The sequence below is a fragment of the Cricetulus griseus genome, chromosome 3, assembly GCF_003668045.3.
Source record: "Cricetulus griseus strain 17A/GY chromosome 3, alternate assembly CriGri-PICRH-1.0, whole genome shotgun sequence".
In the NCBI taxonomy this organism is placed as follows: domain Eukaryota; kingdom Metazoa; phylum Chordata; class Mammalia; order Rodentia; family Cricetidae; genus Cricetulus; species Cricetulus griseus.
Genome location: NC_048596.1, coordinates 205,813,582 through 205,885,670, shown reverse-complemented (window position 1 = coordinate 205,885,670; position 72,089 = coordinate 205,813,582). Strand labels below are relative to the sequence as shown.

The 72,089-nt window shown below is 40.5% G+C and overlaps 2 protein-coding genes across 2 annotated transcripts; both read left to right on the top strand.

The window, feature by feature from the left end:
- The first annotated feature begins 21,850 nt into the window (after positions 1-21,850).
- On the top strand, positions 21,851-22,984 carry LOC113834584 (actin, cytoplasmic 2-like). The gene has a single exon (XM_027404760.2). It carries the CDS (start codon positions 21,851-21,853, stop codon positions 22,982-22,984), a length of 1,134 nt encoding a protein of 377 aa, XP_027260561.1.
- Positions 22,985-32,911: 9,927 nt separating this feature from the next.
- LOC118238505 (zinc finger protein 431-like) lies at positions 32,912-58,904 on the top strand (the record flags this gene model as incomplete). Its single annotated transcript, XM_035441704.1, has 2 exons — positions 32,912-33,061; positions 58,593-58,904. Coding segments are annotated over exons 1-2 (462 nt in total), but the record flags the coding sequence as incomplete, so codon positions are not given.
- Between the last annotated feature and the right edge of the window lie 13,185 nt (positions 58,905-72,089).

Sequence of the window (72,089 nt, the reverse complement as noted above, 5' to 3'; positions counted from 1 at the left end):
TTGTCTTTGCCAAATATAGAGTATATAAGGGATAAAGTCAAATTTCACGATCCTGGTGCGTCCTGTGTCCTTGGGAATCTAACACTTATATGCTAGAGACTCAGCCCTATGTCAAATATTTCTGTTGGCCAATGTGTTGTTTATCTTATATCTTGTCTCTTAATTGAGTGGTGGTATCCTTATCTCCTTGGAAGTTGTCTACTGTCCTGTTACCCCCTGTGTTACATGGGTTTTATGCATCAATTAATTTGGCTCTCAATGCATGTACTACCAAAGTCCTTTGCCACGACTCCTTTCCTGGGCCAATGAGTTAGTTTGGATACAGGCACACACTTTGGATGGGTTGAGTTTGACTTCATCCCTGCAGAGCACAGATGCATTTTGGGTTGAGATTCATAAGGGGGAGAAAGAAGGAACTTGTTGTATTCTTCTCAATGGGGCAGTCCATTTGGACAATCACCCTTAGGTGAGGATGCTGTACTTTTTCCAGTGAAATTGTTGCATCCCTTTTCATAAATGTTTCTGGATGACTTGTGAATACCAAGGACTCTGTTGGTCAATGTTTCTGTGATTCACACCAGAGCACTGGTTATTAATTGCTTTGCAAATGCCATTGGAGTTCTGCTATGGTGAAAGGTACATTGGGGATTGCTCTTGTTTGCTGTATTGCTTACTTTTGGCCATTCTAGTTGGCTTTGACTAATCATTTTTTGGATTTGCACACAGAACACTGAGGGTATCATGTTTAATTTCTGAAAAATTGCGTGTTTGAGCTATAGAGTAAGGCTATGTATCTTTTCTTTCCTTTTGGAAGTATCAGTAGTTTAAGTAGTATTTCTTCCCATGTTTCCATGCAATGATCATGTCTCCAAGTGTGCATTCTTATGGAAGAGAATCTACTGGCCTCTTTGCTAGCTTTTGTTTAATGGATTTCAAAGTCATTATTATCACGAGAAGCCATTTGAATGAAAAGTGCTTCAGCGGTGTAGAGATGTCCCTTGTATAGAGACTGACTACTTTTATCTGTGCACATGTTTGTATCCTGTGGCTTTGCTAAACCTGTTAATCGACATTTGGTGTTTACACCTGGAGGCCTCTGTTTCCTTCTTGTTAAAACTGATTACTTTGGTAAGAAGACTTGCATTTTTTAGAATGGTGATTCTTCACATGAAAACTATCACATTGGCATAATTACTATCATTCATGCCAAGGGGAATGGCTAATATATTGTATCATTGATAGGGTGCAATACTATGTTTTCATAAAAGAAGAGAATGTGGTCTTATATTCACCAGAACTGTCTAGGAGATAAGGCTTGCTCCTAGACTAGTAGCTTTGTTCGGAAGGACCAAAGCCAAATCCTCCAATGTTGGCTCAGGTGGGTGATGACCATGGAAGTTGAAACTTCTGATCCACTGTCATTCATGGATGTTTGCTCTAAGATCTTCCACACAGATACAAGATACAAGATACTGTCAGTTGCAAAACTGTGTCAGTTACCCAGACACACACAATAGAGGAAGCAATGCTCTCTACTCTGAGGGATGGAATATTGGGTATGTGAAGTAATAAGCTGACATGACTCACTTAGTGGTTTTGGCTTTGACAATATTAACATTTTTAAAAACAATGCAGTTTTTCAACTACCTAATACAACTAATGAAACAATTATTTGATATTGTAAAGAAAACATTTCATCCCATAACATTATTGTATCCTTTGTTGTTTCCTAACCAATTTTCCTAAATATAAATTGCTTCAGTGTATGTCATTGCCAAATAGAGCATAAAAGGGATAAAGTCAAATTTCACAGTGTGGACACATACCCTGTCCTAATGCAAATGTTTTCCTTCTATGCTAGAGACTTAGCCCTCTGTTACACAATCCTCTTGACTGATGGGTTGTTGATCTAATAGCTTGTCTCTCTATGGAGCAGTCCTATCCTTATCTCCTCAGAAGCTGTCTAGTGTCCTGTGGCCCCATGTGTCAACTGGGTTTCTTGCATCTACTCATTTGATTCTCACTGTGTGTGCTACCAGAGTCCTGTGCTGCAAATCCTTTCCACTGTCAAATTAATTTGAGAGCAGGCACTCGCCTGAGATGGGTTGAGGTTCGTTTCTTCTCTTGAGAGCCCAGATGCAACTGGAGTCGAGATTCTTAAGGAAGAAGAAAGGATCTCTTTTCATTCTTGTAAAAGGGTCTGTCCTGGCCAGTAAGAGCATCACCCCTGGGTGAGGGTGCTGTCCTTTCTCCACTGGGAATTGTTGGAAGCTTTTTCAAAAAGTCAAGTGGCTGTAGGATTCTGGATGGCCCGTGAGATCCAAGTTCCCCTCGGCCTGCGGGTCCATGTTTCTAGAACTGGCACCAGAAGCTGTGGTTAATGATTGCTTTGTAAAGGCCACTAGAGTTCTGCCATGGAAAAAGATACAGCCCAGTTTGTTTTTCTTTGCTTCCTTGCTTGATTTCTTTCCTTTCCCCTTTGGTTTGACTAATCTTGTCACCGGACGAGCCCACAAAGATCTCCAGATGAGGGATGGAATTTCTGTGAAAATTGCATGGGAGACCAGAGGAGCAAGGCAGTGAATCCTTTCTTTGCTTTTGGGAGGGTGGGCCACTTAAAGCTCTGGACCTTGCCAAGTTTCCATCCCAGGATAATGTCTCCAAGTCTGCTTTCAGATTGAAAGGAATCAGCTTTCCATTTGCTGGCTCTTGTTTCATGGATTTCAAAGTTTTCTTATCACTTGAAGCCATTTGAATGAAATGGCTTCCACCATGTATATGTGTCTTCTATGTTTGTATGTTTGCCCCTTGTCTAGAGACAAGGGGCAAACAAATGCGTGCACACATTTGTTTAAATCCCGTGGCTTTGCTAAGTGTGTTTACCTCCCAGTGCTGTCTACATCTGCATGCCTCGGGTTCTTTCTTGTATGGAATTGTTTCCTTTGGTAATAAAACTGGTCTCATCTGTAATTTCCGGGTTTGATGTCCCTTTCCTTGCCGCATTTTCCTGAAGAAGAGGAGTGACGTTGGTTCTGGTTTCTTGTTCCTGCTTTTTTTTTTTTTCTAGAGACAGTGTTTCTCTGTGGCTTTGGAGGCTGTCCTGGAACTAGCTCTTGTAGAATGGGCTGGCCTCAAACTAACAGAGATCCACCTTCCTCTGCCTCCAGTGTGCTGGGATTAAAGGAGTGTGCCACCAACCCCTGACTCTCGTTCCTGCTTTATTCCAAGTAACTTTATGGGTTTTTTGTGTGGGAACCTTTTGCCTCTGACCTGGGATCGGGCCTCATTGCTTTGATTATAGTAAAGGAATCTTTGCCTGTGGCTGGATCCCTGGGGCCTCCTATCATGAAGGGTTGTTGGATCTTGGCAAGGGTCTACTCCACATCTACTGGCATGATATAAGCTGCCTGTGTTTGACTCTGCCTATAGAAGGGAGGGCATGAAAGTAGGTGAGCCTGCATTGGATTTTGTAGACAGGTGACTCATGACATGAAAACAATAGCATTGTCATAATTATGGACATCCAGGCCAGGCCAAGGTGAACGGCTCCTGTATTTTGTCATCACCAGTGTCAGATTTCTAGGTTTTCATGCAACAAGAGGTTCTGGTCATGTCTTCAGAAGAAGTGCCTAGGAGATAAGACTGGTAGCTTTGTTTGGAAGGACCAAACCCAAATCTTCCAATGTTGGCTCCGGTGGGTGATGAGCATGGAAGTTGAAACTTCGGACACCCCCAAACTCCCTCCCTGTCCCTGAGTCATATTTTTCTAACAGCTGACATTCCACACAGATACAAGATACTGTAAGTTCCAAAACTGTGTCATTTACCTAGACACACACAATAACGGAATCATTGCTCTCTACTCTGAGGGATGGAACGTGTATGCTTTTGGATGCTCAAAAGCCTCCCGTGTGGTAAGAAGCTGCACAGGGAGTGCTATTCCAGGGGATGGTCTAAAGATCAGTGATAGGTCAGACAGCAGTACAAAACACCAGATCTGAGAGAGAAACACAGCACATCCACTGTGGAAATGGAAGGAAAACTGCCCTTGAATCAGAGTGGGATTGAGCATGAAAATGACTGGTAGAGTTCTGTCTGAGATTGGGGACTGTGACCTGAGCCAGTAATGACTGGAGTGTGTGAGCCCTCCCCGAGTGTCAACCAGAGAAACACGATTGGACAAAGGGGCAGCCTTGTCTGGTTTTCCTGTCTTTCTTTTCAAATGCAGAAACTTCAGAAAGCCAGTTTGGGATGTACATCACCTCTGTCCCTCTGTTATTCTTGTCAAAACTCAAGGCCAAAACAAACGTTAGTTGGTTCCTTGGTTTGTGCATCTCTTTCTTTTCTTTCCACTGGTTTTGTTTGTACATATTTCCCATACAAATATTACAGTCACTTACCTTAGATGTAGTTCTTGGGTTCTTTTTTCATTGCATTATAGACTATTTTTTTCTGTCTGTAAGAAATTAATCAAAGTTGTGTAGGTTATATCAGTTTTTCTTCACTGTCAACAATTAATTTTTGACCCATTCCCTGAACACCCTGCCTGACATTCTGTGAGGCATGCTAAGGTGGTAGCCACCTCTGTTACCAATGGCAGCAAACAATGCCAGTATCAGATATCCTCCTTTTCTAGTCTATTTTCGGTCATCCTTTCCAGGAAGTCTTTGAGCAGGAATGTATTTGATAAATGTGCTCAAATCCTAGTAGGAAAAAATGAAAATCATAATCGGGTATGATAACAGACAAGAGTATGTTGGTGTTTCAGGTGGAAGTGTGTTTCTGAATGTGTTTCGTCCAGTGTGTTTTTCCCCATAATGAGTAGCTAGAACAATGAGTGACATATTGAGTTTTGTCCCCCCAAAACCAAAGCTTCCTGACTGAAATGTTTTTCGAATGGCACTTTGTCCACAGAATAACCCTGTGTTTCATCCTGAGCCAGCTTGGGATACTGAGCCTCCTGGGCCACTAGCCAAGATCGAAAATCAAGTGGAGGCACTCTACAGATACGACCTGGTGGAACGTACGTCCAACCTATTGAAAAATCTATCATTCATACAAGATGTTAACAGATGCTAAAAATGTGGGCATGTTGCAGCACCAAAACATATTGCAGAGGTGCATATGGGTGGGGCTAGAGGTGCATAAATGTGGGAATAACAACAATAGGATAAAACTACATGTGTTCATGGGATACTCTATTTTCCATGATCTCCAAGTAAGCCCACAGGGAAACAATATCGTTCCTCTGCAGTGGGGTTGTAGAGGGCCTATACTTCAAATGCTTTGTATTCTACAATGTGACTTAAGGGGAGAAATTACCAGGAGATGTATAAGTAGAGTTCAAGTCTGAAAAACAATTTCTGACCAATTGTTCTGGAAAATATATGCTATTCATAGAAAAGTTTTCATGAAGTTATTAGTGAAGTTTTAAATCTTGTTGTTTGTAGACAGAGTATCTGCCAGACACTTGAACGTGTTCCTTAGCAGTTTATCCTCAATGTAGAATGGGAATATTCACAGACTCAAGAATTTCTAGGGAAATCGGTCACTCTTGAATGTCTTCATACTGACAGCACATCCTGTCTGTGTGAGAATGTGGTTGTGTTTCTATGTTTGCCAAGTTTCTGAATATTCAATGGACAGCTACATCATATGTTCAATGAAACTATTAATTGAAAGTTGACCTCCAGGGTCATCTTACATTAAATTATTCTTTTGTCCAGCTGGATATTATGTTTTCTAATTGTGTTTTGGTTATTTTGACATTAGCTAATAAGGGATTCACCCATAGTCCACATGATTCTATTAGACAAATGGAAGAAGAAGATGACGAAGTGTACTACGACGCAAAATCAAATACTGAATATGGGGTACGTAAAGTAATAAGCTGACATTACTCACTTATTGCTTTGACTTTTACATTATTACCACTTTTAAAATAATGTGCATTTTATTATGAAAACATTTCATCACATAATTTTATTGTGTCCTTTGGTGTTAGTAACCAATTTTCCTTTGAAAAACATCACTTCAGTGTTTGTCTTTGCCAAATATAGAGTATATAAGGGATAAAGTCAAATTTCACGATCCTGGTGCGTCCTGTGTCCTTGGGAATCTAACACTTATATGCTAGAGACTCAGCCCTATGTCAAATATTTCTGTTGGCCAATGTGTTGTTTATCTTATATCTTGTCTCTTAATTGAGTGGTGGTATCCTTATCTCCTTGGAAGTTGTCTACTGTCCTGTTACCCCCTGTGTTACATGGGTTTTATGCATCAATTAATTTGGCTCTCAATGCATGTACTACCAAAGTCCTTTGCCACGACTCCTTTCCTGGGCCAATGAGTTAGTTTGGATACAGGCACACACTTTGGATGGGTTGAGTTTGACTTCATCCCTGCAGAGCACAGATGCATTTTGGGTTGAGATTCATAAGGGGGAGAAAGAAGGAACTTGTTGTATTCTTCTCAATGGGGCAGTCCATTTGGACAATCACCCTTAGGTGAGGATGCTGTACTTTTTCCAGTGAAATTGTTGCATCCCTTTTCATAAATGTTTCTGGATGACTTGTGAATACCAAGGACTCTGTTGGTCAATGTTTCTGTGATTCACACCAGAGCACTGGTTATTAATTGCTTTGCAAATGCCATTGGAGTTCTGCTATGGTGAAAGGTACATTGGGGATTGCTCTTGTTTGCTGTATTGCTTACTTTTGGCCATTCTAGTTGGCTTTGACTAATCATTTTTTGGATGTGCACACAGAACACTGAGGGTATCATGTTTAATTTCTGAAAAATTGCGTGTTTGAGCTATAGAGTAAGGCTATGTATCTTTTCTTTCCTTTTGGAAGTATCAGTAGTTTAAGTAGTATTTCTTCCCATGTTTCCATGCAATGATCATGTCTCCAAGTGTGCATTCTTATGGAAGAGAATCTACTGGCCTCTTTGCTAGCTTTTGTTTAATGGATTTCAAAGTCTTTATTATCACGAGAAGCCATTTGAATGAAAAGTGCTTCAGCGGTGTAGAGATGTCCCTTGTATAGAGACTGACTACTTTTATCTGTGCACATGTTTGTATCCTGTGGCTTTGCTAAACCTGTTAATCGACATTTGGTGTTTACACCTGGAGGCCTCTGTTTCCTTCTTGTTAAAACTGATTACTTTGGTAAGAAGACTTGCATTTTTTAGAATGGTGATTCTTCACATGAAAACTATCACATTGGCATAATTACTATCATTCATGCCAAGGGGAATGGCTAATATATTGTATCATTGATAGGGTGCAATACTATGTTTTCATAAAAGAAGAGAATGTGGTCTTATATTCACCAGAACTGTCTAGGAGATAAGGCTTGCTCCTAGACTAGTAGCTTTGTTTGGAAGGACCAAAGCCAAATCCTCCAATGTTGGCTCAGGTGGGTGATGACCATGGAAATTGAAACTTCTGATCCACTGTCATTCATGGATGTTTGCTCTAAGATCTTCCACACAGATACAAGATACAAGATACTGTCAGTTGCAAAACTGTGTCAGTTACCCAGACACACACAATAGAGGAAGCAATGCTCTCTACTCTGAGGGATGGAATATTGGGTATGTGAAGTAATAAGCTGACATGACTCACTTAATGGTTTTGGCTTTGACAATATTAACATTTTTAAAAACAATGCAGTTTTTCAACTACCTAATACAACTAATGAAACAATTATTTGATATTGTAAAGAAAACATTTCATCCCATAACTTTATAGTATCCTTTGTTGTTTCCTAACCAATTTTCCTAAATATAAATTGCTTCAGTGTATGTCATTGCCAAATAGAGCATAAAAGGGATAAAGTCAAATTTCACAGTGTGGACACATACCCTGTCCTAATGCAAATGTTTTCCTTCTATGCTAGAGACTTAGCCCTCTGTTACACAATCCTCTTGGCTGATGGGTTGTTGATCTCATAGCTTGTCTCTCTATGGAGCAGTCCTATCCTTATCTCCTCAGAAGCTGTCTAGTGTCCTGTGGCCACATGTGTCAACTGGGTTTCTTGCATCTACTCATTTGATTCTCACTGTGTGTGCTACCAGAGTCCTGTGCTGCAAATCCTTTCCACTGTCAAATTAATTTGAGAGCAGGCACTCGCCTGAGATGGGTTGAGGTTCGTTTCTTCTCTTGAGAGCCCAGTTGCAACTGGAGTCGAGATTCTTAAAGAAGAAGAAAGGATCTCTTTTCATTCTTGTAAAAGGGTCTGTCCTGGCCAGTTAGAGCATCACCCCTGGGTGAGGGTGCTGTCCTTTCTCCACTGGGAATTGTTGGAAGCTTTTTCAAAAAGTCAAGTGGCTGTAGGATTCTGGATGGCCCGTGAGATCCAAGTTCTCCTTGGCCTGCAGGTCCATGTTTCTAGAACTGGCACCAGAAGCTGTGGTTATTGCTTGCTTTGTAAAGGCCACTGGAGTTCTCTTATGGAAAAGCTACAGCCAATTTGTTGTTCTTTGCTTTGTGGTTTGTTTTCATACCTTTCTACTCTGAATGACAACTCTCATTACCGGATGTGCCCACAGAGTACTCCAGACAAGGTATGGGATTACTTTTTTAAAAAAATTCTTTAATTACTACTCATATTTACATATCTGTCCCCCATTCCCTTTCCCTCCCATCCTCCCATGTTCCCCACCAACCCTCCACCAACCAATGCCCCAAATCCTCCCCAAGGATAGTGAAGGTCCCCCAAGGGGACCTTCAGAGTCCTTAATTGTGGGAGGGCCTAAGCCCTAAAGGTATATCTGGGCTGCAATTGTATACTTCCCTAGGGAATGGGCTCACAAAGTCCATTTGTTCTCTAGGGATAAAGACTGGCTCCACTGTTAGATATCCCATAGACTGTCTTGGCTTCCTAGCTGGGCCCACATTCAGAGGGCTTCCTTTGGTCCAATGCTTTTACCCCGCTTTATGACTAGGATCTCCATGCTATCAGTAGGTCAGGTCCACTGTTTCTGCAGATTCCCCATCCATGTTTTGGCTAATTCGCTCATTCCTCCTTCCTCTCCACAACTGGTAAAAATTTCAGCGCTTAGCTGTGTGTCCCTGTTTCTGCTTAGAGCAGCTACTGGATGAAAGCTATAGAAATGGTAACCAAGGTAGGCGTCAATGTCATTATAGGGGAAGGGCATCAATGGCATTTTCCCCACCACTGCCTGACCTCTTAGTTGGGGTCATCCCTGTGAATCCCCTAATATTTCCCCTATGCCAGACCTCTCTCCAAACCTGTACTGTCTCCCTCTATCAAGCTATCTCCTTTCTTGCCCTCCTCTATTCCTCCCCTGTCTCAGTCCTCCTGTTATCCTCCCCCTCCTCTTCTTCCCTTCTTACCTCTTTCCTCCCCCCCCAGCTCCCACTTTGGTCAGGGGTTTTTGTCACCATCCCCTTCTTTGAGGGACTATGCAAACTTCTCTTGGGGTACTCCTTGTGTCCTAGCTCCTCTGACAGTGTGGTTTGTAGACAGTTAGTCATTTGCTCTATGTCTAAAAATCAAAAATGATTCATGCTTATCTTTTTGTAATTGGGTTACCTCACTCAGGATGGTTTCTTCTAGTTCCATCAATTTGCCTGTGAATTTCAAGATTCCATTGCTTTTTTCTGCTGAGTAGTACTCCATTGTGTAAATGTACCACATTTTCTCTATCCATTCTTCAGCTGAGGGGCATCTAGTTGGTTTCCAGATTCTGGCTATTACAAATAATGCTGCTCTGAACATAGTTGATCGTATGTCCTCATTATATGAGTGTGCATTCTGTGGGTATGTGCCTAAGACTGGAATTGCTGGATCTTGAGGTAGACTGAATCCCATTTTCCTGAGAAACTGCCACACTGATTTCCAAAGTGGTTGTACAAGTTTGTGCTCCCACCAGCAATGGAGGAGAGTTCCTCTGTCGCCACATCCTCTCCAGCATAGATTGTCATTGGTGTTTTTGATTTTAGCCATTCTGGCTGGTGTAAGATATCTCAGAGTCGTTTTGAGTTGCATTTCTCTGATGGCTAGCTTCTTGAGTTCATTGTATATTTTGGAAATCAGCCCTCTGTCAGATGCGGGGTTGGTGAAGATCTTTTCCCATTCTGTGGGCCATCGTTTTGTCTTGTTGACTGTGACCTTTGCCTTACAGAAGTTTCTCAGTTTCACGAGGTCCCTTTATTAATTGTAGATCTCAATGTCTGTGCTACTGATGTAATGTTCAGGAAGCTGTCTCCTGTACCAATACTTTCAATGGTATCTCCCACTTTCTCTTCTAGAAGATTCAGTGTGGCTGGATTTATGTTGAGATCTTTGATCCATTTTGACTTAAGCTTTGTGCATCGTGACAGATATGAATCTATCTGCAATCTTCTACATGTCTGAATCCAGTTGTGCCAGCACCATTTGTTGAAGATGGTATCTGTTTTCCATTGTATAGATTTAGCATCTTTGTTGAAAATCAGGTATTTATAGGTATGTGGGTTAATATCAGGATTTTCAATTCGATTCCATTGGTCTATCTGTCTATTTTTGTGCCAATACCGAGCTGTTTTCAGGACTATGGCTCTATAATAGAGCTTAAAGTCAGGGATGGTGATGCCTCCAGAGCTTCCTTTGTTGTACCAGGGTTGTTTTGGCTATCCTGGGTTTTTTGTTTTTCCATATGAATTTGAATATTGTTCTTTCAAGTTTGTGAAGAACTGTGTTGGGATTTTGATGGGGATTGAGTTGAATCTATAGATTGCTTTTTGGCAAGATTGCCATTTTTACTATGTTGATTTCACCTACCCAAGAGCATGGGAGATCTTTCCATTTTCTGGTATCTTCTTTAATTTCTTTCTTTAAAAACTCAACGTTCTTGCTATACAGGTCTTTCACTTTTTTTGGTTAGTGTTATCTCAAGATATTTTATGTTGTTTGTGGATATTGTGAAGGGTGATGTTTCTCTGATTTCTTTCTCATTGGATTTATCATCTGTATATAGTAGGGCTACTGATTTTTTTGAGTTAATTTTGTATCCTGCTACTTTGCTGAAGGTGTATACCAGCTGTAGGAGTTCCCTATTAGAGTTTTTCAGGTCATTTGTGTAGACTATCATATCATCTGCAGATAGTGAAAGTTTGACTTCATCCTTTCCTATTTGTATCCGCTTGATCTCCTTTTGTTGTCTTATTGATCTAGCGAGGACTTCAAGTACAATATTGAAGAGATATAGAGAGAGTGAACAGCCTTGTCTTGTTCCTGATTTTAAAGGAATCGCTTTGAGTTTCTCTCATTTAGTTTGATGTTGGCAGTTGGTTTTGTCTATATTGCTTTGATAAAAGCAATATTTAGATATGTTTAGATATGTTCCTGTTATTCCTGTTCTCTCCAAGATCTTTATCATGAAGGGATGCTGGATTTTGTCAAAGGCCTTTTCAGCATCTAGTGAGATTATCATGTGTTTTTTCTTTTTCAGTTTGTTTATATGGTGGATTACATTGATGGATTTTCATATGTTGAACCATCCTTGCATCCCTGGGATGAAGCTTACTTGGATGATTTTTCTGATGTGTTCGTGGATTGAAGTCGCCAATATTTTGTTGAGTATTTTTGCATCCATGTTCAAGAAGGATATTGGTCACTAGTTCTCTTTTTTAGTTTTATCTTTGTGTGGCTTGGGTATCAATGTAATTGTAGTCTCCTAAAAGGAGTTTTGCAATGTCCCCCCTGCTTCTATTGTGTGGAACAATTTTAGAGGTACTGGTATTAGTGCTTCTTTGAATTTCTGGTAGAATTCTGCAGTGAAGCCATCTGGCCTTGGGCCTTTTTTGATTGGAAGGCATTTGGTGACTGCTTCTATTTAATTAGCGATTATAGGCCGATTTAAACTGCTTATCTGTTCTTGGTTAAATTTTGGTAAGTGATATCAACTCAGAAAATTGTCCATTTCCTTTAGATTTTCTAATTTTGTGGAGTACAGCTTTTCAAAGTATGACCTGATGATTCTCTGGATTTCCTCAGTGTCTGTTTTTATATCCCCCCTTTCATTTCTGATTTTGTTAATTAGCGTGCTCTCTCTCTCTCTCTCTCTCTCTCTCTCTCTCTCTCTTTCTCTCTCTCTCAGCCTTTTGGTTAGTTTGGATAGAGGTTTGTCTATCTCATTGATCTTCTCAAAGAACCAACTCTTTGTTTCATTGATGTAACTCTTTGTTACAACTCTTTGTAATGTTTTCTTAGTTTCTACTTTATTAATTTCAACCCTCAGTTTGATTATTTCCTGGCATGTTTTCCTCTGTGGTGAGTTTGCTTCTTTTTGTTCTAAAGCTTTCGGTTGTTCTGTCAATTCTCTAGTGTATTTATTCTCCAGTTTCTTCATGTGGACACTAGTGCTATGAACTTTCCTCTTAGCACTGCTTCTGAGTGTCACATAAGTTTGGGTATGTTGCGTCTACATTCTCATTAAAATCTAGGAAGTCTTTAATTTCTTTTTTTATTTATTCCTTGACCCAGAAATGGTGCAATTTGGTGTTATTCAATTTCCATGATCTTGTAGGGTTTCTGCAATTTTTATTGCTGTTGAAATCTAACTTTAAAGCATGGTGGTCTGATAAGATACAGGCGGTATTTCAATTTTTTTGTATCTGTGGAAGTCTGCTATGTTGCCAAGTATGTGGTCAATTTTAGAGAAGGTTTCATGTGGTGCTGAAAGGTATATTCTTTGTGTTTGGATGAAATGTTCTATAGATGTCTGTAAATCCCAATTGGTTCATAACTTCTGTTAGATCCTTTGTTTCTTTGTTAAGTTTCTGTCTGCTGGTCCTGTCTAGTGGTGAAATGGGGGGGTGGATTGTTGAAGTCTCCACTATATATGTGTGTGGTTTTATGTGTGATTTGAACTTTAGTAAGTTTCTTTTACAAATGTGAGTGCCTTCGTTTTTTGGGGCATAGATGTTTAGGATTGAGACTTCATCTTGATGGACATTTCCTGTTATGAGTATGAAATGCCCTTCTTCATCTCTTTTGATTGATTTTAAAGTCTAATTTGTTAGATATTAGGATTGCTACACCAGCTTGTTACTTGGGTCCATTTGATTGGAAAATGTTTTCCCAACCCTTTACTCTCAGATAACACCTGTCTCTGAAGTTGATGTGTGTTTCTTGTATACAGCAGAAGGATGGATTCTATCTTCGTATCCATTCGTTAACCTATATCGTTTTATAGGCAGGTTAAGACCATTCACACTGAGGGATATTAATGTCCATTTATTGTTGGTTCTTGTTTGTTTTGGATTTATTGCTGATGGTGTCATCGTGTGTGGATTTTGCCCTCCTGTTTCTTTTCCTGTTTTGTAAAGTTGGGTTATCTATTACCTATGTTTTTGCATGTGTATTTTTCTTCATTGGGTTGGAGTTTTCCCTCTAGGACTTTCTGTAGTGCTGGATTTGTGGATATGTATTGTTTAAATCTGGTTTTGTTATGGAATATCTTGTTTTCTCCATCTACAGTGATTGAAAGCTTTGCTGGGTACAGTAGTCTGGGTTGGCATCCATGTTCCCTTAGTGTTTGTAGGACATCTATTCGGGACCTTCTGGCTTTCAAAGTTTCCATTGAGAAGTCAGGTGTGATTCTGCTAGGTCTGCCTTTATATGTTACTTGACCTTTTTCCTTTGCTGCTCTTAATATTTTCTCTTTATTCTATAAGTTTGGTGTTTTGATTATTATGTGGTGAGGGGACTTCTTTTTGTGGTCCAGTCTATTTGGTGTTCTGTAAGCTTCTTGCACTTTTCATAGGCATATCTTTCTGTAAGTTGGGGAAGTTTTCTTCTATGATTCTATTGAATATGTTTTCTGTACCTTTGAGCTGTATTTCTTCACCTTCTTCTATATCTATTATTCTTAGATTTGCCCTTTTCAAGGTGTCCCATATTTCCTGGATATTTTATTTGTTGGATTTGAGATTTTCTTTGGTTGATGACTATATATCCTCTAGCGAGTCTTCAACAACTGAGATTCTCTCTTCCATCTCTTGTATTCTATTGTTTATACTCACATCCTTAGATCCTTATCATTTATCCAGCTTTTGTATTTCCAGCATCCCCTCATTCAGTGTTCTCTTTATTGTGTCTATTTCAGCTTTCATGCCTTGAACTGTTTCCAGTGCTTCCTTAACTTGTTTGGTTGTTTTTTCTTTAGATTCTTTAAGAGAGTTACTTATTTCTTGAATTTTTTTCTTCTATTTCTTTAAGAGATTTTCTTGTTTCCTCTATAAGAATCTCAAACATCTTCATAAAGTAGATTTTTATGTCTGTCTCTTTTTCTTCCACTGTGTTGTGCTTTTCAGATCTTGCTGGTGTGGAGTCCCTAGATTCTGGTAGTGTCATATTGGTCTTTCTGTTGAGTGTGTTCTTATTCTGCCTTCTTCCCATGTCTTCTTCCAGTGGGTGCAGGTGGGGTCTCTCTATCTCCTCTTGTCGCCCGATGGTGTGTGTGGGCCAAGACTTCAATGTCTGCAGCTATGGATTGTCTTGCCTCTCGGGGTAGTCTCCTCACTCAACAGAGGTCTGGGCGGCAGGGGGGGAAGGAAGAATGCAGTATTTCCAGACTCAGGGAGGTCTTCCTGTCTGGGTGGGTCCACTCAATAAAGCCCCAGACACAGAGAGATCCTGGGATGATGAGGGCCTTGGGCAGAACTAGGACTCAGGAGAGATCAGGGCAGTGGAGGGGGAAGGAAGAGTGAGGTATTTTCAGAATGAGGGAGGTCCTTCCTGTCTGGGCAGGTCCACTCTACAGTCACAGGCCCAGAGAGATTCTGGTCATCCCATAACTTTATAGTATCTTTTGTTGTTTTCTAACCAATATTCCTATATAAATTGCTTCAGTGTATGTCATTGCCAAATAGAGCATAAAAGGGATAAAGTCAAATTTCACAGTGTGGACACATCCCCTGTCCTAATGGGAATGCATTCCTTGTATGCTAGAGACGTAGCCTTCTGTCACACAGTCCTGTTGGTGGATGGGTTGTTGATCTCATAGCTTGTCTATCTATTGAATGGTGGTATCCTTATCTCCTCGGAAGCTGTCTAGTGTCCTGTGGCCCCATGTGCCAACTGGGTTTCATGCAACTATTCATCTGGCTCTCAGTGTGTGTCGCGCCAGTGACTCTCTGTGCAAAGACTCCTTTCCTCTGCCAATGAGTTAAGTTGAGAGAGGGCACTTGCCTGGGATGGGTTGAGGTTCAATTCTTGTCTTCAAACCCCAGATGTATTTGGAGTCCAGATTCTTACTGGGGAGACAAAAGGATCTCTTTTCATTCTTGTAAAAGGGTCTGTCCTGGCCAGTTTGACCATCACCCCTCAGTGAGCGTGCTGTCCTTTCTCCACTGAGAATTGTTGGAAGCCTTTTCAAAAAGTTAAGTGGCTGTAGGATTCTGGATGGCCCATGAGATGCAAGTTTTCCTCTGCCTGCTGGTCAATGTTCCTTCGACTCTAACCAGAGCCTTGGTTATTGATTGCTTTGTAAAGGTCACTGGAGTTCTGCTATGGGAAGGCTACAGCCCGTTTTGTTGTTCTTTGCTTTGTTGCTTGCTTTCATGCCTTTCTACTTTGGTTTGACCAATCTCATTGCCAGATGTGCCCACAGATATCTCCAGATAAGGTATGGGATTTGTGTTTTATTAAATTATTTAATTACTACTTGTATTTACATATCCATTCACTAGCCCATGCATCCTCCCATGTTCCCCACCAACCCTCCACCAACCCACACACCTACTCCTCCACAGGGATAGTGAGGCCCTCCACAGGGGACCTTCAAAGTCTGTCATATCATTTGTGGGAGGACCTAGGCCCTTAAGCTGTATCTGAGCTGCAACAGTATCCCTCCATAGCAAATGGACTCCCAAATCCATTTGTGCACTAGGGATAAAGACTGGCTTCCGTAGATTTTCTTGGCTTCCTACCTAGCACCCACATTCAGAGGGCTTCTTTTGGTCCAATGCTGTTACCCCAGCTTTATGACTAGGATCTCCATGCTATCAGTAGGTCAGGTCCACTGTTTCTGCGAGTTTCTCCACCCCATTTTGGCTCCGTTGCTCATCCCTCCATCCTCTCCACAAGTGGATTCCAATAGTATAGTTCAGTGCTTAGATGTGGGTGCCTGTTTCTGCTTTGAGCAGCTACTGGATGAAGACTCTAGGAGTGGTAACCAAGGTAGGCATAATCTCATTATGGGGGAAGGGCATCAATGGCATCCTCTCCACCACTGTCTGATTTCTTAGTTGGGTTCATCCCTATGATCCCCCTAATATTTCCCCTGTGCCAGACCTCTCTCCAAATCTGTACTGTCTCCCTCTATCAAGGTATTGCCTTTCTTGCCCTCCTCTATTCCTCCCCTGTCTCAGTCCTCTTGTTATCCTCCCCCTACTCCTCTTCCCTTCTCACCTACTTCCTCTCCTCCCCCAGCTCCCACTTTGGTCAGGGGATTTTGTCCCCATCCCCTTCTTTGAGGAACTATACAATCTTCTCTTGGGGTAGTCCTTGTTTCCTAGCTCCTCTGACAGTATGGGTTGTAGACAGTTAATCCTTTGCTCTATGTAATTGGGTTACCTCACTCAGGATGGTTTCTTCTAGTTCCATCAATTTGCCTGTGAATTTCAAGATGGGTTTGTAGCCCAGATTCTTAATGGGGAAGAACTGATCTCCTTGCATTCTTTAAAACCTTCTGTCCTGGCTGGTTTGAACATCACCCCTGGGTGAGGGTGCTGTCCTTTCTCCACTGGGAATTGTTGGAAACCTTTCCAAAAAGTCAAGTGGCTGTGGCATTCTGAATGGCCTGTGAGATTCAAGTTTTCCTCGGTCTGGGGGTTCATGTTTCTAGGACTGGCACCAGAAGCCGACGTTATTGATTGCTATGTGAAGGCCACTCAAATTCTGCCATGGAGAAAGCTACCTTCCGTTTTGTTGTTCTTTGCTTCATGGATTGCTTTCTTGCCTATCCCCTTTGGTTTGACTAATCTTGTCACGGGACAAGCCCACACAGTTCTCCCCGTGACGGATGGAGTTTCTGTGAAAATTGCATTGGAGACCTGAGGACCAAAGCAGTGAATCCTTTCTTTGCTTTTGGGAGGGCAGGCCTTTAAAGCCCTGGGCCTTGGCAAGTTTCCAGCCCAGGATAATGTCTCCAAGTCTTCTTTCATATCAAAGCAATCAGCTTTCCTATATGCCGGCTCTTGTTTCATGGATTTCAAAGTCTTCTTATCACTTGAAGCCATTTGAATGAAATGGCTTCCACCATGTGTATGTGTCTTCTATGTTTGTATGATTGCCCATTGTCTAGAGACAGACTACTTGTATGCCTGCACACGTTTGTTTGCATCCCGTGGCTTTGCTAAGCGTGTTTACTTCACTGTGGTGTCTACATCTGCAGGCCTCGTGGCCTTTCCTGGATGGAATGTTTTCCTTTGGTAATAAAACTTGTTTAACCCCTAACTCCTGGGTTTGGTGTCCCTTTCCTTGCCTTGACTGGATCCATTGCACTGTGTGACCACAAGCATTTTCCTGAAGAGGAGGGCTGACAATGGTTGTGGTTTCTTGTTCCTGCTTTATTCCAAGTAACTTTATGGGTTTGCTGTGCAGGAATCTTTTGCCTCTGACCCCGGGTTCAGGGCTCATTGCCTAGATATGGAAAAGGAATGCTCTGCCTGTGGTTGAACCCTGTGGACGCCTATCAGGAAGGGATGTTGGATCTTGGCAAGGGTCTACTCAACATCTACAGGCATGATATAAGCGTGCCTGTGTTTGACTCTGCCTAGAGAAGGGAGGGCATGAAAATAGGTGAGCCTGCATTGGATTTTGTAGACAGGTGACTCATGACATGAAAACAATTGCATTGTCATAATTACAGACATCCAAGCCAGGCTAAGGTGAAAGCTCCTGTATGTTTTCATTACCATTGTGACATTTTTAGGTTTTCATGCTAGAAGTTTTCTGGTCATGTCTTCACATGAACTGCCCTGGAGATAATGCTTGCCCCCAGACTGATAGCTTTGTTTTAAAGGAGGAAACCCCAATTCTCCTTTTGTGAATTTTGATGCACAAATGCCTCCAGAGTGGTGAGACGCTGGACAGGGAGTTTTATTCCTTGTTAAGGACTAATGATCTGTGAAAGTCTGACAGCAGGGCCATATGTGAGTTCTGATAGAGGAACACAGCATGTCTATTGGAGAAATTGAAGGCCACCCGCCCTTGAGTCAGAGTGTTTGATCATGGAAATGGCAGGTCAGAGTTCTCTCCCTATTTGGAGCTTTGAACTGAGTTAGTAATGTCTGGAGTGTATGTGCCTTCTCTGAGTATCTAATAGGTGAGTATGATTGGACCAAGTTACATGTATGTCTGCTTTCGTGTCCATGTTTCCAATTGTAGTTCATTCATAATGTATTTTTTGGCATTCCTCTTCTCCATTTCTCCCGTATTACTGTCAAAATTGAAACAAAATATGAAAAATTATTTTTGTACATTGTTCAAATATTTCTCTCATGTAGGTTGATTAAATGTCTTCCCTCTTCTAGATTTTCATAGTAACATCTTGTGTTTTCCACATATGAAGAATATTGTTTGTTTGTTTGTTTAATTTTATGTGTTATTTTCTATATTTCATATTGTAATATTTTTAAAACAAGAATATAACTGTGGTTTGAAATTTCAGTAAAATTTTTCTACAACATGTTTCCAATTCTAATTTTATAGAATGTGAATGACCCCTTTGTCTTCCAAGAGACTGTTACGGATAGTTTTCCTTCATTGAACATGGACCAAGCTGCAGAAATAAATTTATTAATGCATGTAGAAAACAGTAAGTTATACATTTTGAAACTTAATCATTACACAGAGTTTGTAAATTAGAATACTGTTTTAATCAGGTAAAGATTTTACTCTCTAAACAGAGAACTAGAAGACTCATGAAATGGTAAGTCCCAAGTTACAAGATTTCAGTATTAGGTGAAGTTGATCTACTCATTGATGAAGCTGTATCAGTTCAGAGTTGTGTTTCCAAACTCTTGAGAAATATTTGTTTGCAAAGAGGAAAAGGAGAGTGAGAATAAATATAGGCAAATGAGACATTTGTCCCTATTAGCCAATGGGAAAATAATTCTTAGTAATGGAATGGCTGGAGTGGTTAATGTGGAAAAGTTATAAAAAAAATTACCTCACTGTTTAAATTGAAGTAAGATTGAAGTGTCTGATCAAGAACTAGAATTTTTTCACCACAAATATAAACATTGTATTCCTTATCCATGTTTGTATAGTAACTAATGTGACATTGTGCTGTCACCTCATAGACTGGTGGTTTATGTTGCTAAATCTTAGAATTGAAATGAAAAAAAAGAAATGGTTTACATATGGAAGGATTAGCAATGTTATTCAAAACAGTTCCATCAAAAATTAATGACTTGTATTATACTTTCAAATCAGAAGATGAGCTAGAAAGACCTACAGGACACTTTGAAAAGGGTGATTGAAAGCAAAGAAAGGTACTTGTAAATGGCATATTAACCAGAGTGTTTCAAAATTTCATGCATCTGCTATCACAGAGCATGTTAAAATGATATTTCCCTTTTAAAGATGTGGTATACACTCTTTTGAATAAGGTCTTGCAGATGCTAATGCTTCTTCTACCAGTCTGCTATATGCAAAGAATAAAAACTTATCTTCAAAGAACTCTATGGCATGTTCAAAGCACAGTAGTTTAAGATTATTAGGACCTATGGAAAGCACATTTTTCAGCCTGTGGAAATTAATCATATCTGAAGAAAAATAAAGTATAAAACTATGCATCACCATAGTACATGTTCAATAGGATACTATGTGATTCTTAAATTATTTCTGATTATTTCATGTAAAAGCTGATATTAGAATAAGGCTTAACTGGAATGGATGAAATAGATGAAGTCGTTACAAGTGCAAAGGAGTTTTTGAAAAAGATGGATAGTCTACTTTATAGGCAAATGGGAAGAAAAGAATTTGGTAAATTATGAGTTTATCTTTCAGAATCTTGAGAGAAGTCTAACTGCATTTGTATTCAAATCAAGTAATAGATTTTTGCTGGAGTACTGTGCTTTGGAAACAGAAGGAAGGACTGACATTAGGATAAACTCTTCCCTCTCACAACTCTCAGGTGTCCAAATATAATCTACATTAAGTTTAGGTAGTATTTGAGATCAATATAAATACACAGGGGAAAATCTCTTTTGAAATTAGCCTTATTGTATGTTAACTGATTCAGATATATTAAGGTGCCATTTGTATAAATGAGGCTATTCACCTTATTTGTTTGCATCTGTGTTTGTTCTACTGTATGTATCAGGTATTTCAGTGCCCTTGATCAACCATGGATTCAGATCTGTAGCTGCAAGTGCTACAGTACAGCAATAACACATGTTTTATTTTGTCCTTATCTTGCACAGTTAACATATTAGAGGCCCTTTACTATCCTTGAGAGCAGTTCTTGTGAGCTCTTCAAGCAAAGTCACAGACCCATACAACTTATAAGCTCTCATTTCTTTGTAATGCTTACCCTTTTGTTTTGTTTTATGAAATTTTATTATTGTCGGTGGTATTTTGTTTAGGGATTTTTTTCCCAGGATCTCAACATAGTAGGCACATATTGCACCAGTGAGCTACACATCCTAGTTAATGGTATTGTGCTGTCCTATGCTTTGGAGTTCCACAAAGCATCACAAGGCACCCAGATGAGTTCTTCAACATAGTAAAATGTGGAATAGAAAAACAACAAAGTGACACAAACAACATAAAAATGTTCACATGGGTCATTCTCATCTCACCTGTTTCAAGGGATAAGGGAGCGCAGTTGTGCACAGCTTCAGATAGTACATCTACTAATTCCTTTATTCACATTCTGCATTGGATACTGGACTGGGGCCAATTACATATTCAGCATTTCAGAAAAGTCCCTTAATTCAGACCAGAAACACCTTCACATTCTATCCTTCCCTTCCCTTAATCCATTCCCTAACTTACTCATTGTGTCACATTCAGGCTCCAACCCCTCGGAGAAAGATCCCCTTGCACTGCAATTGTAAACACAGAGGTCCAAGCATAGAGAAATTACACATTAGACTTACATAACCTGAGTCCTTTCCAAAACTGCATGCTGAGCCCTTTCTCTTCCTCTGTTATCCTCTGCTGTAACTAAGTAACTAGTGAAATCCTAACAGTCCTAGAATCAATTTAGTAATAGCTACTCCTTTTGGTATTTCTTTTCATCCCTTCCTACACTACCTTTCATGCTCCTCCCACTTTATGCTCCAGAGTAATCTTAACTTATGACTTTCAGTTTTGGACATAGTGTTTCCTATAGAAAGCCCCTAGCTGACACTGCTATTTACTACTTGAAAAGTCGTACCAAAACCTTATAGGAACACCATAAATACTGAGTAAAATTAAGTATGCTCCAATCAGAATGATTTAAATGATGGTCCACAAGCACAGGAGAAAATTTTATGATCAAAGTCTGAAGAAAATTTCTGTCCAATGGATAAAAGTAGTTAGGAATCATTAAACACGACACCAACCACAGGGAAAACAATACCTGTTCCCCTTTCATATGTTGTTATGTATGGGGTATATAATTTTGGGCCAAATGACACATTGAAATACCATATATATATATATATTCTATATATACTATACTATAAATATATATACTATAAATAAAAATATAGTATTTTATAAGAAGTAAATATTTTGGCAGTAGATTACACTTCATTGTATTTTTTTTTTATTCCTGCCCACTCTTTTTCTCTGCTCTGCGCTGAACATCTATAGGACACTCTACCTTTTTTAATGAAATGACAATGGAAGATGAAGTTACCAAAGCACTTGTTATGGACAACGGATCTGGCACATGCAAAGCTGGCTTTGCTGGTGAAAGGGCCCCCAGGGTCGTATTCCCCTCCATCATAGGGCGGCCCTGTTACCAAAGAATCATGTTGGGAGTGGATCAGAAAGATTGCTACATAGGCAATGAGGCCCAACGTAAGAGGGGTATCCTGACCCTGACGTACCCTATTGAGCAAGGCGTTGTCACCAACTGGGACGACATGGAGAAAATATGGCATCATGCTTTCTACAACGAACTACGTGTGGCTCCCGAGGATCACCCACTGCTCCTAACGGAGCCCCCACTTAACCCAATCATTAACAGAAAGAATATGATGCAGATAATGTTTGAAACCTTCAACACGCCAGCAATGTTTGTGGCCATTCAAGAGACTCTGTCTCTCTATGCATCTGGGAGAACAACTGGCCTTGTCCTTGAGTCTGGCGACGGTCTCACACATACTGTGCCCATCTACGAAGGCCAAGCCCTTCCCCATGCCATCTTGCGTATGGAGCTAGCTGGCAGGGACCTGACAAAGTACCTTACAAAAATTTTGTTCGACTGTGGCTACAACTTCACTACAACAGCTGAAAAGGAGATTGTTCGTGACATCAAGGAGAAGCTATGCTATGTTGCCTATGATTTTGAAAAAGAAATGGCCTCGACTGCATACTCCCGCTTGGAGAAGAGTTACAAGCTTCCTGATGGCCACATGCTAACTATAAGCAAGGAGCGATTCCAGTGCCCAGAGGCACTTTTCCAGCCTGATTTCCTGGGCATCAAGTCTTGTGGAATCCACAAAACTATCTTTAGCTCTATCAATAAATGTGATGTGGATATCCACAAAAGCCTGTATGGCAACATTGTGTTGTCTGGTGGCACCACCTTGTACCCAGGCATAAAGGATAGGATCCAAAAGGAACTCAAGAGCCTAGCACCCAGCACGATAAAAGTGAAGAGCATTTCTCACAAGAATGCCAAAATTTTAGTTTGGATTGGCGGTTCCATCTTGGCCTCACTGCCCACTTTCAGGCAGATCTGGATTACGAAAAGAGAATATGAAGAATCAGGCCCTTCGATAGTCTACTGCAAATGCACCTAGATGGGCTCAAAATCATCATGAATTATCAATCTTTTTCTGGAAGAGGTACACACCTCTTATTACCTTACACAATTGTAACTGTTCTTTGAAAATAAATGTTTAAAGTTTGTATCTGAGTATCAGCATTTGATTCAAGAATTTGCTGCTCATTTTAGATTTTGTATTCGAGTTGTATGCTTAATATCTCTTGTACATGTTTAATACCCTATGGATATGTTGATGTAGTACTTAGTATATGTGGTTCAGTCACTTGGACATTGAGAACAGGCTACTGAAAAAGAAATCCCCAGCCTGGTGGGTTTGTGAGAGCACAATGCAGTGACCTCTGCAGGCACTAACTGGCTGTTGACCGTTCCAGGATTTCTCAAGTCTGACAAGGGTACCTGAAACAATTACCACTTTTGTCATACCCGTCTAACCCAGTGTGGAAGTCTGAGCATTAGGACCCAGTTTTGGTTCTAGTGTTTTCCATCTGAACCCCATGGGTTGTTAATGCCTTAAGTTGGGAATGTTAGCCTTGACACCTATTAATTTATTCCTCCTTGTTATTTCAGTAAGATTTTGTGTACTCAAGTCTTTAAGAAATGACAAATTTTGGATTTCTACTGCTCAGTGAGAAATTGAGGCCCCACAAACATGTCTGAAAGTGCTCAGAATTTTTTTTTTTTACTTTGGAACACCAACATATTTTCTCAAACTACTTTAAAACATTCTTCATCATAACAACCAATGACTTTTTTCCTTTTTTTAGCCTTAGAAACACTTATTTTACATGTTAATCCCCCTATTCCCTTGCCCTCCCAACCTCCCATGCCCCTGACCAACCCCCTCAATCCACTGCCACCCATTCCCCAAGGATAGTGAGGCCCTCCATGGAGGACCATCAAAGTCCCTCACATCATTTAGAGGAGGGCTTAGGCCCTCTTTCGTGTATCTGGGCTGCAACAGTATCACTCCATTGGGAATGGGTTCCCAAGTTCCATTTGTGCACTAGGAATAAACACTGGCTCCACTGTTAGAGGTCCCATAGACTGCCCAGGTTTCCTTGCTGGCACCCACATTCAGAGGGCTTGGTTCAGTCCAAAGCTGGTTCCCCAGCTTTACAACTAGGATCTCCATGCTTTCGCTGAGTCACGTCAACTGTTTCGGTGGGTTTCTCCAGCACAACTGTGGCTCCTTTGCTCATCCCTCCTTCCTCTACACAACTGGATTCCAGGAGTATGGCTCAATGTTTAGCTGTGGGTACCTGCTTCTGCTTTGATCACCTACTGGATGAAGGCCCTAGGAATGGCAACCAAGGTAGTCATCAATCTCATTATAGGGGAAGAGCATTAAAGGCAGTCTCTCCACTATTACCTAGATTCTTAGCTGTAGTCAACCCTGTGGATCCCCGGACATTTCCTCAGTGCCAGACCTCTCTCCAAACCTATACTGGCCCCCTCTATCGAGGCATATCCTTTCTTGCCCTCCTCTATTCATCCCCTGTCTCAGTCCTCCTGATCCCTCCTGTTCTCCTCCCCCTCTCCCTTTCCCACCTCCATCTTCTCCTTCCCCATTCTCCCAATATGCTTAGGAATTCTTGTCCCCCTTCCCTTCCCTTCTTTGGGGGAGCATGCATTTTTCTCTTAGAGTTCTCCTTGTTTCCTAGTTTCTCTGGTCAAACAATGGCTTTTTATCTAAATATTCATTATAGTTAGCTCAGTGGGCTTCTCAGCAGAATCTGTTTAAAGAGAACAAAATAAGAACTCAGAAAGAAAAGCAAAATGGAACAATGGTAGAAAATATGTGGCCATTAGTAGGTAAATATTTAAATTTCAATTATACACTCTGTGCTGTTTTCTAAATAACATTGGGTGGGATCTATTTTCGCAGTAATGTCCCCTAAGCCAGGAGGATACATTTAATATTTCCTTTATCATTAATACACCAAAATTAAATACTTCATTGCTTAAAAGCTTTTCATTCTTTCTTAGAAGTTTCGTTAATATATACAACTATAAATAAATCTTATGTACATACCACTAGCACTCACCAACGTCCCCTGGTACCTATCAGCTGGCCTCCTTCTAGACTTCATGACCTTAAAAAAAACTGTTAGCCCTTTGAGTTTATTAGTGCCAGTCATATGTTCATGGCTGTGGAGCCACCAACTGGAACATGACCAGGACCCCAATCAAAAGTGATTCTCCTTCTTTGGCAGCCATGAGTTGCCAATAGCTCCTCAACTAGTGGAGAGGCATTGGGAGCCCTTCCCTCACAAGTGTTGAAATTGAGACTGGCTTGATCTTGTGCCAGTCTTATGGAGACTACACAGCTGACAGGAGTTGATATGTTCACCTGTCATGTCATGTTCAGAAAAGAGTATTTCCATGAATTTTCCCATAGGTGGATTTTGAAGGTTTTGTTTGCTGTTTTTCTCTTTTTCAGATTTTTTTATTTGAATTAGAAACAAGATTGTTTTACATGACAATCCCAGTTCCCTTCTCCCTCCAGTCCTCCCCTACCACCCCAGCAACTAAAACCCTACCTATCACATATCCTTTCTTCTACTGTTCCTCTGACTCAACCTTTCTGCTCCCTCATGACCGCTGCATCCTTCCTCTTCTTCCCTTCTCATTCTCATAACTTCCTCCCCTCTCTTCCTGTGCTCTCAATTTGCTCAGGGAATCTTGACCCTTTCCCCTTCTCCAGGGGACCATGTATGTCTCTCTTAGGGTCCTCCTTGTTTACTAACTTCTCTGGCAGTGTGGATTATAGGTTGGTAATCCTTTACTCTATGTCTAAAATCCACATATGAGTAAGTACTTATCATGTGTGTCTTTTTGTGATTGGGTTACCTCGTTCAGAATGGTTTCTTCTACTTCCATCCATTTTCTGGCAATTGTCAAGATTCCATTGTTTTTTCTGCTGAATAGTACTCCATTGTGTAAATGTACCACATTTTCTCTTCCCACATTCTTCGGTTGAGGGGCATCTAGGCTGCTTCCAGTTTCTGGCTATAACAAATAGTGCTGCTCTGAACATCGTTGAACAGATTTCCTTGTTGTATGAATGTGCTTCTTTTGGGTATATGCCTAAGAGTAGAGTTGCTGGATCTTGTGGTAGACTCATTCCCATTTTCATGAGGAGTCGCCATACTGATTTCCAAAGTAGATGTACAAGTTGGCACTCCCACCAGCAGTGGAGAAGTGTTTTCGAGAATAGCTTCTTGAGTTCTTTGTATATTTTGGAGATCAGCCCTCTGTCAGATGTGGGGTTGGTGAATATCTTTTCCCAGTGTGTGGGCTGCCATTTTGTCTTGCTGACTGTGTCCTTTGCCTTACAGAAGCTTCTCAATTTAAAGAGGTCCCCTTTACCAATTGTTGTTCTCAGTGTCTGTGCTACTGGTGTAACATACAGGAAGCAGTCTCCTGTACCAATTAATTCAAGTGTATTTCCCACTTTGTCTTCTAATAGGGTTAGTGTGGCTGGGATTATGTTGAGGTCTTTGATCCATTTTGATTTAAATTTTGTGCAAGGCAATAGGCTTGGGTCTATCTGTAGCCTTCTACATGTCCACATCCAGTTATTCCAGCAATATTTGTTGAAGATGTTCTCTTTGTTCCCACGTATAAATTTGGATTGTTTGTCAAACATCAGGTGTTCATAGGTGTGTGGGTTAATATCAGGGTTTTCAATCTGATTCCATTGGTCTACCTGTCTATTTTTGTGCCAATACCAAGCTCTTTTCAGGACTGTAGCTCTGTAATAGAGCTTGAAGTCAGGGATGGTGATGCCTCCAGAAGTTCTTTTATTGTAGAGGGATGTTTTGGCTATCCTGGGTCTTTTGTTTCTCCATATAAAGTTGAGAATTGTTCTTTCAAGGTCTGGGAAGAAATGTGTTGGGATTTTGATGGGGATTGCTTTGAAGCTGTAGATTGCTTTTGGCAAGACTGCCATTTTTATCATGTTGATCTTACTTATCTAAGAGCATGGGAGATTTTCCATTTTTTGTTATCTTCTTTAATTTCTTTCTTTAGATTCTAAATTCTTATAGTACAGGTCTTTCACTTTTTTAGTTAGTGTTACCCCAAGGTATTTTATCTTGTCTGTAGCAATTGCAAAGGATGATGTTTCTCTGATTTCTTTCTCCACCAATGTGTCATCCGTATATAGTAGGGCTACAGATTTTTTTGAGTTAATCTTGTATCCTGCCACTTTGCTGAAGGTGTTTATCAGCTGTAGGCGGTCCCTGGTAGAGTTTTTCGGTTCACTTATGTAGACTATCATATCATCTGCAAATAGTGAGAATTTGACTTCTTCGTTTCCGATTTGTATTCCCTTGATGTCCTTTTGTGGTCTTATTGCTCTAGCTAGAACTACAAGGACAGTATTGAAGAGGTATGGGGAGACTGGACAGCCTTGTTTCATCCCCGATTTTAGAGGAATTGCATTGAGTTTCTCTCCATTTAATTTGAAGTTGGCTGTCGGCTTGCTGTATATTGCTTTTATTATGGTCAGGTACATTCCTGTTATTTCTGATCTCTCCAAGACCTTTATCATGAAGGGGTGTTGGATTTTGTCAACAGCTTTTTCAGCATCTAGTGAGGAGATCATGTGTTTTTTTTTTTCCATCAGTCTGTTTAAATGGTCGATTGCATTGATGGATTTTCGTATGTTGAACCATCCTTGCATCCCTGGGATGAAGCCTACTTGATCATCATGAATGATTTCTCTAATGTGTTCTTGGATTTAATTTGCCAGTATTTTATTGAGTATTTTTGCATCAATGTTCATGAGTGATATTGGTCTGTAGTTCTCTTTCTTAATTGTGTCTTTGTGTGACTTGGGTATCAAGGTTATTGAAGCCTCATAAAAAGAGTTTGGCAATGACCCTTCTGCTTCTATTGTGTGGAATACTTTGAGGAGAATTGGTATTAGCTCTTCCTAGAATTTCTGGTAGAATTCTGCACTAAAGCCATCTGGTCCTGGGCTTTTTTTTGTTTTGGGTTGGGAGACTTCTGATGACTACTTCTATTTCATTAGGGATTATATGTCTATCTAAGTTCCTTATCTGTTTTTTATTTAATTTTGGAAAGTGAAATCTGTCCAGAAAATTGTCCATTTCCTTTAGATTTTCAAATTTTGAGGAATATAGGTTTTCCAAGTATGACCTGATGATTCTCTGGATTTCCTCTGTGTCTGTTGTTATGTCCCCCTTTTCATTTCTGATTTTATTTGAATGTTCACTCTCTGCTGTTTGGTAAGTTTGAATATAGGTTTGTCTATATTGTTGATTTTCCAACTCTTCGTTATATTGATTCTTTGTATTGTTCTCCTAGTTTCCATTTTATTGATTTCAGCCCTCAATTTGATTATTTCCTGGCATCTGCTCCTCCAGGGTGTATTGGCTTCTTTGTGTTCTAAAGCTTTCAGTTGTGCTGTTAATTCTTTAGTGTGATTATTCTCCTGTTTCTTCATGAGGGCACTTAAGGCTATGAACTTTTCTTAGCACTGCTTTCAAAGTGTCCCATAAGTTTGGGTATGTTGTGTCCACATTCTCATTGAATTCTCGGAAATCTTTAATTTATTTTTTTATTTCTTCCTCAACCCAGGAAGTTTGCAGTTGGGAGTTACTTAATTTCCACGAGTTTGTAGGTTTTCTGCAATTTTTGTTGTTTAATTCTAACTTTAAAGCATGGTGGTCTGATAAGATACAGGGAATTATTTGTATTTATAAATTTTTAATTATAAGTATGCATTTTTCTTAGTCATTGTTCTATCTGTGAAGCTATGCCATTACCCAGGCACCTCTTAGAAGTTAAATCTTTAATTGGTGTTCAGTTATGTTTTCAGAATTTAGTCCATTAATGGTTTCAGAGATTTAATCTGTTATCATCATGGTGGGGAGCATGGCAGAATGCAGGCAGGCTTGGTGCTACAAGAAGGTGCTGATAACTACATCCTGATCTATGGACAGAGATAGAGTGAGACACTGGACCTGGCTTGGGATTACACAACATCAAAGCCCATCCCCATTGACACACTTCCCCCAAATGGTTCTACTCATGATGAATAAGCATTTAAATATATGAGCCTATGGGAGCCATTCTCATCAAACTACCATAATATTTGAGTGTGGATTTGTGCATATGAGCATGGGTGACTGTGCCGGCCTGAAAGGGGTTGCTAATCCCCCAGAGCTGGAAATACACATATCAATGACCTGTCTAGCCTGAATTCTTGGACCCAAACTTGTGTACTCAACAAAAGTAGTATATGCTCCTAATGGCTGCATCACTTCTTCAGCCCTTTAGCTGCTGTTTTAATAACCCATTCTTTCTTTGCAATAACCCTGTCCCAGTAGGTTTGTAGAGTATGTGGAAATATCTTGATATTGCTTGTCTTCAGTCCAGCTATGCACATTTGTGGTTGTGTAAATTACAACACTGTCACTGGCAATTCTCCATGGATACCAATATTTAACATTTAAGAGGGTAAGACCCTGAATTGTGACTTCTCCTCTTGCAATGCATTCTATACAGCAAGCTATTCTAGCATTGCATATGAAACATATGGCCCTTTGCATCTCAGAGTAGGAAACCTTACTGGAACTATTTCCTCCTGTGTTTCTACTATATGCACTTCTGAGCTTCTGTAATTTCTTTATTTTTTTAATCTTTAGATTTTAACTTAACTACAGTATTTCTCCCTTGCCTTTCTCCTTCCAGACCCACCTGAATACCTCTCCCATTTCTTCAAATTCACTGTGTCGTTTTTATTAGTTATCATTGTGTGCATATTTGTGAAAAAATATGTATGTATGTATGTATGTATGTATGTATGTATGTATGTATGTATGCATATTCCTAATATAACCAGCATGGTTCATATAATGTTACTTTTATGTATGTTTTCAGGCATGACCTCTTAGCACTACACAAACAGTTGGTACACTCTCTCCTGGAGTAGGCCACTTTTTCTGCTCCCAGCTTTTCTCATTTGCTAACTATTCTTTGTATCGGGTTGAGGATCATGGGCTTGTCTCCATCCAGTTTGGTCTGATCACTGATGTTGGCCTTGTTCACCTAACATTTAGGCAGTCATGTTGGTGAGAGACTATGGTTATTCTTTCTGATGGCATTAGGAGAAACAATGCCTGATGGCATTAGGAGTAAACTCACCAATCCTTTCTCTGCTTCTTCCCTAGAATGACCTGTGGTCTTTTTACAAGGTTAATTTTTCACTGGGGGAAAGGAAACAATCAGACTGTCCAGGGTCTATAGGATACTGGTTCTGGGTTGATGCTGATTCCAGGTCCCAAGAATCATTGTGTTCTTCCAGTTATAGTAACAGTTTATGGCAGGCCAGGTGATTAATGGAGTTTTGGCTGAAATCTGACTCACATTAGGCCCCTTATTCCTTGAATTCATCCCGTGGTTATTTCCCCATTTCCAGAATCCATAATATGACGAATATATTCAGAAGTTGGCAGAAGTCTCACATTGATTCCCTGTCCTGTGGGATGAGAGCTATTATGGCTGGAAGGCTAAATGGAAGGCTTTAGAATTGCCTCTGTCAAAGAAAATAGTGAACCAAAAATAGTATAGCATCCTTGAAGGAATTGCAGAAACCAGTGCCACCATAATGGACTGGAAAGGTGCAGAGCTGGTGGTTCCCACCACATCTTTCTTTAATTCTCCTATCTGGCCCTTGAAGAAGACAGACAGATCATGGAGAATGACAGTTGACTATGAAAAACTTAATCAGATAGTATTGAAAGTACACTGGATCGGGATGTTCTATCATATAGGCTCCACAGTCCATTTGGATCCATCAGTGAAAATATTTGTGGCTCCAGCAATAGGAGCTGCTGCAGTCATTTTAGGAAAAATAACCGGATTTTCTTTAAAAAATGACATTAGAGGGTGTTTTGGATAATGATTATCTATTTCTCCTGAAAATCCACATCGAAGAATTGCCCAATCATGCACAGTTCCGCAAAGTATCTTAACTTGTTGAGCAGTATAAGGGATTATGATCTTATTTGGTAGTCTCCCAAAATATTGAATGCATTGCTGTATCCCATTTTGAGCCAAGTCAGCAACCGCTGAAGGATAGTATTCAATAGTTTTTCCTGGGGGGATTTAGAATAAATCCATAGTAACGGATAATCTTGCCACAGCAAAGCTGTAGGCTGGAAGAATGTTGGAAGCACACACAAAAGAATATCCACATTTTCTATTAGGCATCTAAGGCTGGCATTTTGTAATTCTGTCTCCACTTTCTTTAAAGCTTCTCTGGCTTCAGCGGTTAACTGCTTAGGTGAATCTAATGCTGAATCACCATTGAGAATATTATACAATGGTTTCAACTCATAATTAGATAATTTTAAATAAAACCTTATCCAATTTATATCTCCCAACAACTTCTGAAAATCATTAAGAGTTTTTAAATTATCTTTTCTAATCTCTATCTTTTGTGGAATAATTGTATGAGGGAGAATCTTGAACCCTAGACAGTTAATAACAGTGTCCTTTTGTACCTTTTCTGAGGCTATGACTAAATTATGCATCTCAAGCAATTTTACCAATTTTGTATATGCCTTATTGAACGTTTTATCATCTTTGGCAGCCAATAAAATATCATCCATATAATGAACACATCTAATCTTTGGAAAGTCCACTCTCAAAGGAACAATGGTTTCTGCTACAAACAACTGACACATAGTAGGACTATTGGCCATCCCCTGTGGCAACACTATCCATTCATATCTTAGATCAGGTTGTTCATGATTACAAGAGGGCAGCGCAAATGCAAAATGCCCTGAATCCTTGGCACACAAAGGTATGGAAAAGAAACAATCTTTAATGTCTATAGAGATGATAGGCCATGATGCAGGTAAAGAAGTTAAAAATGGAAGATCACATTGCACAGGGCCCATAATTTGCATCTGCTGATTAATAGATCTAAGATCATGAAGCAGTCTCCATTTACCAGATTTTTTCTTAATGACAAAAATAGGAGTATTCCATGGAGATAGAGGCTTTTATATGCCCCAGATCCAGCTGCTCTTGCACCAGTTTTTCAGAGGAAAGTGGCCACTGAGGAACCCATACCGGCTCCTCTGTTTTCCAGGTAATAGGAATACCTCCCTCAGTGGCCCCTAGGAAAAACCCAGACCTAGATTCTTAGGTCTCGGTTGTGGAATAATAGGACTGGCACGACCCCGCGGATGTTTACCGAGGCCTCGACCTGGTACGTATCCCATTCGTTTCATGATATCTTGAGATGTTTCTGAGTATTCATTTGTGAGTTTAAAACCCATATCCTTTAACAAATCTATTCCCCATAGTGAAATTGGTAAGCCTAACACAAAAGGTTGCATGGTCCCTGAATGCCCTTCCTGATCTTTCCAAGGCAATTGTCTAGCACTCATATCAGGAGCCTTAGCATAACCCAAACCTTGTAAAGTCTGAGAAGAGACCTGTATAGGCCAGCCAGAGGGCCAATCTTTAGTGGCTATGATGCTCTAATCAGCTCCAGAATCTAGTAAGCCTAAAATTTTCTAACCATTCACAATTAACTCAAGGGTCGGACGTTGATCAAGATCTAAAGCTAGGAAAGTTAAGTTTGATCCAGTGGAACCAAAGCTTCCCTCTCCTCTCTCTCTGGCTTGTGCTGGAAACTTGTCATGCAAACTTGGCAAAAGCAGTAGCTGTGCTATCCTGTCTCCAGGAGAAATGGCTGTAATCCCTCTAGGAGATTCTACCATGATCTTTACTACACCCATGTAATCAGGATCTATAACTCCAGGATGTACTCGTAAACCTTTCAATGCTGCAGATGATCTTCCTATACAAGCCTACTGTGCCAGGCTCAAGGGGTCCCTTAAAATCAGTGTCAACGAGCTGGACCCCCATTCTGGGAGTTAATACGAGTCTGGTGATGGAGCATAAGTCCAGCCCTGCGGAGCCTGTAGTGGCTCTCCTCAGTCCCTCAGATGACGAAGAGAGGGCCAGGTTTCGGGACTTGGCTCCTGGTTCTGATCCTCCATGGCCCCATATATTTGTGGGTCCTGGGGTCGTGGGCCCCATCGTCAGTTTTTTTGGATGGGCTCCTCCATACCCCTGAACAAGAGGCTGTCCACTGATGTCTTTTACTGATCTATAATCCTTAGCCCAATGATTTCCTTTTCTATATCTAGGACATAAGCCAGGTTGCTTAGGGCACGGGGCGGAGTTATTGACTTTAGTGTTTCCTCCCTCGGGGCATTGCTTTCTCAAATGCCCTTGCTGGCCCCATTTAAAGCAAGCTCCTGAACTTCCACCTTTCTTTGTTAATTGCATCACAGCAGTTGCTAGGCCAGCATTAGTCAGCGGACCCCCTAACTCCCTACAGACTTTCATCCAGACTTCAAGGCCTTTACCCTTATATGGAGTTATTGCAGCCCTACACTCCTTTGTACATTGTTCATAAATCAGCTGTTTGATCAAAGGCATAGCAGCATCTGGATCCCCAAACACTCGTCCTGCAGATTCTACCATTCTTGCCACAAAGTCTGAAAAGGGTTCCATAGGACATTGTAATATCTTTGTAAGATTTCTACCGATCTCACTTTTGTTAGTCAGAGACCTCCAAGCCCTAATGGCTATTTGATTAATCTGATCATACAATTGAGGAGGATATCCTGTCTGTTGCTGTGCAAAACGTCCTTGACCAAGAAGCATATCCACATCCCAGTATTGATTACCAGCCGCGTGATTAATCGCACTTTGATCATTGGCAAACTCAATTTGGAAAGCTCTCCAATCCAAATATTGTTCTGGTGATAAACAAGCTCTTACCAAATTTATCCAATCACTAGGTGTCATACAGAATCGAGTGAGTGCTTCTACCTGAGCAATTGTAAAAGCTGCCGTCAACCCCATAGGTGCGTACTGACTCTGACAGAGCTTTGACTATTTTAAAGTCAATTGATTCACGATATCTCTGTTGGTTACCATCTGTAAAAACTGGATAAGCCAGTGGTCGAGTAATCCAGAACTAAGTGCGAACCGTACGTCACACTTCCGGACAGAAGGTGGAGCAACCAGGACCTCCTACTTCCTCTTTCGAGCAGTAGGGGGGAGGAGCGATAGGGCAGTGCCCTTGCTTTACAGTCGCCATTTTAGGGCACTGTTTTTCTGATACTTTTAAGGAATGTTTTTCCATGAGCTCAATAATCTCTCCCTCCTCTTCCTCCGTGAGGTCCTCATCCTCACATATATCCTGCTCTGATTCTGAATCCTCTCCTGGTTCTTTTAACTCCTTCCTCAACTTTCCTAGAGAAGGATAGACTTGCTTCTTATCCTCTTTCCGTTTTTCCTTTTCTCTCTCACTTTCTGACTGTTCTGATCATTCTTCTTGGAGCATTTCAAGGGCAGCCTGTCCATTCACTATAGCTTTCTTATTTCCCTCTTTGTCTTCTAGACAGCTGCGCACCAGATGCCAAACCGGGCGAACACTCGGCTTCAACGTTCCTTCTTCCCAGGCAAAATCCAGGTCTTTCCCTAACTTATCCCAACTAGCCACCGTGAGATTATCCGAGGCAGCGAAACAGGGTGCTATGGTGTCGTATTCATTCGGGAACCTCTGCAACGTGGCTTTAGTTAACCTTAAATTTTTAGAATGAAGCAGCTCTTGAAGAGCCAGAATAATTGGATGTGATTGTGATGATCCCATTGTGCTTTTGTCTTAGTTTGTATGCTCCGAAGGTGTGCAAGTCGGATAACACCACCAGAAAACAAAAGCCCACACTGCAATGTTAAAAAGCAGCCAAATCACCACTATAATAGCGGGGTCCATTCACTTACTCTCACTCTGCAAGTTAAAGCAGAAGCGAGGTTTTTTACTTTCGGTTCCCTTTTGTTGAGAACAGTCTTGCTCCTCTCCGGAGGCTTATTCCTCTTTCCCGAGTGCTTTGGTACTCCTTTACCGGAGACCTATCTCTGCATTCACCGCGGATTTTATGGTTCCACTTACCTTGGGAACTTACCGGCACCACCCTGACTGTGAGAAGTTCTGATTCCCCATACGGGTCACCACTTGTCGTGTCCACCCTTGACCAGCAAGAATGACACAACACCGAGGTATCTTCTTCACCACAGTTTAATCGGGAACTTCTTGATTTACAGTGAAATGGTGGCCCCGGGTAGAGGAAGACGGGGCCTGATATAGTCTACATCTACCAATCACCTAACCCTATGTGGTGCACCAGGATTGGTTGTCTCCAAGCAGAATTAAGAGGATACATGGCCTTTACCAAATTAGGAGTTGTTTACCACAGATTGTACTCGCTGTCGGGCTGGAGAAAGGCAGGAACCGGCGCAATCTTTTGGGTGTGGTACTTTGCAGCTTGCAACATCCAGATACCACATGAATTGGAAAGCTGCTAGCTTTGTGTGGGGCCTGGAACAGGAGAAGGCTCTTCAACAGGTCCAGGCCTCTGTGCAGGCTGCTTTACCTCTTAGACCATGTGATGCAGCAGACCCAATGGTATTTGAGGTGTCAATGGCAGATAGGGATGCTGTTTTGAGCCTTTAGCAAGACCCTATATGTGAATCACAGAAGAGACCTTTGAGATTTTGGAGGAAGTCTCTACCATCATCTGTAACAATTCCTTCTGCCACAGCCACCCATGCCCTGCCCCGCCATATGGGCACTTTCCACCAGGCCCCCCAAATTCTACTGGCTGCATTAAGGTCCCAAGAAACACACAGAGACTTATATTAGGTACAAATGCTGCTTGGCCAACTGACTAGGATTTCTTACTTGCTACTCAGTCTAAGTATCAACCATAAAGACTTTGTTGGACACCAGATGCTGGCATCTTCTCTTGCCAGGATCACATGGCAGCTCAGAGCAGAGAGTAGGAGGAAGATCCAAAAGGGATGACTTCCTTCTTGCCCTTGCTTATATATGAGTCTCCTTGCAATGTTACTTCCTGCCTGGATCACCACTTCTTTACTACATTTCCCAGAATCCTCCTTGACTCCTAGTTCTGCCTAACTTGCTGCCTCATTGGCCTAACAGTACTTTATTTATCGTCCAGTAAGACAAACACATACACAGAAGCACTTCCCCCATCATCCATATGCAGACAACTGTTTTTCCTTTGAAAGATAGGTCTCGGGCTGCTATTGGGCCATTGTGAAAACGAATATTTGACAGTAGGCCACCAAATTACCATATGACCTGTACTCTCCATCATGAGCTGGGTGTCATTGGTCCCACCAAGTCATGAAGTGGGACTTGAACAGCAGTAGTCTATTATCAAATGGAAGTGGTATATAAACGTTTGGGGCCAAACTGATCCTGAAGGCACAATCAAGTTACATGAAGAAGTTGCCTGAATGCCTATGTCCTCTACTCCTGTTACAATGCCATCTGCTTCCAAGTATGCACCTATAGCCTCATGGGGTGTTCTCTAAGATTGGTCGACTGAGGGCACAGTTTACTGATGGTTCTGCATGTTATGCAAGAACCACCCAGAAGTGCAGCATTACAGCTGCAGCATGACAACCTTTTCAGGGGGCAACTCTGAAAGACACTGGCAAAGGGAAATCTTCACAGTGTGAAAAACATGGCAGCATACATTGTATTATAATTATTTCATTCACTGACTGTGGACTGCAGCCAATGGATTAACTAGATGATCAGGGACTTGGAAAGGGCATGATTGGAAAATTGGTGAGTAAGATATCTGGAGAGGATGTGTGTGGATAGATCACTTCAAATGGGCAAAACGTGTGAAGATTCTTGTGTCCCATGTAAATGCTTATCCAAAGGTGACTACAGAGAGGAGTAATGAAGTAGATAGAATGACTTGCTCTGTGGACAGTCAGCCCCTCTCCCAAGCCATTCCTGCCATTACTCAATGGGCCCATGAACAAAGTAGCCATGGCAGCAGAGATGGAGTTCTACATGGGCTCAGCAACATCGACTTCCCCTCACCAAGGTTGGTTGAGCAACAGCTGTGGCTGAGTGTCAGATCTTCCATCAGCAGAGACCAACCCTAGGCCCCAGATATGGCATCTTTCCCTGGTGCCTGCAACCTGGTGGCAGGTTGACTATATAGGACCACCTCCTCTGTGGAACGGACAAGTTTTGTCCTTAATGGAGGAGATAATTATCTGGTTATGGATTTCCCTCTCCTGCACATAATTCTTTTGACCAAACCACCATCAATGGACTTATAGAATGCCTCATCCACCATCATGGTATTCCACACAGAATGATTCCAACAAAGGAACTCACTTCACAGACAGAGAAGTGGGAAAGTTGACCCATAATCATGGAATCCACAGGTCTTACCAGGTTCCCCATCATCTTGGGGCAGCTGGCCTGATAGAAAGATGGAATGGCCTTTGAGGCCACACCCTGGAGGACTGGGGCAGGTTTCTTCAGAAAGCAGTATATGATGATTTGAATCAGTGACCAATATACGTATGGTTTATCCCATAGCCAGGATCCACAGGTCCAGGAGTCAAGGGGTGGAAAAGGGAATAGTTTTACTCACTGGTACCTCTAGTAACCCACTAGGGAAATTTTTTTCTTCCTGATCCCTCAACCATAAGTTTTTCTGGCCTAGAAGTTTTGGTTCAAGAAGGGTCAGTGCTCCTGCCAGGAGCCACAACAAACATTCCATTGAATTGGAAGCTCAGACTTCCCTCTGGTCATTTTGGGCTTCTGATGCTCTTAAACCAACAGGCTAAGAAAGGAATAACAGTGTTGGGAGCAGCAATTGCTCCAGATTACCATGCAGAAATTGGATTGCTTCTCCACAATGGAGATAAGAAATATTATGTCTGAAGGGCAGGAGGGATCCTTTAGGGCATCTCTTGGTGCTACCGTGTCCTGTGATTAAAGTCAATGGGAAATTCCAACATCCTAATCCAGGCAGGATGACAAAGGGCACAGACTCTTCAAGAATGGAAATATGCATCACTCCTCCAGGAAAAGAGTCAAGACCTGCTGAAGTGCTTGCAGAGGTTGGAGAAAATACAGATGGGTAGTAGAGGAAGGTACTTATAAGTACCATCTAGGATCATGTGACCAGTTGCAGAAATGAGGATTATAATCAACATGAGTGATTCTATTGTATTAAGAATGCATCAGTACAGGTATTTGTGTTATCTTCCAATTTGTAAATCATATGTTATAGCATCAATAAGACAATATTAAATGGATGTCCCAAGGGACATTGCCACTGATTCTAATTTATGAAGTATTTGTGGTTGTATGAGGGATAGTTATATAACATTAGGCATAAATATGACCTAGTTTAATACATAATGCATTTGCAATTGTACATGGGATAGTCATATTATGCTTAGGCATTTTATGACCTGATTGTTGTTTTCATTTGGAAATTAATTGTGACATAAGGAGATATGATTGTATGTCAAGTAGACAAGGGGAGCACTCATGATGGCTATTCTTGGTTGTCAATTTGACAGTATCTGGAATGAACTGCAATGGAGTTCATTGGAGCACACATCTCTGATCCAGGTCTTCAGGTAGGAAGACACATGTCTTTAATCTGGACCACAACTTCTGCTGTAAGACTATATGAGGACATGGAAGAAGGAAGGTTTTGCTTTTTCCTTGCTTGCCCTTACCTTACTAGCACATCCATTCCTTCACTGGAGTTGGATTCCAGCATACACAGAAAGCCAGGTGAGAAACCCAGACTTGTGAGAAGGAGCAACTACTAGATCCTTGGACTTTCCATTCACACCTAGCCACTGTTGGATTAGTTGGTCTGCAGCCTGTAAGTAAATCATTCCAATGAAATATATAATGAATGAATCTAAAGATAGATTCTATATATAGATAGAATCTATAGATATCTATAGAATATATAGATAGAATCTATATAAAGAATCTCTATATATCTATAGATAGATAGATAGATAGATACATAGATACATAGATAGATACATAGATACATAGATACATAGATAGATTCATTCCATAAGTTCTGACTCTAGAGAACCCTGACTAATACAAGCACTTTATAGACTCATTTTTTATGCCATTTTAGATTGTTCAGGTCTTTCAAAACTTGTCATATCTTATAAGCTCTTGTTCTACCTTGGAACAAAGTCCCACACTAGTCTACAGGTCTCAATTGACCTGATCTCTTCTTTACCTCTCTGATAGACACAGCCCTATCTTTCCTGGTGAAGTGGGTATTGTACCCTTCCTCTCTGCCTACATTCTTTCTTTATGGGTTTTATATTGTGTTTTTTTCTTTATTCTATGACATTGCCCATTGGTTGTGAAGCTTTAGTTCCCAAGAAGGACACTTTAGCACAGATTTAATTTTCCCTTATAGCCTACCAACTGTAAGAAATGACTCTCCAACATCTCTCTCCATCTGTTATATCCAATAGACCTGCCCAATCAGAGGTTAATGTAGAGTATACTGACCACATATTCCTCTCCAGTGGTTACTTTTTATACACAAACATGTTCACTCTGAGCAGGCATCTTGGACTCAGTAGTTTTTCTTACTAAAGAATTCAGACACCTGACAAGCTCCACTGCAGCTTGCTAACATTCTCATCCCTTACATACTATGCACAGGGACTTAAATATTTGCATAAAACTTTTCACAGTTCTCAAAATGTCTCTACATTTGTGCACTGGCTTCCCCCATGAGGCAGACATGTCATTCCATTCCACATAGCCCAAGAGAATCCCACCAGGACTTCCCTTCTTCATCCAGACTTGTCTACTCAGAGAAAACTCTGAGTAGAAGACTCTGCTTTTGTTGCATTGTTTCTCATCCAACACAAGGCCCAAGAAACCACTCCCATATCAAGAAAGCCCATTACCCCATAAAACATGTGAAGGGTAACTATCTGCCACCCTCAAAGACTGTCTGACCACAGTTTACTGTGTTGTTCCTCACAGCTAAGGTCATGCAATCACTTATCCCTAGCTCATGGTTGGTTCTTTCAGACCCTGTTTGTGAAATAAGTGTTACATAATACTTTTCATAGAGAGACATGACACACATCTTCTAGTCATGCCAGATACAGAGCCAAGTGGCAGAATACTGTAACAATTACACTCAAGTCCACTTTAGTGCATCAAGTTTATTGGGGGTTGCTGACAGAAGTATAGGTGACTGTCTAGTTACAGGAGCATGCATGACACAAATGCAACTGTATCACGGGAAATCACAACCATCACTGGGGAGGAGTCATGAAAACTACAATGGGAAGTTCCCTGCCTGTCTTTCAGGCCACCCTATACACTTGAGAAATCTACCAGGCAGCTCACACAAGCACACCCATGTACACACACACACACACACACACACACACACACACACACACACAAACTGATAAATGGTTACTGAATAAAAGCTTAATGGTGATGTTTCATATATTTATTTTAGGTATGGACTGGCCCTTAACAGTTCCCTGACACTGACAAACTGAAGTGGCCTTAGGGGTTAGGAAATATACTTCAACATCTTAACTCTGGGGCTGAGGAAGATGAAAATTCTTGGTGAATCAAAGGCAGGATAGGCTTCTTTGCCTGTGCTCTGAATAGGTTAGGGAAGGATTCTGATCACAAAGTCCTCAAAAAGAAGCAAGCAAGCAAGGAGATAGGGAATAACTGAGCTATACCAAGATCTCTGTTGAATAACCCACAATCTTCCACGGCATTCTGAGATAAGATGACTTTCTCTATCCACTAAACTGTCAATACAAGGTAAAAATGATTGACCCTTAGGATGCCAAATTCATCCATTATGACAAGAACTTGTGTCAAGACAAGTAAAAATACAAATATAAAGGGAATGAGAAGGAAAGAGATGTAACTACAGTGAATATGTTGAAAATTGGAAGACAGGGACTGGAGAGATGGCTTGGGAGTTAAAAGCACTTGCTATGCTTAGAGCGTACCTGGGTTTGATTCCTAGCTCCCACGTAGCCAAACACAACCCTCTGTAAGTACAGTTCAAGAGGATCCAATGCCTTCTTTTGGCATCTTCTGGTCCTAGTACATACATGGTACACATACATGCAGGCAGAACAGTCATATATATTAAATTTTTTAGATAGAAAGACAGAATTGTTTGTAGGGATAAATTGGATCATTCATGCAAGATTAGTTAATTTCCAGGAAAATATCAGCAAACAGACTCAAAAAACATGAAGCCCAGAATACTTCAGATGGCTGTTGTGATGTGCTGCCCAGAGACTCCATCAGAAATAGAAGATGAATTATTACATTGTTTCATGGTACCATTGGTATTCATTTCTCACTATTGTCTGAAGATGACACATCCCAAACAAGTCACCTTGTCTTAACACAATCCTTGTCTTAGTTAGGTTTCTATTGCTATGAAAAGACTCCATGACCATGGCAACTCTTTTTTTTTCTGTTATTTTATTTAAATTAGAAACAAGTTTCTTTTACATGTCAATATCAGTTCCCTCTCCTTCTCCTCCTCTCCTGCCTTCCACTGACCTCCCCCAATCCCAACCCCTTTCTGCTCCCCAGGGAGGGTGAGGCCTTCCATGGGGGATCTTCAAAGTCTGTCATATCATTTGGAGCAGGGCCTAGACCCTCCCCAGTGTGTCTAGCATGGCAACTCATACAGAAAACTTTTAATTGAGTTGTCTCATTTATAGTTGCAGAGTTTCAGTCCATTATCATCATGGTGGGGAGAGTGGTGGCAGGCAGGCAAATGTGGTGCTGGAACTGAGAGTACTTATATCTTGTTCAGAGGCAATGGGAAGTCAACTGATAGTTGCATTGAGGAAAACTTTAGCAATAGAGACCTCAAAGCCCACCCCCACAGTGACACAATTCCTCTAACAAGGCCATGCCTGCTATAGTGAAACTCCTTTGGGGGCCATATTCTTTCAAACCACCACTATTGTCCTAAATGTTTTTATAAAAACACAAACAATCAAGCTGAGAGACCTATAAGAATAAATTAATTCACTGATAACATTGGCAACAGCAACATAACTCAGTCACTGAAAGAAAACTCAGACTAAAAAACAGGGTTCATACATATGCTGAAGACCATCATCTGTCAATTTACCCAGTGGTCCTCCAGGGCTGAACTGGCCATGTGTTTATCCTAATCCGAGATCCTCTGATTTGAAATGTTGAAATTCTGAGACCATCAGGGCTCAGAATCTACCAGTCAGGGTGGGCTCCAGGTTTCTGGCTATTTCTATGTGATTTCTACTGAAGAGGGCCAGGTCTGCTTTCCAATGGATGAGCTGGCTGTCTTTCTTCACTGGCCTTGATGCCCAAGTAGGTCTGCAAAGAAGCTGTCCATGCCTTTGTCCACCTGCCTCTGACCTGTATACTGATGTCCCTAGAACTTCTGATCCAGGTCAGAAATGGGTGTGTATGAGCAGGTGTGTGTGGGGGGTTGGGCCATGGACTGGAAAGAGCAGGACAACTGCAAGAAGGTCATTGGTACATGCATTCACCAGCTGTGCCCCAAACTTGCTATTTCAGCAGAGACCTGCAGATCAGATGGAGGTCTCTTCTCTACAGAAAGTCACCCTGTCTGGATTCTGGTGGAAGGTATGACATAGAGCCCAGGCACTGGTGCCTGGCATCTTTGCATTGTCAGCATACTTCAGCCAGCAATACTTCACAGGCAGATGTTAAAGGTAGGACGAGGAGTGATGTTTTCTTTGGGATCCCTGTTTGGTGAGTCTTTGTTATTTTTAAGTCTCTTCTACTTGTACACTTGTATTGTGATAACAATGAAACAGAAATTACATTTTAATGTTTGTAGATGTGGAAGAATAATTTTGAGTAATGTCAACAGTGTGTCATCTGTTGTATGAGACCAGTCCAGTATTACTTAGAGAGGACTCTAAGTGTTGGAATCAGGTATCACTATTGAGCTAAGAGCTTAAAGTATCTTAGCTGGTAGCTGCTTTTCAACTTACTATGGATGTTCACATATTTCTCTTTTTAATGTTGTACTGTCATCCTTTTTCAAAGAAACACTGGAATACACAATGAAATCAAGATTACTCTATGGTTAAAAAAAATTTCTCTGTATGGAAAAGTTAACTATTTATGCAAAGGTAGATTTAGTAGAAGTGGTTGGCTAACTTTCCTCTCCTGATTAATGATGGGAAAACAGAAGGAGGGAAACCAAGGGACTCTAGGCAGCTGAGCACTTGAGTGTAATTTGAATGACAAGGCTTGATTTTATCATTATAGCTCTTTTGATAACAGAGTTAAAAATTTACAGTTCAGTGGGAAAGTCTGTGTCAACAGGCCAGCTTGTTCAGGGTTATAGAACACACATTATTTGTGTACAGAAAAATGTCTGAGTTATAAGAACGTCATTCACCCGAACTATTCTCTAAACATGGAGGAAGTCACAGGCATTCCTGTGTTCCTTGTCACATTTGTTGGCAGTCCAAGTTCCCTTCTTGAGAAATACCATCATCAGATGTCCTCATGCCCATTTCACAAATCATTAAATCCTCACAAATCCTTAATTCAAAGCCCAACATTTAATGTTGGCTTCATGTCCATTATATTTCTGTTCAATGGTATCACAAGTTTTACTTCTCTCACCTCCTCTTTAAATTTGTAATTAAAATTACATGAGAGTTGCCAGGAAGTGGTGGCACATGCCTTTAATCCCAGCACTCTGGAGGCAGAGGCAGGTGGATCTTTGTGAGTTCCAGACCAGCCTGGTCTACAAGAGCTAGTTCCAGGACAGCCTCCAAAGCCACAGAAAAACCCTGTCTCAAAAAAGGAAGGAAGGAAGGACAGAAAGAAGGGAGGGAGGGAGAGAGAGAAAGAGAGAGAGAGAGACAGAGAGAGAGAGAGAGAGAGAGAGAGAGTATGGAAAGTACATGAGAGTTATGGAGTTATGAGAGAATGAGACCACCCGAAGTTCGCAAAGGCCAAAGGCAAAGCCTCAATTAAGAGACAGACTGCCGGGTATCTCCAAGAGAAGGGAGAGCAACCTTGCCAAAAAGGGAGTTTGGGGTTTTACAGGGTGGTTTTAGCTGGCAATGGACTGTCCAATGTAGACTTGAGTAAGATGGATAGCCCCTCTGGTCTTGTCCCTTCAGGGACGTCATATGGTCCGATGAGCTTCAGCCAGTCAAAAAGTAACAGTCTGAGGTGACGGTTGCCAGCCTATATAAGGAGGGGTTTTTGGGAGTTCAGAGTCTCCGCTCTGTAAGCTGATGCTCTCCCTCTCAAGTAGCATTAAAGCTTTACTGCAGAAGGATCCTGAGGAGTGTCCCCGTGTCGTTTTTGCTGTCGAGACGGTTAGCACAGGACAAAAATGCAAATCAAAACAACTCTGAGATTCCATCTTACTCCTGTCAGAATGGCTAAAATCAAAAACACAAATGACAGTTTATGCTGGAGAGGATGTGAAGAAAGGGGAACACTTCTCCACTGCTGGTGGGAGTGCCAACTTGTACAGCCACTTTGGAAATTGTCCCTACATGCAGGATGTCAACCTGGGACAAGAGAGTCAGGTATAGGGAATAGGGACAAGAGATGCACAAAGAACGACCACAAGACAGAATTCTGATCAAGTGGCAAAACTTTGCTTTTTTTCTCAGGCTAGTTTATATAGTTGGCAGAGCAGGATATGGGGAGGGGTAGAATGGGTTGTTTGTGAGCCAGGTGTTAGTGTAGGCAGGATATTAGAAAGCCACAAAGAGGATGTTTGGCAGGATAAAGAGTTTATGAGTAAGAGGTCCAGGAAGGGGTTGCCTAAGTGACTGAGCCTGTGGGTGGAGAACTGGGCTGTTTCTTTTCTTGAGCTGAGGTTCTAAGGAACTGCTATGTAAAGTTTGACTATTTGGCTTACCAAGCATGGCCTAGGATCTCATGCCAAGCCCTGAGATTCGGCTCCCAACAGGAAATCAGTATGGTGACTCCTCAAGAAAATGAGAATCAGTCTACCACAAGATCCAGCAATTCCACTCTTAGGCTTATACCCAAAAGAAGCACATTCATACAACAAGGACATCTGTTCAACAATGTTCATAGCAGCACTATTTGTAATAGCCAGAAACTGGAAGCAACCTAGATGCCCCTGAACTGAAGAATGGATAGAGAAAATGTGGTACATTTACACAATGGAGTACTACTCAGAAAAAAAAAAATGGAATCTTGAAATTTGCAGGAAAATGGATGGAACTAGAAGAAACCATTCTGAGCAAGGTAACCCAGTCACAAAAAGACAAACATGGTATGTACTCAGTCATATGTGGTTTTTAGACATAGAGTAAGGGATTACCAGCCTATAATCCACACTGCCAGAGAAGCTAGTAAACAAGGAGGACCCTAAGAGAGACATACATGGTCCCCTGGAGAAGGGAAAAGGGACAAGATCTCCTGATCAAATTGGGAGCATGGAAAGAGGGGGGAGGGAGCTAGGAGAATAAGAAGGGGAGAATAGGAGGGATCAGGAAGATATGAGCGAGCAGAAAGATTGAGTAGGGAGAAGAATTGAAGAAAACAAGAATGGAGATATCATAATAGAGGGAGACATTTTAGGTTTGGGGAAATGTCTGGAATACTACAAAGATGACACCAGATAACAATCTAAGGAACAGAGGAGAGGCTACCTTAAATCCCCTCCCCTGATAATGAGATTGATGACTGACTTATATGCCACCCGATAGCCCTCATCCAGTAGCTGGTGGAAGTAGAAGCAGACACCCACAACTAATCACTGAACTGAACTGGAACCCAGATTCAGAGAAGGATGAGTGATGAGCAACGGGATCCAGACCTGGCTGGTGAAACCCACAGAAACTGCTGACCTGAACATCGGGGAGCTCTTGATCCCCAGACTGATAGTTGGGATACAAGCATGTGACTGATACAGACCCCAGGAATATGGGTTTCAGTGAGGAAACCTTGGAAATCTATGGGACCTCCTCTAGTAGTACAGTACTTATTCCTAGCATAGGTGTGGACTTTGGGAGCCCATTCCACATAGAGAGATACTCCCTGAGTCAAGACACATGGGGGTGGGCCTAGGCCCTATCCCAAAGGACACGAAAGATTTTAATGACACCCTATGGAAGGCCTCGTCCTCCAAGAGGAGCAGAAAGGATATGATAGGTAGGGTTTTAGTTGGGGGAGGGTTGTAAGGGAGGAGGGGAGGAAGGGGAAACTGGGATTGACATGTAAAACAATCTTTTTTCAAATTCAAATAAAAAAGAATAAAAGGGAAACCCAGTGACTCATGCCAAGCCAAAATAATAAAATAATAATAATAATAATAATAATAATAATAATAATAATAATAGCTCTAGTTGGAGATGCAAGCAGTTGTTCCCATCACTTCAACTGTCTAAAGTAGATAGTGATGAATGAACCCTGCTGCCTGTTTGCTTAAAGCTCAGCTAGCCCTCTGACCTCACACACATCCCAGTAAACCTATCTTATATCCTCAGTATTTAATAGAATTTCTGTCATGGTTATTTTTTAATAACACTTGGATTTTCTCATTTAGAATCTCATTTTGATAGTCATATAATCTTCTGTGAGTTAATAGGCTTCATATTATTTTCTATAAATTACCAATTTTTGGTTCAATTATTATTTATTGTGAACTCTTGTAGGACTTTAGCAGAGTCCCTGTATCTGGGATAGATATTAGAATGAACAGTTGTTCTTTGGAAGTACTTTGACCTTGAAGAATCATTGTGGTAAAGAGTAAACTTTCCTTGTGGGAAACAGTGATTGTTTTCCGTGACTTGTAGAATTGTTTTGCTGAAGGGGCCTTGCAGCTCTCACATGACTTTGGTCGCAAGACACCTCTGGGATACCTGGGGTTCCTGGATAATTGTGTGTTGCAAATTATGCATAATAAAGGACTGAAGTCTAGGAACATGTTGCTTTCCTCTAGTGAGATATTTGGATTAGATTAGGGACCTAGGTATGAGGAAATACTTTACCCAAATAGCAACAACTTTGTGTAACTATTAATAAACATGCCATCAGAGAGGCTGGACATTCCTGCTGCCACATAGGCCTTAAAATTTCATCTTGGAGTACCTTCTTTCTTCAAGTGACATGTGCTACACAGAATACCCTGACATTGCCCCTCTAGTAAATATTAATATCATTACAGGGTGGATTTACCACCTGGTTCTCACTCTGGGAAAAGGAAACTTTCTACTGTTGCATTCCCAATATCCCATGGGGCAAATATTCACATTCGTTGTGACGATCAAAGGTAGGTACTTGTATTTTTTCTAAGCATTTGTTTTGTTATAAAATAGAAACAGTAACTAAAATTATAAATATTTGCTCAAAAATATGAGCAAAAATATCAGTTACATTAAGATATTATATGAAATGAGTAATGTAAAAATGAAGGACAGACAGGTTTGTATCCCCTATGATAATAATTGATGTCTTATTTAAAACCTCATTTTGATAGTCATATATTATATGAGTCAACAGGCTTCATAACAGTTTTTATAAATTATGAATTTTTAGTTAAATTATTATTATTCACTTTGTAATGTTTTATTTTTTAGTATAGCACATTAAGAATGAGGAAAAGTTAAACTCTTAGGCTGTCAGATGGGTTTTATTCTGATGTCCTTCTTGAAGTTTATTGATGTCATTACAAGATATTGATCAGGTATTTTTACACTTTTTCTCAAATAACTTTTTGATGTCTTAATTTGGGGGAGCATTTTATTGTTTTATCAAGCTTCTTTATAAATAGACATGACAGAAGTAGCTATTCCAGGTCATTAACTCTCAGGATAACATCAAAGCTTTAAAACTTGGACAAGGACAAACTAGGTCATATTTATATTAACTGAACCCTGGATTACATTCAAAAACATCCTGTTACTATTTTCAAAAACATGCAAACACACACACACACACACACACACACACACACACACACACACACACACACACACACACACACACACACACACCACACACATCAGGTTGGTCAAGAAGCTGTCTGCTAGTTTTCTTGGCCTAAGAGACAGAGCTGAACATGTGAGCTCTCAAGATACTTCAGTTATTCGGGTAGACATTTAATTCTCATAAAATACATTTACTTACCAGTTGAAATCTTTCTATTTTATTTTTTGTTTTGTTTTGTTTTGTTTTTTGAGACAGGGTTTCTCTGTGGCTGTGGAGTCCATCCTGGAACTAACCCTTGTAGATCAGGCTGGTCTTGAACTCACAGAGATCTGTCTCCTTCTGCCTCCTGAGTGCTGGGTTTAAAGGCGTGTGCCATCACCACCTGGTGAAATCTTTTATCACCTCTCTGTAACTATAGAAAAAACTTTGTTTAGGGAATAAGTGGAATTGGGAAGAAATTTCGAAGGTCATCTTGAAAGAAGACGTTGTCATCCACCATGATCAAGTAGGCTTCATCCCAAGGATTCAGAGATGGTTCAACATAAGAAAATCCATCAATGTAATCCACCATATAAACAGACTGAGAAACAGAAACCACATGATCATCTCACTAAATGCTGAAAAAGCCTTTGACAAAATCCAACACCCATTCATGAAAAAAGTTTTGGAGACATCAGGGATAACAGGAACATACCTAAACATAATAAAGGCAATACACAGTAAACCAACAGCCAACATCCCACGAAATGGAGAGAAATTCAAAGTGATTCACCTAAAATCAGGAACAAGACAAGGATGTCCACTTTCTCCATATCCCTTCAATATTGTCCTTGAAGATCTAGCTAGAGCAATAAGACAGCAAAAGGAGATCAAGGGAACACAAATCGGAAAGGAAGAAGTCAAACTCTCACTACTTGCCGATGATATGGTAGTCTACATAAGTGAACCGAAAAACTCTACCAGGGAACTCCTACAACTGATAAACACCTTCAGCAAAGTGGCAGGATACAAGATTAACTAAAAAAAATCAGTAGGCCTACTATATACAGATGATAAATGCAATGAGAAAGAAATCAGAGAAACATCACGCTTCACAACATCCACAAACAGATGATAAATGTGCTGATAAAGAAATCAGAGAAACAACACCCTTTACATTGCCACAAACAACATAAAATAACTTGGGGTAACTCTAACCATACAAGTGAAAGACCTGTATCATAGGAATTTTGAGTCTTTAAAGAAAGAAATTAAAGAGGATACTAGAAAATGGAATGATCTCCCATGTTCTTGGATAGGTAGGATCAACATAGTAAAAATGGCAATCTTTCCAAAAGCAATCTACAGATTCAATGCAATCCCCATCAAAATCCCAGCACAATTCTTCACAGGCCTTGAAAAATCAATTCTCAAATTTATATGGAAAAACAAAAGACCCAGGATAGCCAAAACAACCCTTTACAATAAAGGAACTTCTGGAGGCATCATCATCCCTGACTTCAAGCTCTATTATAGAGCTGTAGTTCTGAAACCAGCTTGGCATTGGCACAGAAATGGAACAAAGACCTCATCATAAATCCAGCCACACAGAACTTATTAGAAGAGAAAATAGTTGGTACTCTCAGACGAATTGGTACAGGAGACTGTTTCCTGAATATAACACCTGTCACGGACACTGAGATTGACAATTAATAAATGGGACCTCCTGAAACTGAGAAGCCTTTGTAAGGCAAAGGACACAGTCTACAAGACAACACAGCCACCCACAGAATGGGAAAAGATATTTACCAACCTCACATCTGACAGAGGGTTGATTTCCAAAATATACAAAGAACTCAAGAAGCTACTCAACAAAACAGCAACTAATCCAATTAAAAAGAGGGTATAGAACTAAATACAGAATTCTCAATAGAGGAATCTAAAATGGCTGAAAGACACCTAAGAAAATACTCAAAATCCTTAGCCATCAAGGAAATGCAAATCAAAACAACTCTGAGATATCGTCTTATTCCTGTCAGAATGGCTAAAATATAAAACACTAATGACAGTTTATGGTGGAGAGGATGTGGATAAAGGGGATCACTCCTCCACTGTTGGCGGGAGTTCAAACTTGTACAGACCATTTGGAAATCGGTATGGGGGTTCCTCAGGAAAATGAGAATCAGTCTACCATAAGATCCAGCAATTCTACTCTTAGGCATATACCCAAAAGATGCACAGTCATACAACAAGGATATCTGTTCAACCATGTTCATAGGAGCATTATTTGTAATAGCGAGAACTTGGAGGAAACCTAGATGCCCCTCAACTAAAGAATGGATAGAGAAAATGTGGTACATTTATACAATGGAGTACTACTCAGCAGAAAAAAAATTCACAGGCAAATGGATGAAACTAGAAGAACCCATCCTGAGTGAGGTACCCCTGTCTCAGACAAACATAGTATGTACTCACTCATATATGGATTTAGACATAGAACAAAAGGTTACCAGCCTACAATTCACATCTCCAGAGAAGCTAGAATACAAGGTGGATTCTAAGAGAGACATACATGTTCTCCCAGAGAAGGGGAAAGGGACAAGATCTCCTGAGCTGACTGGGAACATATGGGGAGGAGAGAGGGAGTTAGAAGAAAGAAGGGGAGAAGAGGAGGGGAGAGGACAAGAGAGAGCAGGAAGATTGTGTCAGGGTAAGAATAAAGGAGAGCAAAAGAAGAGATACCATAATAGAGGAAGCCATTAAAGGTTTAATGAGAAATCTGACACTAGGGAAATGTCCAGAGATCTACAAATTTGACCCCAACTAACAATCTAATCAATAGTCAGAGACTACCTTGGAAGCCCTTATCTGATAGAGATGGATGACTACCTTATATGCCATCCTAGAGCCTTCATCCAGTAGCTGATGGAAGCAGAGGCAGACACCCACAGCTGAACACTGAGCTGAACTCTGGAATTCAGTTGCAGAGAGGGAGGAGTGATAAGCAAAGGGGTCAATACCAGGCTGGAGAAACACAAACAGAAAAAGCTGACCTGAACAAGGGTTTGCCCATGGACCTACACCAATAGCTGGGAAACCAGCATAGGATTGTTCAGACCCCATGAAGGAGGATGTCAGTTTGGAGGTCTGGTTAATCTATGGGGCCTCTGTTAGAGGATCAGTATTTATCCCTAATACATGAATGGACTTTGGGAGCCCACTCCACATAGAGGGATACTCTCTCAGCCTAGATACACGGGGGAGGGTCTAGGTCCTGCTCCAAATGATATGACAGACATTGAAGACACCCCCCATGGAAGGCCTCATACCCCCAGGCAGCAGCAAGGGAATGGGGATCTGTAGGGGGACAGGGAAGGAGGGGAGGGAGAGGTAAATAGGATTGACATGTAAATGAAGCTTGTTTCTAATTTAAATAAAAATGGAAAAAGAAACAAAACAATAAGAAAGGGTAAACCTGCCCTTCAGTCTGGTGCTGCTTAACCTTGCCTATCGGGCTACACCTGCTGATAGTGATCTCTGATTCTTCATCACAATAGTCATGGAGCCTTGAGAGCCAGGTAATTCATGCCTATGTGTTTATCAATTCAGAATTTATCCCATTTTACTAATACTGTATTCTGGTAGCTGAGACTCTTTGATTTCCACACACCCATGGCATCTGAATCTGACCATGTATTCAAAGCATTCAGTGTCCTAGGAGATCATGTCTTTTCTTCTGTGAAATGGGTTTATGGATACACTGAATTATCACATGGGACCAAACATTTTCAGAAAGAGGCCAGAGATGCTTTCCCTCTTTGATAGTGGAGATCTGAACACAAGGCTTTCTTTGTATCATCCTGTGTAGCACCGACTGTGGTAGTGAGAGGTCTCTATCATCTTTCTCAGGAAAGGTAACAAGAAGTCATTGGTCTACCAAGGGCTTCATCCATATCCAGGAACATTTCTCAAGATGCTTTTGAGTCTGTGCCACAAGAGGTCAGGATCCTTTCCAACTCTGGTGTAGAGGGAAGACAATGAGTACAATTCTTTGAATGTAAATTCTAACTGTATTTCATAGCTAAGTCCCATCACACCTCATCAGTATGCTTATGTGTGTATGAAAGATGATTTTTATCTTCTGTGTCAGTTGGGGCTAGACATGGGGATTCAGGTCACTGCAACAAAATTCAGCCAGCTTAGCATATTCTCTTCTTGGCTAAGGAGAGAATAGCAACAGGACAGTCTATGTCTTGGATTTCATTAGTGTTCTCACCTGAGCTGACTGTATAGTGAAGGGGCCAGCTCCCCATTTCAGCAGCCATAACAGCCAAACACATGATTGCCATAACCTTGCCTTGGTCACTTAGAGGTCAGATGCCTGCCTCGTGGCAAGGAACCAATCAGAAGTTAGCTGGTGGTGCTATGATTTATGGCTCTGGGTGTGCTTTACGGACAAGCACACAGCAATGATGCAGAGAGCATAGCAACCACCCTGGGAGGGCTTTTAGGCCATAACAACCAGTTGACCAATCAACACAGGGCAAACCCTCCAAGCCTGGAGGCATACCAATCCTGAACCTGTGCATACCCCTAGACACTCCCCTTACACTGCCCTATAAAGATCAAAGACCCAAGCTAACATGGGGTTAACTAGTTAAACTACAATAAAGCCCCATGCAATTTGCATCAAGCTTTCACCGCCATTCTGTGATTGGGGTGGCTACGGTCCTGGGCTAAAATTCTGGAAGCCTGAGCTTTCTGAGGGTTTTACATTTGGGGGCTCATCCTGGATTTGCAACCACCCCTCACCTGAGTGGAGTCGATCTTGGAGGTAAGTGGGTACCCTGTATTGTCTGCGTCTTTGTGTTTTTGTGCCGGCTGAAATCTGGTTCTGTGCTTTGCAGTCGCTCGTGTCTCTGGAAGATACAAGAGCTCTAGTCTCGGGAGGAGACAGAGTATGATCAGCAGACGTGCTGGGGAGATCACCGACTGCCATCCTGGAAGACTTTCCAGGAAGTCTGTGGGAACCTCAGGGATGCTTGGGAGATTGCCATCTGGGAGCCGGGGTACGGTAGTTCTCCTGGATTGGGGAAGTTATCCGTCCTCCCAGCCGTCTGTATTTCTGGAGTGGTTTTGTCTGTCTAGGTGGAGACAGACATCTGATAGTTTTTCTCTGTGTGTCTTGGGTGTTGTTTTGTCTTATTTGTGACTTTGATGATGGGACTGACCGTAACCAACCCCCCTCAGTCTGACTTTTAACCACTGGACAGACGTTAAGGACCATAGTTAGTCAGTTAAAGTTATGACACCCCCTTTGTTGAGTCACGTGGCGCCACACTAGGTAACTTTTTTTCCAGTCTTTGTTTCTGTATGGTTTCTGTACAAGAATTGTTTAGGGCAGAGGTTCAGATGACAGCCTAAGAAGGACTTTGATAAGAGTATATGTTGACCAAGAAATGAGAGAAAGTGTAGGAGACTAAAGTAATAGAGAGAGAAAGGAAAAAAGAAATTTGTCTAAGAATGTTTGTAGGAAGTTATAGAGGATTAAAGCAAGCTGTAGAAGGTCAGAGAAAAGGTTGTTACAAGTCAGAGAAAAATGTAAACTGTAAACTGTTATGGTTTCTCATGTCTACAAATAGTAAATTTTAAAATTGGTAATGAAAATTAAAATTTTAACCATATCAAGCTAATTCAGTTTTAAAAGTTCTGTTTATTTCCCAAGTAAATTATGTATACTTGCTTTAAAATGCTCTGTTGCCTGGCATAATCTATGTTTTGTTACATGGCTGACTGATAACCATTTTGCTGAAGTTGAAAAAGGTACTTAAATCGCCATCTTGACTAAAGATGATTGCATGGAAATTAGAGGTACTATCTTAGAAACAAGTTTTTGTATTAAGATTTAAAATGTTAACACTTCTATATATTACAGAAAGACTTTAAAGGAATTTAAATTTCTTTTTAAAACCAGTTGTTTTAAATGTTTGTTTTTATTAATATTTGTACCTAAGAGCTTCAATTTAGAATTATTTTTAAGCAAAGCCTGACAATGTAAAGTTCATGTTTTATAAAAGATGCTAATCTATTCTAAGATGTTACAGTTTGTGTTTTCAGAAGTTAAGTTTAGGGCATTGGTGGCACACGCCTTTAACTTCAGGGTACACACTCTTAAGTTTAGGGCATACCCCTTTAAGTTCAGGGCGTTGGTAGCGCACGCCTTTAATCCCAGCACTCGGGAGGCAGAGGCGGGTGGATCTTTGTGAGTTCAAGGCCAGCCTGGTCACAGATCAAATTCCAGGACAGGCTCCAAAGTCACAGAAAAACCCTACCTCAGAAAGAAGTTAAGTTTAAGCAAACAGCTAAAATATGTACACGTAGCTACTGTTTAAGGAATATAAGGTAGCTCTATGCAGTTTTAAGTTCAGCTGTGTTAAGTTTCAAACATTTTACTAAGTTAAAACCAGTTACAGTCAGACTGAAAACTAATTACAGAAATAAGACATTACCTAGCCACCTGTGTGCTTATTGTGTGCCTAAGGAAAGTAACTAAAACAGACAAACAGACCTCTAATGCTTCAGAGACCTGGAGAATATGGCATTTGAATTGTTATTTTAACAGTTTATAATATCAGACAGACTGCCAGATCCTGACAGTGACCCAAAGTCTCCAAAGAAGATTATGAGGCACCCCAGTTCCTGCACCTGGACGATGGTGACACTGACCAGTGAGCAAGATGCTCAGATGTGATACTTGTTGCCTGTCACGACCTGGCTGAGACTGTGGACAAAGCTGCTGGAAACTGGAAAATTGATTGTACCCCTTTGCCTAGACAAAACAAGGTCAGTCTTTTCCATGTCCATCTTCCACCGAGAGGAAAAAACCTCTCACAGCAAAGATTGCTGTTCTTTGAGACATCTGCCTCCAGCGGTAATGGAGAAACTTGGGTATGGCTAACTGTATATGGACTGGCTTCTAACAGGCTTCTGTCACTTTTTAGTAGATTCGGATAAAATATACCCTTCTCAGATCTCTGAAATAATAATGGTGGTCAGCTTGACAGCATCAGGCAGTCAGATCCACTTTAGACTAGTTAGTATGTTAGCTGATAAAGTAATGACTATCTACCGTTCAGGTACAAGTTCAAGGTTTTTAGGTTTATTTTGGTTGTCATCTAAATATAAACTTAAAGGGCTTTTCATCAGGCCAAAGGCACCTCTGTCCAATCCATACCTGGCTTTCTGGACAGAAGAAAGGTGGACATGCTTCTAGCCCAAATCTGTCATTATTGCTAGGACTCAAAGTTATAAATATGTTCCTGCTGTTTGAACAGATCCAGGTATCTGCTTTTTCTGCACTGTGGGCTTCAGTAAATAAGTTTTAACTTCTGTTCCTAGTTTAAACATGTCTTAAACAGGTTTCTGCTTCTGGCAGACATCTGAGTATCAGTTGCTGACTACAGGCTGTTCTAATTAGACTGCGAGCCCTGGACTTGCTGTGGATATGAACCAGTCCAGCTGATATGGACACCCCCTGTCTCTGCAACAGAATCTGCCAACCAGAAGCTCCTGATGGAATCCCCATTGCCTAAATTCCCTTTTTGCTTTTGACTAGCATTTCAGCCTTTTGGGGGTCCCTAACTTCATCCCAAAGTCAGCAGGAAGTAGCATGAGGTTGAATACGTCGTCCATTTTCCCTGGTTAAAATGCTAAGTCAAAAGGAACTCCCTTGCATGGGGATGCCAATATCTCTCACTCCCTGATGGGGGTGCTAGAGAGACAGCAATTCCATGATTGGAATTTCCAAAAAAGAAAATGAGGGAATGAAGGGGCCAGCTCTCCATTTTTGCAGCCATAACAGCCAAACACATGATTGCCATAACCTTGCCTTGGTCACTTAGAGGTCAGATGCCTGCCTCGTGGCAAGGAACCAATCAGAAGTTAGCTGGTGGTGCTATGCTTTATGGCTCTGGGTGTGCTTTATGGGCAAGTGCACAGCAATGATGCAGAGAGCATAGCAACCACCCTGGGAGGGCCTATAGGCCATAACAACCAGTTGACCAATCAACACAGGGCAAACCCTCCAAGCCTGGAGGCATACCAATCCTGAACCTGTGCATACCCCTAGACACTCCCCTTATGCTGCCCTATAAATATTTGTATGCAGTGGCTTCAAACTGTGTTTGGTAACCATCCACCATGGCGGGGGGGGGGGGGAGCAGGTGGGAGGGATCAAAAACCCGAGCTAACATGGGGTTAGCTTGTTAAACTACAATAAAGCCCCATGCAATTTGCATCAAGCTTTCACCTCCATTCTGTGATTGGGGTGGCCGCAGTCCTGGGCTAAGATTCTGGAAGCCTGAGCTTTCCGAGGGTCTTACAATAGTTCAGTGATGATAGTATCTTTTATCTGTGGCATTTGATAATAGGCCCAGTCATGACTTACAGAGTAGTTTTCATTTCAGATTCTAATCAGTTCAAGACTGAGATGCAACTTATATACTGTTTGACCATTTCTGTACACATTTTTACATCTTAAAATTTTCATAGCAACCTGGTGAACCAAAGTAGTAAGATCTTGTTTTGGGGGAGTTAAAGTCTTGAACCTAAGAGAAACACTGTCTAAGACAAAGGAGATTAGGACTCCTTCTAATATCATGGCACTTTCCATCCTGGTAGAATGACCTAGATGGTTTGAACTGTTTTGGTCTTGACTAAACACCATTTCCTGTTGTTCTTTCCTCCTGCAATGTGGAATGTTGCAAAAGATGTTATAGTTCATAAATGTGAAAGTGATGGCAAAATGCTCTAACAAAATCTCCGATGCCATTTGAAATTCCTTATGAATTTAGTGTATTGATAAATGTTTTTCCCACAATACACAAATACTAGCATTATCTGTCAATGGTTTTGTACATATTATGGGAATATTGTAGGGGAAAGGGGCCAGCCAAAGAAACCCACCCTTCTCCTGAAACCAGAGCTAGTAAAAGAAACACACCCTGGCTCTGAGACCTGAATCAGTGAAAAATACTTTTAGCCCTGAACCTAGAACCTAAGAAGCATACCCTGACCCTGAAACCAGTGGCAAAGAAACACTTTGTCCCTAGAATCAGAGCCAGTGAATGAAATATGCCCTGGCCCGTAATAGGACATGTGTAGGAAACATAGTTTGGCCCTAAAATCAGAGCCATCTCTGCCCCTGACCAACTGACCAAGAAACCAACCAATCCCTGAGTCAGAAATCTCCCCAGGAAAACTGTACATCCTAATTAGTCCTAGATAAATCCACCTGCCATCTGAGTTGCAGCTGCTGCCCTTCCCCACCTTGGCAGAGGCATCTACTCCCCTGAACTACTCCTTCCCAAATAACTCTCTTTTCACTAGAGTCTTGGGTGAAGATCTTCATTCTCCTGTGCAGAACAGGAAAACTATGCTGAGTCATTCCTTAGAGGGACTGAGCAGAAGAAACCTTGCTGAGACTTTCCCTTTTGGGGGGCTGAGTAAGGTTAATCAGAAAAAAGAACAACTTTTCTCAGGAGCGGGAGGAAATTGCTACATTTCCCCTGGGGCTTCCTCTCTACCAGAGTGTAGCAGAAGTAATATATTTGTATTCAGCCAAAAAGCAGATAGCTGTGCTGGGACTTCCTATTAGGGGAACAGAGCAGAGCTCAGGTATAAGGGCTCTCAAGAGTAGGACTGCTATATCCTTCATCAAGAGCATCTCGCACCTCACCACAGCTTCAGGGAGCCTGGATTCCCAACAAGTCAGGACACCTTTCCCTCCATGGCTGGACAGTTCTATTGAGGCTCCAGACTCCAGAGATGTCCTATTGTTTCTCTACCATCCAGAGCTGTCCTATTGCAGCTCAAGGTATAGTCTGGCTTCCTGATATCTTAGGATCTATTTGCAGCTCCATAGCTGTAACACTCATGTCGTGACCCGGCTTGTCTCAGCTTTAACCCACGACAGCCATGAGGTTCAGCCTGAGTGGGGGTGTGTGGACCTGGAAGCTCCCAGCAACCCAATGGCAATAAAGATCAAACACAGGCATCTTATCATCTTCAGAGAGCTCTCAGTTCCATGTTGTAGAACGAGAGTCATTTCTTTATTAGCCATCTTTTCTGGTGTTTCTTACCCATCCTGCCAGTACCACGAAGGAACCATTTCTCTCTTTGTTCCCTCTCTGCTCAGGCAGCTCGCTCCTAACTCCTAACCTTCTGTCCTCACAAGTTACTCACACACCTCTAGCACCTCCACCCAGGTGAGGGCCTATTCAGATGCTTAGGCCCACAGAGATGCAAATAAGAAGCATATTACCCAGAGGCCATGGTAAACAATAGTAGCCCTACTGGCATTAACAATACAATGGTGGGACAGGAGCTTTCTGGTGCTCCATGTTTAATGGAGCTAGAGACTGGGCCCCAAAATATTCCATAACAGAATTATTCGGTCCCCCACACACTCACACTTGCTTAAAAATATACCAGTGACTATCAACCTAGGCTTAAAAGAAGCTATTCTAGAGACTTCAGGCTTGCCTTTGAAGAGACGACAGTGTTTTTTGTGTGCTGTGGTGAAGTTGCTGATTCAAGGAGCTGAGCTGAGAGCTTCAGCGATCTGGGAAACCACAAAATGAATGCCATGACCTATGATGATATGCATATCAACTTCACTTGGGAAGAGTAGACTTTGCTGGACACTTCTCAAAAGAATCTCTACAAAACTACGGTGCTGGAGACCTGCAACATCACTGATATAGGATACAGTTGGGAAGACCATACTATTGACGAACATTGTACAAGTTCTGAAAGACAGGAAGGGCTTGAAAGAAGCCAAACTGGAGAGAAGCCTTCGGTCTATACACAATGTGTTAAAGCCTTTGCATATAACAGTCATCTTCAAAGGCATAAAAGAACACACACTGGAGAGAAACCCTATGAATATAACCAATGTGATAAAGCCTTTGCATATCACAGTTATCTCCTTATTCATAAAAGAGCACATACTGGGGAGAAACCCTACGAATGTAATCAGTGTGGTATAGCCTTTTCTCAGCACAGTAGTCTTCAAATCCATAAAAGAACACATACTGTAGTGAAACCCTATGAATGTAATCAGTGTGGTAAAGCCTTTTCTCAGCACAGTAGTCTTCAAATGCATAAAAGAACACATACTGGAGTGAAACACGTTGAATGTAATCAATGTGGTAAAGCCTTTGCTAGGCACTGTCAACTTCAAATGCATAAAAGGACACTTACTGGAGAGAAACTGTGAATGTAATCAGTGTGGTAAAAACTTTACTGTTCACAGTGTTCTTCATATGCATAAAAGATCACATACTGTAGAGAAACCAGATGAATGTAATCAGTGTGGTAAAGCTTTTTCATGGCACATTCATCTTCAAATGCATAAAAGGACACATACCAGAGACAAACCAGATGAATGTAATCAGTGTGGTAAAGCCTTTGCTTAGCACATTTCCCTTCAAATGCATAAAGGAACACATAAAGGACAAAAACATTATGAATGAAATCAATGTGGTAAAATCTTCGCCTTTCAAAGTACTCTTAATGTGCATAAAAGAACACATTCTAGAGAGAAACCACATAAATGTTATCAATTCTGTAAAGCCTTTGCTCCTCACATTCATCTTCAGATACATAAAAGAACACATAATGGGAAGAGACCCTAAGAATGTAATCAGTGTGGAAAGGCCTTTGCATGTCAATGTTTTCTTCAAACCCATAAAAGAACACATACTGTAGACAAACCATTTTAAGGTAATCAGTGTGGTAAAGCTTTTGCATTTAACAGAAGTTTTTGAAGTCATTACAAAGAAATCATTCAGCAGTGAAACTATAAATGTTGTCAGTTTGGTTTAATTTTGCACTTTATACAGGAGTAAAACATTGTGGTCAAACCTTTAAAGCCGTTGCAAGTTACAATCATTTTTGAGTACCTGAAAAAGATAATGAGGGTTTCTCATTATCAAGTATTTGGTGGGATCTTTTGCAATCACACTTCCGATCAGTTCCACAACAGTATTTATTTTGTAGAAGAAAATTGACAGTATCAACAATCTATGCAAGTATTATAATGTCCATGCTTATGTTGTTGCTCCAGCACACTCATGGAAAAAAGTGAATATATGAACTTATGAAGCCTTAGGTTTAGGGAAGAAGGGCCAGCAAAGAAACACTCCTCGACCCAGGAACCAGATCCAGTGAAAGAAAAAGATTTTGGCCCTCAGACTGCAGCCAAAGGATCACACCCTTAAAAAAGAGCCAAATGCCTAAAAAGGGCCAGTGAAAGAAATACATGTTGGCCCTGAAAACAAAGGCAAAGGAACAAACTCTATCCCTGACCAGCTGAGGAAAAACCCAACCAATACCTAAGCTCAAAACCAACCTATCCCCAAGAAGGAATCCATCCAATCTCAAAGGTTTTAAAGTTCAGAGATTGAACTTTTATCAGTTAACATGCTGAAAAGATATTCTCTCTGAAAAAACCTATGCCCCTAAAGAATACATATATAAACCTATGCTAGTTCAGTTGGCAGCTGGCATTTTCCACACTGACAGTGGCAGCCACTTTCCTGGATTTCTTCCTCCCAAATAATTCTGTTCAATGAGTTTCAGTGAAGACCTTCTTTTGCCAGAGTGGAAATAGAACTCCCAAGTGGAGAGCAGCAGATAAGCAACATATACCTCTGATGGGAATCTCCTTTAGGAGGGTAGAGCAGAAGAAAAATCTTTTCACTGGTGCTATATCAGACTGCTACATTTCTGGAGCAGCTTCCCCCATAGTTGAGTGAAGTAGAAAAGTGACAATTTGGGCTGGAGCTAAGAAGAAATGGTTATCATTGCTTGGAAACTGCCTAGTGGAGAAGAGAAGAGAAGCAATGGGCACTTCTGCTGGTAAGCTCTATTAGCAGAGTGGACCAAATCTCAGTTTTAATGGTTCTATCTCTGATAGTAGCTGGACTGCTACATCCTTCTCAGAGACCATCCCCCACTGGAACAAAACTTCATGTACAGTCTGACTTCTTGACTGTCAGGAAACATTTTCCTCACATCTGTGGCTTTCCAGGATATCTTCACTTCACAGCTGTAGATATAGCATGACTTCTGACACTCAGGGTAGATTTTTCTTCAGAGTTGTAGGTATCTGGATACATTCCCTCCAAAGATTCATGAATAGCTTGACTTCCAAACAGTCAGGGTACCTTCTCTTCAGAGCTGCAGGTATTCAGGGCATCTTCCCTTCAGTTGTAGGTATAGCCTGGCTTAGGACAGTTGGGAAACCTTTCCCTCCATAGCTGTAACACTTGTACAATGATTTTAAAGGATAATGTAACCCTTTAATATTTATGTTTAGTGTATGAAATAAACTAATTCTTGGGTAAAACATTATGGATTTGTATTATTTTGTCTTCTGTTTTAGTTATAATAATGTCACCTCATAAAAGATTTTAATTCACCTCTTGTTTCCAGAGGGTTGCAGGAATATCATAAAAGTGGACTAGCAGCCAAAGCAGTGGTCTAAGAACTCACACCCTTAAGCTGCAGCTAGAAGCAGAGAGTGGGAACTGATTTTGGATATCACTGCATTGTAGGTTTTATTTTGAAATATTTGAGGTGCATGCCAATGTGTGCTATATGTGTGGCAAATCCATTCAGTGAAATTTATTTTGTTGTCCTTATATTCCTTCTGTGGCTTTTGTTCATTTTGTACTTTTATTTAGTGATAGGTATTTTCTGCTGCAATAAATATAACATTATCCCCATAATCTAAGTGGTCCATTTTTTTCATACAGGCAGTGTGTGATCATACTTTACAAATAAGAATTTCTCTGAAAATATGGTGGTTTGTCATTCCTGTTATTTTTTCATATTTTCACAAATACCCTTCAGATTTTCTTGTTTATTATTCAGCCTGGCTTGGTTTTCAGAAATGATGAGGGATACATTTGAACTCATAATCCTCATTCATCTGGCACTTGAGTATAAGTCCAAGTGCAGATGATATACTCCCAATATGTGTTGTTTTCTCAACATAATTATCAATGGTAATGTTAAACTGTTGAATAGAAGATAATATAAGAAACATTAAATTCCTAAAAAGAAGCTATTCTGTGAAATTATACATACAAAAACTTAAATAGCCATATATAAGTGTTTTTTCTTTAGAATATCATTTTATAGTCCTATGATCTTATATGAGTTAATAGGCTTCATATAGGGCTTTTATAAATTATGATGTATTAGTTCATTAAGTGATTCATCAAGAAATATTTATCAATATTTAATACTTTCTTCATACTTCAGTGTATTGAGCATGGATAGCAGTCAAAACCATAAGCTATTAGGAAACTACTTTAAATTGCCTCTCCAAAGAATAATGATGTTAGGTTTTCCTAAGTGACTATTACTCATTGCCATATACTGTTCAGGTTGTTTTTCTTGTTTTTTCTAATTTTTTGTTTTAATTTTAATTTCACATCTGTTAGGGAAAGGAAGTTAGCTTTAACTACATAAAGTTTAATGCAGTTGAATGATAGGTGAGTAGTACAGAATAACCAGGAAGTCTTATGTGAAACAGTCTCTCCTTTAAGCATCTGCACAAAAAGATTGGAATTATTGGACATGTTAATATAGAAGGGGAATGTTTTCACTGTTTTCCATCCCTAGAACATGAATTTATTGTCAATTGCTGATTGGTGGGAGAATGAGAATTTGCATCTCCCTGAGGTAAACCCCCTTATTGGTTGTCCAATACAAGGTGGCCATCCAAAAAAAAATGCACACACAACCAAAGCAGACACAGTAGCTTCTATTTCTATGTCCACATATACATGCAAAGGCAGTATATAGATTATGTAGCACATAATCAAAGATAAAGGGGATATCAACTTGAAAGGGCATGGGAAAAGTTAAAGGGAGAGCACCAGTGACAAGGATGGTGGGAGAGGTTCTGGAGGGTAGAAAGGGAGACATAAATAGTTCAAGTTCGTTCATTAAATGTATGTCTTAAAGAGAAGACCAATTGTCATTATTGCTGACCATATGTAGGTAGGTGATTTAATAAGAGACGGAAAGATGCCATCTTCCAGGTGGAAGAGGCAGTGGTGGATGAAGAGAATTCAGTTTTCAGAAGAGGAGCAATTTCAGAAAGGAACAATTCGGGGTTCAGTGGAAACTAAGGGATTGGCTTTATGACAAGTTTTATAAGGACAATAAAGGACACTGGTACTGAAATCCTTGAAATTGTCTTGAACTGCAAGTTAAAATAGCATTCAAAATAAGGTGTACAATGCATTGCCTTTTGCGCTTAAGCATAAGAACTGACAAATATTCAAATTTCTTTTAGAACTTCCTTGAGCCGTACAGAACTGTCCTTATCCCACAGGACTGTAGTATCACAGAGAGTGGGCTACATGATGTGTGCAGTACCAAGAACTGGGAAGGAATTGAATGAAATAGACCTGTGTCCTGGGGCAGCTGCTCCCTTTCCTGTGAGCCTTTTCTGAATCCTATATATCCTTCCTAGAGTGAAAGACGGGATAGCATATTCATGGAAAAGTAACATATCCAGGCTTGAGGTGTGTGTTGCTGACCCACAATTTACTCTGCCTTAAGCAGTGAATGAGCTGCTGCTCAGGTCCTTTGAGCCCATGCTTCCTGGAGTCTGCACCTTCCTGAGATGAATAATTAAAGAATGGAGAACATCCCTGAAGACTGCAGAAGAGGGAACAAGGAGTGGTGTCCTATAGAAGAAAGACATCTAGAGAATATAGAGGGAAACAGAGACAAAAGTTCAAGGGATCTGCTTTGTCAGAAGTCTCTACCACTTACTGAGCATATACAGTTTCAAAGTTCTTGGTAGTTTCCCATTAAGCCTGAAACAAAAAGACAGTGTAATTGAGTTACACATTTGTATGCTGACTTGTAAATTTAGCTTTCAAGGACTGAAAAGTTTCCTATGTCTTCATCTACATTTTGTGTGAAGTAATGTGATAGTTTCCATAGTTGTTTTGCATGATGAAGATCTGGGGCTGCCATTTATAAATGACAATTTGGTGTTTTCTGTGAATATACAGGGATGGGACATTTTATCTTCCACTTTGTTTGGGACCATCATTTTTGTTAGAATTTGTGTTGAAAAGTTATGTGGTAGATCAACTGTAATTTTGGTACAATTGTCAGGACAGATAATTTCCAAGAATTCTCAAGCTCCTCCTGTGTATTGGCTAACACTATTCAGCGTGGAATTATCTGAGGAGATAACTAAGAATAAGTACTTAGAATACAGTTATAGACTACATAGGTTTAGAAACTTATAGTAGTAAGATTGCTTCAGGATCTAGTACCTCTCCATCCATGGATACTAACTGAGTTTACTGGGGTTGGCATGAAATTCTGCCTATTTAATGGGAGTAATCTGATAAGACAGCTGTTGGCTACCATCAAGATAGGAAACCATTGCATTCAATGGGTAAAAGTGAAGGAGGCCTGCTCTTTTCTTCAGAGAAATGGAAGAGTGGTGGATCCAAAGTGAGGTCTAGAGGGCTGAGAGGAATGGAGGGTCAGGCTGTATTGTATGGCAGATTGTGTGTGTGTGTGTGTGTGTGTGTGTGTGTGTGTGTGTGTGTGTGTGTGTGTTGATCTTAGAAGTCCATAAACTCTAAGCTGAGCCCAGGAAAGTCAACACCCATTTGCTTTTACTTTATGACAGGTAGTTTGTGACTGGGGAGTATTTATAAGTAAATATTTCAGCTATGATTTGCATCATTGAAATTATTACTGGGGAAATTGAAAATAATTTTTCAACACAAATCCTATGTGTTCTTAAGCATTGTGACTAAAAATAGCTTTTATTTGCATTTAAAGTGTAGTTACTTTAATAAGTAGACTTCCCAACAGAATGTTTCATGGAAGACCAAAAACAGACCTCAGAACAAGAGTAGAAATAGCACAATGGTTAAAAAAAATTAATTGATAAACAAATATTTAAATTTTAATTAGAAGCTTTGTTCTGTCTTCTTAATAAAGTCCCATAACTCTACAAAATGTTAAATTTAACATTTTCTTTAACATTAGCACACCAACACTACATTTTATTTTTCTTTAAAACATTCATACATGCACACAATGATTTATTTTTTAAAAAATACATTTTATCTACCTTCTACTGGCAACCTCCCACATTCCCTGGTATTCATCAACCTGAATCCTGTGGACTGAATGTCCTTTAAAAAAATAATCCTTAATAGCTCATTCAGTTCAAGTAGTGCTGACCATGTGTGAATGTTTGGGACACCATTTACTGGAACATAGACAGCCTATTAGTGGCCACAAATCCAAGACAAGTTTGCCCCCTCATTTTAGAACCATCAGCTGCCAATTGCTCTTCATTCATGCTGGAATTTTGACTGGCTTGACCTTGTGCAAGTCTAGTGTATGACACACAGCTACTGTGTGAATTGATGTGTGCATCAACTTCGTTCTGTTCAGAAGAGAGCATTTCACATAATCATACTCTTGTTTTTCCTGACCATTGTTCCTCAATGTTTCCTGACTTTCAGTAGTGGGAGATTGATACAAATGATCCATCTTCATATGAGCATCACAGTAACATATTCTGATAATTTTAAGTAGTTTGGAGTCTCTATATTAACTATTACCTAAGGCAAAAGAAACTTCTCTGACCAAGGTAATGAGCAGCCATACTTATGGGTATAACTGTAAATAAAAGCACTCAGGCCAGAAAAATGGGTAAGATGACTACAGAGCTTCATCTCTCCTCTGCTCCAAATTCCATCCCCCAATCTCATCCCATTCTCTGCATCATAGAACGAGCTACAGATAACCTCCCTCCCCTGTGCTCATATCTAGTGAACCACAAAGATCCTCCCCTCCAATCTTTCCTCTCCCTAATTGTTTTAGCCAAGCACAAAACTCTAAGAACCCACAGGCCACTCTGACCAGGGAAGTAGGTAGGCTACATGCAGATCTTCAACACTACCCCCCCTGCTCCGCTAAATACAATCCTCCAGTCTCATCCCCAGATCTGCAGCAGAGCACCCTTCCCTGATGACCCCATTTCCAGTGTATGACACAGGTCTTCCCTCATCTCCACTTTCCCTACACTCATTGTGTTGTCCAAGGCCCTAACTCCAGAAAGTACTCTCTGGGAACTCATAGGACACTTTGACCAGGGAAGCAAGTAAGCTAACTACAGTTCACTAACATGCCCGCAGTTCTACCAAGTTCAATACCTCAGTCCTCAACAGATCTATAGTCGACATTCAACTGTGGTCTCTCTTTACTTTCTTTCCCCATTCCCAAGGGACTAATCAAATCCTGGTGGAACACCCTGCTTCCCTCCCTCCTATGACTTCCCCTGCCCTCCAGACAATCTCCAATTTTAAGTGTGAGCCTCCAATACCTAGAAACACATTTTGCCTGGAATCCCCAGTGGCCACGCCTATCAGAATCCCAGAAGAATCTCCTTCCAGACAACACAGTCTAATTACTCTTCCCTGAGAACTAGAAGAGGGTAATCAAAACCAGATCATGAAACACACAGCTAACAAAGTCAATATCAGATATCCCCACCTAGAATTACAATTGTTGCAATCCCAGATGCCTAGACAACAGTGTAAAAACATACTCAGTAACAGCCAAGACAATATGCCTCCTGTAGAGCCCAGAAACCCTACCACAAAAGACCCTGAGTATTCCACTACAGATGAAGCACAAGAAAAAGACTTGTGTGATTAAAATAATAGCCTTTATGCATTCAATTAAGAACTTTAAAGAAGAAATGAATGAATCCCTTAAAGAAATTTATGAAAACACAAAGAGTGGAAGGAAATAAGTAAAACAGTTCAAGACCTAAAAGTGGAAATAGAATCAATAAAGAAAACCCAAACTGAGAGAAATCTTAAAACAAGAAATTTAGGAACTTGAACATGAAACTCAGAGGCAAGTCACACCAATATAATACAAAAGATGGAAGGGAGAATCTCATGCATTGAAGGCATGAAAGAAGAAATCAATATCACAGTCAAAGTAAATGTTAAATAAAAAAAACCCACAGTCATAAAACATACAGAAAATCAAGGAGACTATGCAAAGAACAAATCTATGAATAATAGGAAAAGAGTAAGTAGAAGAAACACAAATCAAAGAAAAATGATAACCAAAAGAAGTACATACTTATGAAGACATAAGAATAGATCAGAAGCTAGGCAGTGGTGACACACACCTTTAATCCCAGCACTCAGGACATAGTGGCAGGTGGATCTCTATGAGTTCAAAGCCAGCCTGATCTACAGAGTGAGTTCCAGAACAGTCTCTAAAGCAATACAGATAAATCCTGTCTCGAAAAAAAAAAAAAACCAAACCATCAAAAAGAATAGATCAGAAAAGAAGTCATTTTGGTACATAATAATCAAAACATTAAACCTGATAATGGAGACTCTAAATGCCAGAAGAGCCTGAACACATGTGCTAAAGACTATAAGTGACCACAGAGGCCAACACAGATTAATATACCCAGAAAAAGTTCCAACCCTCAGTTTCTCCTCTGAATTCATGCCCTGACTTCCTGGATGATGGACTACAACATATAATATGAGAAAAACCTTTTCTCCACCACAACAACCCATAAATAATAAAACACCAGAAGATCCTCCCCTGTAGCTCTGACTCCCACAGAAGTAAGCTATTTACAGGGTTTGCGGTACCAGGCATTAAATCAATCCTCCCTGTAGTTCATGTCTCACATCCAAGATGAATGTGCTTCGTTACCCACTCAACCATCATACTGCTACAGCACTAGCTGGCCTAACTTGCCTAGACATTCGTGTAGCGTCAAAGGTCCAGGACTGGAGGAAACCACTTGTGGCTTTATGCTAGCAGTGGTCACTATTACACCTAACACTGTGAAAGCCTGCCAGCAGGGAGAGCTTCTTGGTCAGTTTGCTTGCAGGACATTGAAAATCAACACCCAAGTGTGTGGTTAACACAGCAGTAGGGTTCTTCCATTTATGTATGGTGTGGGCATCCAGGAGCTATTACAACAGTCTGTGTTGTTTTTGAAGCCTCTGGAAGCCTCCCTCACAAATAAAAAATAACAAATAGGGTATCCTATCCCTGTTTCTTAGAGTTTCACACATACAAAAAAAATTTCAGAAATAGAGCTGTCATTAATTTCCATGTACCTCTGGGGAAACTCTTTTTCACTACATATTTTAATCTAGTTTACAAACAAATTCCACAGGCATGTTCACAATTTCTTAGTTTGGGTTACCCTGAATCATTTCCCCCAGGTTCTCACTTACCCTCACTCCTTCTTTAACAGGGAATATATGTCCAGTGTTAATTTCTGGTCACCTTTCTTCTACTGCCCTTCTGACTGTATCATCCTTGAGTTGCAAGGTCATATGTTTCTATTTGGCTTATTCATGGCCCCTCAATTGTGTTAAGAGTTTCTCCTTCATTTTTACGTTTCCCCAACCACTCCACGTTTGAAGCTCTCAGAACCTAATGATCTCCTTCTCTGCTTTGATTTTCCCTATATTTTATTATTTCCCTGCCTTACTGGGTTGTTTCTAATTACATGGCTTCTACACTTAGTCAAAGTTACATGTATCAAAGTCTCAAAGTTAGGATCTACATATGAAGACAACATACATCATTTGATTTTCTGAGCATGAATGGCCTCGGCAAGTATCAATTTTTTCCCTGTGGCATCCATTTCCTTGCAGTTTACATTATTCCATTTTTGCTTCACAGCTGCACAACAGTCTATTATATACATGTACTGCATTTACAATATCCATCCATCACATGATGTATATATAGGCTGATTTATTTCCAGGTGTATGTCACAGTGATTTTTCGGTATGTTTGTCAATGGTATATAAGGCAGCTACTTATTTTTGTGTGTTAATTTTGCATTCAGATAATTTGATAAAGTGTTTTTCAGCTCTATAGTTTTTTTTGATAGAATCTTTACAGCATGTCTACAAATATAAAACTTGGAGTTCTTTTATTATTTGTATCCTTTAACTTCCTTCTTGTCTTATTGCTCTAGTTAGGACTTCAGCTCTTTACTGATAGACAGGGAGAAAGCAAACATCATTGTCCTGTTTCTTAGTGGGAATATTTTAAGTTTTTTTTTCTCAGTTTACCAAGTTGCTGATCAACTTGGCTTGTTGTTCCTAGCTGTTATGGTATTCAGGTATGTCCCCACAATCCATAGGCTCTACATTACTTTTAGCATAAGGATCCAGACACTGAATTTTGTTAGTGGTGCTTCCTGCTTATATTGAGATGAACATGTGCTTTCTTTTATTCTATTTTTGTGAGGAATAATATTTATTTATTTACATATGTTGATTTCTCCCAGCATCTCTGGATGAAGGTAACATATTCATGTCATGATGTGGCCTTTCTAATGTGATTTTAAATTCAGTTTGTTATTATCTTTTTTCCCCCATACCATTTTTAACATACAATTTTCCATATGATATATTCTGATCATTGTTTCCCTTCCCTGATCTCTACCCAGATCCTCCCCATCCCCCTACCCACCCAACAACATGCTTTCATTATTTCTCTTTATAGAACATATGGGGAGGAAAATAAAAAACAATCAAACCAAAATTTAAAAATGAACAAAGAAAATTCATTAGCAACCATACATATTCAGAGATACACACACACCAAACTCACAAAAAGATAGAGTTGGAAACCAAAGTATTTAGGGAAAAACCCGTTAAGGTTAAAAAATGCCCATCCAAAGCATCATGAAACAAAACATCTACAGAAATACAATTGAGTTCATTTTTGTGTTGGCCATCTACTGCTGGGTATGCTGCCTGCCCTTTAGTGTGATTTGTGTACCCTCTGAGGAGGCTCCATTGCAAGGAACCGAATTTTTCCTTGCAAGAAGTTGTCAATTGTCAATAGTTTGGGGGTTAGAGATGAGGGATTCTATCCAGTTCCCCTTTCAGCACTGGGACCACAGTACTGACTCTACGCATGCTGTTGCCATCTCTGTGAGATCATGTATGCATCAGACTTAGAGTGTCTGGGAGACACTATTTCCTGGCTATCTTCCATCCCCACTAGGTAATAAATAGTATCTATCCTTCTGCTTCCTCTTCTGCATACCTCTGTGAACCCTGAAGGGAGGAATGTGATGATGATATTCCATTTAAGACTGAGGGTTCCAAGAGCTCTTATACTCTGCACATTGTCCTGTTGTGGGACTCTGTATTTGTCACTTCTACTAAGTGAGGAAGCTTCTCTGAGAGGATGGTGGAATGAGTCACTCATCTAAGGGGATAGTAGAATGTCACTACATTCCTTCAGCAGAAGGGTTTCCCTCTAGGTCCATGGTCTATCTGGTCTCAGATTCTTGACTACCTAAGTAAGAGTGAATGCTCTAATTAAGCACCATTTGTCATCTCTGTGTTCAATGAGAGATGTAGATATTGATTTCAGGATGTGGCATACAATAAGTGTGTGGAAAGCAGCAAATATCCTTGGTAAGAGCCTGAGTTGTTTGGAACACTCCATGGGGCCCCTTTAGATAGCATCTCAATTAGATATAAACTATTTTTGGCAATGAAGGCTACACTTAGTAGTAAGAAAAGTCTAGCCGGAGCCTTTTATCCCTGTTAATTGGTTATTCCATTTAAATTTCTTATATACATATGTATAAATTTTAAGAAGCTTCTACTATGTTTTCCATAGGACACTTAGTAATGTTAGCTGTCCCACCAAGTATTCCTTAAATTACACACTTCTTCCCTTCTCCTCTCCTTTTGATCATTCCAGTTTTCCTGCCTTCATCTCCATAATCATGAATTCTATTTCCTCTACCTTAGAAGTTTCTTCCTTCCCCACCCTACCCTTATTCTACACCTAACCTGTGTAGTTATATTGATAGTAGCATCCCTATGGTTCACTTAAAAGCTAACATCTACATATAAAAAATACACATCATATTTGTCTTTTGGTTTGGATTACCCTAGTCAGTGATTTTCTTCTAGCTCCATCAGTCTATTTGCAAAAATCGTTACTCATTTTTTTTAACTAGCTGAGTAATATTCCCTGGTGTAAATGCATCATGTTTTCTTTGTCCATTCACCCGCTGACAAACAAGTAGGCCATTTCTGATTTCTGGCCACTATGAAGAGAGCAGCAACGAACATGGATGAACAAGTGTACTTGTAGTAGGATCTAGGGTCATTTGGTTATATGACCAAGAGAGATACAGGCGGATCTTCCATAGATGTATTCCCAGCTTTCTGAAGAACTACCACAAAAATTTCTATGGTGTCTGTAAATGTTTACATTACCACCAGCAGTGGAAGTGTGTTCTCTTTGCTCTTCACACTCACCAACATTAGCTGTCATTTATTTCTTGGTCCTTCTTCATGGTGTAAATTGAAATCTCAAAACATTCTTGGTCCTTCTATGAGTTGAAATCTCAAAGCTGTTTTGATTAGCTGCCCCCTGCTGATTAAGAATGATGCACATTTGTTTCTCAGACATTCATATTTCATCATTTGAAAAATGTTTAATTCTGTACTTCACTTTTTAAATTGGGTTATTTGTTTTCTTGATGTCCATTGTTTAAAAACAGTTTAAAAATATTTTAAAAACTATTAGTCCTCTATTGGATGTTTGTTAAAGATTTTTCCCATTCTGTAGCCTGCCACATTTTCTAAATGATGGTTTCCTTTGGTGTACAGAAGGTACGCAGTTTCATGGCATCTCATCAATTGGTTGTTCTTAGCATGCATGTTATCAGTATCCTGTTCAGAAAGTCATTTCCTGTACCAATGAGTTTGAGAATATTCTCCACTTTCTCTTCTATGAGATTCACAGGCATGTGGCCTTATGTTGAGGACCTTCATCAATTTGGAGTTGAATTTTGTGAAGGGTTATAAATTTAAATTTTTTGTATTCTTTTACATGAGACCATTCTATTTGACCAGCATCATTTATTGAAGATGCTGTTTTTGTTTTTTTTTTTTTTCACTGTGTATTTCTGGGGTTTTTTTGTTTTTTTTTTAACCAAAAATCAGGTATCCATAGGTGTATGGACTAATGTTTGGTTCTCCAATTGGATTCAATTAATCAACGTGTCTGCCTTTATGCCTAAACTGTGCCGTTTTTTGTTTTT

Excerpts from the sequence above, each read along its gene's own strand:
- LOC113834584 (XM_027404760.2), top strand. The coding sequence starts at position 21,851 with ATGACAATGGAAGATGAAGTTACCAAAGCACTTGTTATGGACAACGGA.